We start from the raw sequence: 72089 nt of genomic DNA on the forward strand, positions 1-72089 counted from the left end.
AACCCCCCCCCCCTCCAAAAAAAAAAAAACAACAACACACACCACCAGATAAAACACGAAATGATGGATGGCACATCACAGACTCCCCTCACCCCTTTAGGTTTTACAGTTCGGTTCTCGGCTGTGCTCACTTCCTCCCACCTGTCCTCTCGAGCGCGTCTCTCTCACACTCTCCTTGTTTGCAGCGAGGAGACAAACAGGGACAGAGCTGGAGTGTGTCTGCCTGTTTGTGGGGAACTTTTATTTACTCCGCTCTCATTTCGCTGCTCCTGCTTACTAAAGCTGCAGGAATGCTCAGCCTGCAGTCTGAGCCAAGTCTGGCAGCTCGGAAGGCAAAGTTTATTAAAATCCTTTCAGAAACACGACGATGAGAGGAGCCTGCACACAGAAGGGCTGAACAACAGCGACAGCATGAATGACGGCCTGAAATAAAGATAGAGGACACCAGCTGGGATCACACTGGACAGCCTGGCCTACATTCCTGTCAATTAGCAGAACCAGAGATCACTGAGGGGGAAACACCAGCAGGATCCTTTAGTTTGTTTGGTTTCCTGATTTTATTTGTTTTTTGTTTTTTCTCTACTTCAGGGCCGCCTGGGAATTTTAAGTTTCACATCATCTCTCTAAAAGTCCAAACTAAAAAAAAAAAAACCCCAAAAAAACTGTTGACTGTGAACCGACATACAGCGAGTGAAAGTGAAAGTTTGACTGACAAAACTTGGCCCTGACTGCCCCGTGGTGGTTGTGTGGTGTGTTTTGGACCCAGTGATTGTTGTGTGATGGTGTTTCAGACCCTGTGATGATTGTGTAGTGGTTGTGTGATGGTGTTTTACACCCTGTGGTGGTTGTGTAGTGGTGTTTTACACCCCGTGGTGGTTGTGTAGTGGTGTTTTACACCCCGTGGTGGTTGTGTGATGGTTGTGTAGTGGTTGTGTAGTGGTGTTTTACACCCTGTGATGGTTGTGTGATGGTTGTGTAGTGGTTGTGTCGTGGTTGTGTCGTGGTTGTGTGATGGTTGTGTAGTGGTTGTGTAGTGTGTGTAGTGGTTGTGTGATGGTTGTGTGATGGTTGTGTAGTGGTGTTTTACACCCTGTGATGGTTGTGTAGTGGTGTTTTACACCCTGTGATGGTTGCGTGATGGTTGTGTAGTGTGTGTAGTGGTGTTTTACACCCCGTGATGGTTGTGTGATGGTTGTGTAGTGGTTGTGTGATGGTTGTGTAGTGTGTGTAGTGGTGTTTTACACCCCGTGATGGTTGTGTGATGGTTGTGTAGTGGTTGTGTAGTGGTTGTGTGACTGTTGTGTAGTGGTGTTTTACACCCTGTGATGGTTGCGTGATGGTTGTGTCGTGGTTGTGTAGTGGTTGTGTAGTGGTGTTTTACACCCTGTAGTGGTTGTGTGATGGTTGTGTAGTGGTTGTGTAGTGGTTGTGTAGTGGTTGTGTAGTGTGTGTAGTGGTGTTTTACACCCTGTGATGGTTGTGTAGTGGTTGTGTGATGGTTGTGTAGTGGTTGTGTAGTGTGTGTAGTGGTGTTTTACACCCTGTGGTGGTTGTGTGGTGGTTGTGTGATGGTTGTGTGATGGTTGTGTAGTGGTTGTGTAGTGGTGTTTTACACCCTGTGATGGTTGTGTGGTGGTTGTGTAGTGGTTGTGTAGTGGTGTTTTACACCCTGTGATGGTTGTGTGGTGGTTGTGTAGTGTGTGTAGTGGTGTTTTACACCCTGTGATGGTTGTGTGATGGTTGTGTAGTGTGTGTAGTGGTGTTTTACACCCTGTGATGGTTGTATGATGGTTGTGTAGTGTGTGTAGTGGTGTTTTACACCCTGTGATGGTTGTGTGATGGTTGTGTGGTGGTTGTGTAGTGGTTGTATGATGGTTGTGTAGTGTGTGTAGTGGTGTTTTACACCCTGTGATGGTTGTATGATGGTTGTGTAGTGTGTGTAGTGGTGTTTTACACCCTGTGATGGTTGTGTGATGGTTGTGTAGTGGTTGTATGATGGTTGTGTAGTGTGTGTAGTGGTGTTTTACACCCTGTGATGGTTGTGTGGTGGTTGTGTAGTGGTTGTATGATGGTTGTGTAGTGTGTGTAGTGGTGTTTTACACCCTGTGATGGTTGTGTAGTGGTTGTGTGATGGTTGTGTGGTGGTTGTGTAGTGGTTGTATGATGGTTGTGTAGTGTGTGTAGTGGTGTTTTACACCCTGTGATGGTTGTGTGATGGTTGTGTGGTGGTTGTGTAGTGGTTGTATGATGGTTGTGTAGTGTGTGTCGTGGTTGTGTAGTGGTTGTGTGATGGTTGTGTGGTGGTTGTATGATGGTTGTGTAGTGTGTGTCGTGGTTGTGTAGTGGTTGTGTGATGGTTGTGTGGTGGTTGTATGATGGTTGTGTAGTGTGTGTCGTGGTTGTGTAGTGGTTGTGTGATGGCTGTGTAGTGGTTGTGTGATGGTTGTGTAGTGGTTGTGTGATGGTTGTGTGGTGGTTGTATGATGGTTGTGTAGTGTATGTCGTGGTTGTGTAGTGGTTGTGTGATGGTTGTGTAGTGGTTGTGTGATGGTTGTATGATGGTTGTGTAGTGTGTGTAGTGGTGTTTTACACCCTGTGATGGTTGTGTGATGGTTGTGTAGTGGTTGTGTAGTGTGTGTAGTGGTGTTTTACACCCTGTGATGGTTGTGTAGTGGTTGTGTGATGGTTGTGTAGTGGTTGTGTAGTGTGTGTAGTGGTGTTTTACACCCTGTGATGGTTGTGTAGTGGTTGTATGATGGTTGTGTAGTGTGTGTAGTGGTGTTTTACACCCTGTAGTGGTTGTGTAGTGGTTGTGTGATGGTTGTGTAGTGTGTGTAGTGGTGTTTTACACCCTGTGATGGTTGTGTGATGGTTGTGTAGTGGTTGTGTAGTGGTTGTGTAGTGTGTGTAGTGGTGTTTTACACCCTGTAGTGGTTGTGTAGTGGTTGTGTGATGGTTGTGTAGTGTGTGTAGTGGTGTTTTACACCCTGTGATGGTTGTGTGATGGTTGTGTGATGGTTGTGTAGTGGTTGTGTAGTGTGTGTAGTGGTGTTTTACACCCTGTGATGGTTGTGTGATGGTTGTGTAGTGGTTGTGTGATGGTTGTGTAGTGGTTGTGTAGTGTGTGTCGTGGTGTTTTACACCCTGTGGTGGTTGTGTGATGGTTGTGTAGTGGTTGTGTGATGGTTGTGTGATGGTTGTGTAGTGGTTGTGTGATGGTTGTGTAGTGGTTGTGTGATGGTTGTGTGGTGGTTGTGTAGTGGTTGTGTGATGGTTGTGTAGTGGTTGTGTAGTGTGTGTAGTGGTGTTTTACACCCCGTGCTCTCCTCACCTGCTATGTCCCACAGCTGTAACCGGACCAGCGTCTTGCTGTCCCAGTTGATCACTTTGAGGGCGAAGTCGACGCCGATCGTGGCCCTGTAGTGCTGGGAGAAGAGCTGGTGGACGTACCGCTTGATGATGCTGGTCTTCCCGACGCCCAGCTCCCCGATGACCAGCACTTTGAACAGATACTCCTTACACTCGGACACCGAGCCCCCGGCCATGCTCACACCGGCTCCGGACGCTTTGCTCTGAACTCGGATCGCTTCGGTGAGCGGCTCCTGGTCAGGTCTGGTCTGTTGTGGGCCGGTCCGGCAGCCGAAGGACCAGATGCGGCAGAAATTACATTTGTCTCCCCCCTTTCTTTCCCAGATCTCCTCCTCCTGCCGCTCTGCCACCACCTGATAAGTCACAGGACCCGGAAATGTCAGGGAGTGTGAACTTCCTGCTGCTCCTCCCATCAGAGAGTCAAACACACAAACTCACACTGACACATTTTCCCAGATTACTTCTGTCTGTGTTTTCAGGCAGTAATCAGTCTTCTTCATAGAAACAGTTTTTATTTTACACCATTGTTCTCTTTTCGACAGTGTTGAACAGGTGGCACCCTTTTATATATTTCACATCGGTTAAAATCTGTTAACAACTTACACTATAATAGACTAAAAACATTTGGAAATACAATACATTTGCACTATGCACTGTATAGTCTTTTACTCTGAAATAATCTGCATTCTTATAGATAAAGAACTAAGAGACTTAACCTCAAGTAAACTACTAAAGTTTATAATGAGAGATTGAAGCAAACTTGAAACATGTATTTCATTACAAGAAGCAACTAATCATTGGTTACTTTTACAACTTAATATTTCCAAGAGGATACGCTTGACTCAAGTTAGCTTAAAAGTTACCCAAAAACCAAACACACTGCTCCTCGACAAGTATCTGAGAACAATTTCAAAATGTAGAAACTTTTGTTTTTTGTTGACATTCTAAATATAGAAACATTTATCAGTATTACAAACATACCACCTGTGTGAAAAACGAGAGATGGCTTAACAGTATAACAAACTCTGAGAACTTGTACAAGTACTGTGTTTTCCATTACAGCGACACAGCAAACTCACTGGAATCACATCCCATGCTCTGAAAACTTTTGTCAGGGTTATGATCGAGTGTAAACTGAAAAAATAAAACCCAACGTCGCCAGCATCTACAATCACACTAACCTGTATCAGCTACATCGTAAGAACCGAAAGCAGGGATGTAGGTTGATAACACTTTTGATTGGCACGTTAATATCCATATCGCAAATCGTACAGCACAAGCCTTCAGCAGAATTTCAGCTATTTTTGTGATGCTGAGCACACTTTGCAACACATACAGTAAAAAGTAATATTCAGTCAAGTTACTGCACTTTTCTTGTTAATCTAGCTCTTTGTAATATTTAAACTGCAGCGATGTCTGATGAGAGAAAGCTGAGCTGAAAATTAATACATGAAAAAAAAGGCAGAAAGCTTTTTTTTTTTTTTTTTTTTTTAGATTAGCTGCGATTGCCACACACACACAAATAGATCTGCACATGTGCAGCAGAAAGGAGCAGAGCTAAGGACTAACATTTCAGCTCTGGTTGTGTCTTACAATGATTTATGTGTGTGTGTGTGTGTGTGTGTGCATGTGTGCGTGCATCACTGGGCTTGTTTCTTCTAAATCATTTAAAATGGATGCTACAGCCTTCATGGGATTCTCAGTGTTGCTTCATTTAATAAAATTTGGCACAAGAGCGAAGTAGTTTTGGCATTCCTCTCAGTTTCTTTTATTTCACAGAAAGGCTTTATGAATCGACAGCCCTTCACTCATGAATGATTCCTGGTGAGTTTGAGCTTATAGTTTGGATCAACCTCTTACTGATAAAAAGCAGAGTAATAAATACAAGCAAGCAAATGACAGAGCTGAACACAAATGTTTTTGAAAAATAAATAATGATGTGTGTCTCTGAATATGCTTGCGTGTGTGCGTGTGTGTCGGTATGTATGAATATGTGATGTGTCAGCCCCTGTTTTGCTCTCACAGTGTTGAGGAGCTGTGTGCGAAGTCTCGAAGCATGTTTGAGGTGTAGACGGAGCTCAGAGGGCTACCGAGCATCGACTCGATGGCGGGGGAGCCGCTGACAGACTCCTCTGAACACACTGAGTCTCTGAAGGGGGAGGGAGGAGATAGCGCCAGGGAATCCTCCAGAGTTGGCTTGTTCTGAGTTAAATCCTCGCCTTCTCCATCCTCCCCCTCCTCCTTGGCATTGTAAATGTAGCTGTGCAAGAGGTCCAGTTCCTCATCCTCGGGCCTCTCCTCCTCAAACGCCCCCCCTCGTAGGGCCAGAGGAAGCTGTGAAGGTGTCAAGCTCAAGGGCTCGTTGGCAGGGATTGGCTCCCTGGTGGTGTGGTCATTCAGTGCGGGGACGTGGGAGCTGTGTGTGTCCACAACAGCCCCCTGCAAGCGCTCTGTGGTGCGGCCCGTCAAGTGAGAGGGCAAGTAAGAAGCCGGCCTGTCTAAACGGGCCTCCAGCTCCTGCGTCAGTCCAGAGCAAGAGGGAGTCCAGAGGGGGCGCTGCACGTCGCCCTCGTCGTCCTCTTCCATCACGTTGTACAGAGGCTTAGCGCCAGCCGGTTCTTGGGGGAGATGGGGGTCTGTGCCAAGGTCGCAGGTGGGGGGCTCACAACTGTGGGGGTCGGGGGTGTTAGTTAGGGGCCTGATGACCGCCGTCTGATTCAAGCCGGCTTCCTGTTTCCTCACATGCACAGACAGTCTGTGCCACACATTCCCCCCCCTCGGAGGGTGTCTTGCACCTGATTCAGACCATGACACAGACTTGCCATTAGAACTATGAACGAGATAAAGACCCAAGTTACTATCACAGGAAACCAGGAGGTGGAGACAGTAAAACAACATCAACATAGCAGCAACATGACACAAAGAGCAGCAGCATTTCAACATTTCTGGTGCATGTTAAAACACTTTTTTGTAACAACAGGACTCAACGTTAACAGCTTTGCTAAGGTGCTCACTCATGAGCTCTGAAGAGCGTTACACATATCAAGTGTGGCATTTTACAAATAGGCCGATTCATAATGTGCTGCAGACAGCATTATGATCTTCAAACTGCTTCAGACATTTTCTTACAGGATTAGCAGCCATCTATTGGCTACTTATTTGAAATGGCGCACATGCATTGGCATTAAAGTACTTCTGCAGGTGCCTGAACTGGTCTGAAGCCAACAGTTTAGTGCAGAATGAGCTGGGACTGGCTCTGATGTGATTAGTGAGGGAGGTGGGGAGGGAAGGGTCTTTCATGCTGAGAAAAGTTACATGTGAGGTTAATTCAGGATAAACTAAAAGCAGCAGGGTGGCAGATCTCCCTCTAAGAGGGCTGCAGCGTCACAAACATTTTCCAGCCAAAGAGTGATAGGAAGCAATTCATACCTTTGAATCACCAGATATTTTAGATATTTTAACAAGGCCTGATGTTGTTATTTAATAGAAAGCAAAATCAAGCATAATGTAAGTTACTAACCAAATAAACTAAAATGGTTTCCATCTATTAGTTGTGGAGTCCTCCTGCTACAGAAGGTCAAAGTGTGCAGAGAGTGAGAAATTTCAGCTTTAAAACATTTAGGCAAGCTGAGAATTGTTCTTTTGATCAGTTTGATATCTGGTGTGTGTCCAAAGTTCTTCCCTCATTATACGTCATAATAAAACATGTCAGCGTGTCAGGCGACCGTGCAGCTCTCCAGGAAAGGAGTTGAAAGACCTCCCATGCCGAAACATTAGCCAGCCTCAACACTCTGCAGACAATACGCTGCACAATTTAAAAGTTTCAAGGGTTAGAAGATTAGAAAGGCCGCATGGCAAGGGTGAGGGACAACACACAAACATGTTGGGATCACTCTCATACTCTGTCCCAGTCCTTACTTTAGACACCTGTTCACGTGTCACTGCTGTGGATCTCAAAAAAAGTTATATGCAAGTCTTAAATCTGGTTTAAATGAGTGTAGAGTATACTTTAAGAAGCACTGACACGTTGGCCCACTAGCATAAATGAATGACAGCAGAATTTTCCATTAAATTTAGCTCAGTATTTCATTTTCAGGGGGAGGGGGATGTGCTGTATAAACCGGTGCTAACACCTTACTGTATCTAAATCAATACATCGCTTTAGCTTGGTAACTGAGACGTTAAAATTTGAGCATTTAAATTATGCATAAACACTCAAATATTCTTGTGATGGTATTAAAAGATAAACAGCTAAAAAGTGACAGATCATCCTCAGACAGCTCACTTCTCTATTTGAGTGTTTAGGCCTCTCATCATTTCACCACAGCAAGACAAACAAGATGAAAGGTCACTCACTTAGTGTTGCCAGATCCTTGCTTCTTGCGTCGGAACATATTTAAGAAACTGCTGCTTCCGGACTGAGCAGACTTGCCATCTCCAACGTGCATTCGCACCACATCAGATGTGGTGAAGGCGCTTCGGACGTTCCTCTCTGGTTTGGCAATGATAATGTACATCTTTGGGGTGAACATGCAGCCCAGTGCTACTGTCACACTCAGGCTGACAGAGAAGGATGTGGTGATGATCTTGTAGTTTGAACCAAAATAGATTGGCACAAAGGCCAACCAGATGATGCAGGTAGTGTACATCGTAAAGGCGATGTATTTCGCCTCATTGAAATTGGCCGGGACGTTCCGCGTCTTGAAGGCATAGTAGGTGCAGCTCATGATCAGTAGGCCGTTGTAGCCCAGTGGCGCCACCATGCCTACGTTGCTGGTATTGCAGATGAGGTAGACCTCCCGTATGCTCGGGTACGACTTGATGGGCTCGGGAGGCTCCAGAATGATGAGTGTGATCTCCAGAATTAGCTGCACGCTGATCAGCATGAAGGCGATGATCACCTGGGCCCAGGCACTCATGAAACGGGGCTTCTTGGTGCAGATCTTCTTCTTGCTGCCGGCCAGAATGCGGGCAATGCGGTTAGTTTTGGTCACCAGGGCAGAGTAGCACATGGCAGCTGAAAGGCCCACCAGAAGCCGCTGCAAGTAGCAGGAGGCCACTGAGGGACGGGCGATCAACGTGAACGGACAGATGTAGCCCAGGAAGATTCCTGCCAAGATGATGTAACAGAGTTCCTTACTGGAGGACTTGACCACAGGCGTGTCGCGGTACTGGATGAACACAAAGGTGACGAAGGAGGTGATGAGGATGCCCACGCAGGAGAAAACCACGGCAACAATGGACTCCACATCTGCCCAGTCCAGATACTTCAGAGGCAGGGGCTGACAGCCTGGAAGGAGCAGATGAGATGACATGTAAATTATGTGTTGGTGTTGTATCACATTTTTGTGAATGAAAGGTAAATTAGAACCGAGAGAAGAACCAATGAGCAGACAGCAGGGAGCTGGAAGAAGGAGATGAGCACAGTATCACAGACACAGAGGGAGTCAGGTGTGTAGTGGGGACTAAAGTCTTTCCACGGTGGCCTAAAATTGCTCAGGACCTAATTTGCATGTGTCATCACACACATCCCAAAGCTCCAGTTCTGTCAGATTTCTCTCTCATATTCATATTATCCCAGATATGTATGCAGAGCCACGTGATTATGTGTGTCACCTCTGTCATGATGCACGAGTTGCACACTTTTCATCCAAACATGCAGAGGAAGTTTGTCGAGCTTATTGGGGAGGAACTGGCATCGTTAGTCTTCCCCAGTTTAACACTCGATAAATTACATGCTGCGGCTAATAGTATTACAGTCATCACCGTCACAGGCTCTGCTGGCTGAAGCCCACTTCTGTTCTGCATACTAACGCCATACTAATGAAATACCTGTTGTCTCAGGAAGCTCGACTATTTTCAACATAAAGATATGAATGTGGACATCCAGATATAAACCAGCCTTTACGCTGAAGACGTATTTAGAAACCCACCCTGGTTCGCTTTCATCGTGTACTCACAGCCAGAGGTGGCAAAATGCACCTATCTGCAACCTCACAATCCTAAAATCCTGTATTCCTGGGAAAAATTCTATTCTGCCACATATAAAATGGGAGGGAAACCTACGAATAACTCAGAGACAAAGCTCACTGTTTAGTTGTACAATTTCTCTTGGCCATTTCTATTTGCCTTTAATCAGCATAATGAAATGATGGTAAACAAGATTAACCTATTATGTGGTTGGGCCCCATTACAGGCTATTTACATTCTGCCCGGAGTTTTCTGGCCTGTTTGCTTGCCTCCTATTCTCTGTGCTCACATATTTTAAGAAAGTTGGATTCTCAATGAAGTTGTTCTCATTGACAAGTTTTTTATTGTCAGAATGACGAGCAAGCACGAAACAGTAACTAAGACTTCAGATTCACCAGCAGTTGCTGTTCTCGTCTGCTAAAATCCCAAACACGTAAATGAAGGATAATGGTTGTGATTTAATTTTGGGTATACTCGTCTGGAGGCTCATTTATTTCAGCCACTGTTCCGTCTACAGAAAGGATCGTCATTACATGTTTGTTGATGGGTGCTGTTTGCACCAAATCATTTTGAAAGAACAATCACAAATGGTGGAAAGGCCAATCAGTTAAGTCATATCATTCCTTTCTCCGTTTGAAGATTCATTCACTCACTCAGTCAGCAACTGCCCTGTTTGTAGGACCGGCTCCACTGGTGCAGTCCAGGTTAAAATAAGTGTCTGCCCTAAATGGGCATGTGAGTGAACATGTTGACAGCCCAGCTTCATTCTATAAATAGGATACAAACTCTCTCTATTAGTATTCTCCAGACAGCTACATGTAATGAGAAGGAAGGGAGAATTTTATTCCTCGACAGACTGCTGAAATGTATCCCCAAGCCTCTCATGGCAGTAATAGGATTTCACACCTGGGAACTGAGAGCTCCTCTCAATTCTATAAATCGCTGTCAAAACAACCACTGGGTCACAACAAGGCAAAGAGCAGGGAGGAGGGAAGTGAGCAGTGTCACTTTTTGGAGAGCAGTGTGGAGGCTGAGATAGCTAACAGAACAGGGTCAAAGGATATGGATGATGAAAAGCATCAGCAGAAGGAGGTGTCACTGTGTGAAGTATGCAGAGGATGATTTTTGAAAGCATAAAATAGTCCAAGTGTGAAAATGTTTGCACTTTTCCAGTGAAATTGATGTCATTAGGCATTAATATGATAAAAGAGTGAGCAAAGGGTAGCATGGCTAACACCCAAATACATGAAGATAATAACTGTGGGCTAATTAAAGGGCAGTCAATCAGATGGATAGCTGAATACGGTTCATGAAACAGTAAGCACATTGGTTTTCTCCGTCCTACCTTCCAGTTCATCATCAGGCCACCATCCCAGCTCACACGCTTTGCAGGTAAACTCATCCTGGACGTACTCATTGTCTTTGCATGTGGTGCAGATCCAACAGCAGCTCACCTCTCCCTTCCTAATCACCTGCATACAGAGAGGCCAGACGTCAATATCAAAGGGTCATGGACATTTTGGTAACCAGTCAGCTGATCAAACCATGACAAGAAGGACATCACACCCACAGCAATCTAAATAAGTAACCAGCATCAAGGGGATATCAAAGACAAGGAGATGTTGGTGCAGCCCCAGACACACTGTTTATAAAACAAGGCCAGTTGCATTTACATTCTGCTCCCAGAGAAGCTGTTAGAGCACTGTGATATGTAAAGCAGGGTGATAAGTGGGGCAGGAAACAAAAGCAGAAAGCAGGGGAAGCATGAGCAGGCAGGAAAGAGGATGCACCCTCCCTCAGGGCAGCTTAGTGTAGGTAGCTAGACTACCTACACTAAGCTGAACTTTCAATCATGTTGAATGAGACTGAGACTTCTCCGCTCTATTATGACACTTTTTTTTTTTTTTTTTTGAAAAAGAGCTAATCCAAAATGTAGGACATCCGACAGTAACATCTTTAAAGTTTACTGCCAGCTGAATGTGTTGGATAAATACCAAAGAGAACTAATGCAAAGTGTCAAGAGTAATTGCCAGAACTGCAAACAAAATCCGAGTGTGACAGTCACCAGTGCGTACAATTGTTTAGGAGTGCAGGGTGAAAATCATCTGTCCAGAGTGATTGGAATCTCTGTGCTTATTTTTTTAAGCACTTGTATCCGTAGATGTCAGTGTTGGCCGGTCATTTAGTCTATCACTTTGATAAATATCTCAACAGCTATGGGACGAATCGCCTTGAAGTCTAGACATTCGTGTTCCCGCGACACTGAGCTCTCATTAGTTTGGTGCCTTTTAATCTGGAGCCACCATGAAAATGACACCATTAGTTTTTAGAAAAATGTCTTAACAACTTTTGGGTTCTTATGAAATCAGGTTCAAATATTCATGAATTCTTCTGACTTGATTGATACTCTTAAAATTATAATCAGGCATGTTGGTGTCCAGACAACTGCAGCTCCATAATTTTTGGTGCATTGCTACTGAATTCGCTAAATCTATTCACATCCCTGCAGACGAAATGTCATTTCTTTGTTAATTCCATAGATGCAATTATATAAAAATTCTCCAGATAAAGATTAGCATTTCAGCATATGAGACTGCCTAAAGTTTAAATGAATATTAGGATTAATATTAAATTTGCATTTAGTGAAGTATACAGTGTATTTTAGCTGAGACTCTATAAGACTAATTGGAAAGGACAGGAATTGACAAAAAGACTAAATCCTGTGAAATGTGTTGTATGTGTGTGTCTGTCCACACTCATTTAGCTGTTAATAATAAGCATTTGCCTCCAAGCAGTTCTCCTGGTATTTACTTGGGTCTATCCAAATACTGGCACATGGAGTTAGATTATCACTTTCAAATGCTTTAGGACGATCGCTTCAGAGTCACACAGTAAATTCTCTGCTCTTACTCGTGACTTTCAGATTTTCAGGTTTTTCAGACTAAATTAACACTGGCAAATTTAATTTAATAATAACAAATTTGTTCTTAGATGGATTTAGATCCTTACCTTTATCTGTCCTTTGGAGCAGGGCTCACTGCACACTGAGCGGACCATGTCGCTGCTGTTCATCCACAGCTTGTCGTCATCGATGTTCAAGATGCCTTCATGCCAGGAGCCCACGTTTATATAGTCGTAGCGACCATCACCCACACTCTGTAGATTCATGATGTCATACCTGGATGGACAGAGAAACGGAGGAGGAAATTAGATTCAGAAGTCAGGAAAGTAAAGCAGAGTAGTGTTGAAGATGACAGAGGGAGGGGAGGGAGTGAGAGTGACAGGTAATTCAATGATAATTTCATATCTTAGCAAACCCCTTTTTCTTATCTAAAGCCACTTACACATCTTAAACCCTGTTAATGTGTCAGAGAGTTCATGCCAGTGCACACTGCCACCTCATTTCGATACTGAAGCAGAATGACTTCTACCTGGCATGGCTGAATTCTGCCTGTTGGAGTGTAGAGAGATGAAAGTGGCTGCTGAATCTGTTCCAGTCCAAACTAATTACATCTTTTCTTGCTCAGGATTGGTGCACACATGCGTACATGTGAGTAGGACATGAGTGGGACAGTGTGCGTAAAGAGAAATTCACCGATTATAGCCGAGTTGATGACATGAACTCTCTATTTCAACTATCCTGCATTTTTCGACATTCACCCTTCTCATCCTCCTACCTTCCTGGCGTGTCTCCATTTTCATCAAAATAAATCTCCTCCCCTGAGACTCCTCTGAAGGACGTCTTTAAAATGTAGTCCAGCAGCTTGCTGCCATCGATGGGGTCCATGGCTTCACACAGCCCCGTCTGCCCAGGACACAACTCCTTGTGCATGTCATGGAGACCATGAGCCATGGCATAGATGGCATTGATGACAAAGCCCATCTTACTATCCTGAACATAGTGTTCGTGCAGACTTTCATTTCCTGTTAGAGAGCAAAAGAAGAGGGCATCAAGCAGTTAGTCTGCTGTTTTGTCTTGGTGGGGCAATGAAACTGTGGGAAAAGCAGAAGAAATATTGTGATGCAACACAACTGGTGAAATTTGCCTCAAATGTCAAGAATATATTGTAAAGCAGAATCCTGTTTTGCAGCAAAATATATTACATCATACAAGGAAATCACAACAAGATGTCTAAAGCTCAATTAGAAACAGATGGAGAACAACAGTTTCTTGGGAAAATCCCAAGACAACAAATGCCAAGTTGTACTTCGTCATAATGAGCCATCTAAAGGCACCGTCCCACAGTCTAACCCCAGAGTTTTGGAAAAAGGTCATTTGAATATATTGTACCATTTAATCTTTTTTTAACATTTAATTAAGCGTTGAAGAAGAAACGTGTGTTTGATTTGGCTTAGACTGCGTGTTTAAAAGATTTTTTGCAACATGCATACACAGTAGAAAAGAAAAGGTGTGATCTGTCTAAATAAATCTCTCTTTCAGGTGCTCCAGCTGAGTTCAGGTGAATGTGTGTGCGCTCGGTGAGCCTTTGTGCAGTTTGTTCAAAATGAAGGGCCATTTTCTCTTTATTCCTTACACAGTAAAGACAATCCCAGTGCTCCAAATCAGAGTTTGACTGATGCAATCCTCACTCCATCTGAGAGCCATAGGTTGCCTGGATGAAGACATCTTTCCATTTCAGCAAATCCATTTTAAGACATCACAGAAATGTGCTGTTTCTGGTAAAGCATCAGCCAAATGCTTTCTGTTTTGGAGGAGTCAAATGCTTTCAGAGTGCAAGGTGCAGATAAAAATCATCACCATGGTAATGGCTAGAAAAATGCACTTACCACCTTGAAGGCCTTTGGGAAAGAAAGAGGTATTTACGAATGTGATACACAGACAGTAGAAAAGCAACTGTGACTCCACTGCTAACTCAACTGGCTAAACAATCATCACAATCCTCTAATTGATCTAAATTATAATTTGATTAAAAGCATGCTGAGCAATTCATTGTAAGAATATTTTCATGGCTGTGTTCATGTGATTGCATTTTTTGTTCTGATTGAATTTGTTGTGGGTGATTTTTAATTATATTTTAAATGCTGTGAGCCAAGTCAAGAACTCAATTTACCGTGATCACCTTTTATGAGAGCAAAGAAAAGATACAAGGAGGAAAACAGAGAAAAAGAAATTATTCACTTTTGCTCTCAGGTCAGATTTAACCCCTTACTGACTGCTCAATAAGGGAGAACAGGGCCTAAGAGCATTACATGAGACAAAACATTTTGCCTATTCATTAATTTACAAACAAAAAAATACAAATTACTCTGTTGTCAACCCACCAGAACAGACTTTCTTGTAGTTCTTGTTCTCTTGTGGATGACCTGGCAGGCGGCACTGGAAACGGTACTGCCAAAATTCAGCAAACCAGGGGTTCCTGGAGTTTGTGTCCAGCTGCAGCTTCAGGTAGTAGTCATCGAAGGACTTGACTACCTCTGACTGCAGCTTCATGGTGATTCCTCCCTCTGCTTCTTGCTCATAACCCTCCACAACCTCGTAACGATCCGCCCAGCCATCACTGCAGAAGTGAGACAGAAGAGGAGGGAGTTCCAGTGTGATGATTACAGAAGGAGCAGTAAAAGATTATCCAAAGATTTAAATATGAACTAAAAGCTTCCTCATTTTATATGTGATACTCATTCATTTTGTATATTACAATTTGCCTTTGACTAAAAATAACAAGGCAAAAAAAAAAACTACTGGCATGATGAACACCATTGACATTCATTTCACTTCACATGATGTAACATTAAATTATGCAGCTTTATTTCAGAGGGTATATTATTGATTTCAGTGCTGTCCTTTCTTAGAGGGAAAAACAAACATTCAGCACAATCAGACTCAACTGACTATGCAAAATCATCATCATTAGAGAAAGTAAACGACAAAACTGAATTAGAGCAGCTCAGGGATGAACAGTTGTTTGTATGTTCAGTTTGAGGCTGACAGATATGTTTCCCTCAAATAGCAGCAACAGAACAGCATGAACATTGACTACAGCCGCTTCTCCTGTTCCATGTTAAATAAGGATGGCAGCACTGGTTGGAGGCTTATCTCAAGTCCACTGCAGAGATCCTCAGTTTAAGAGGACGTAAATCTCAGCAGTTGCGCCTCAACTTTAATTGTAGGCTTCACACAATCCCTTCAGCTTCCTTGTTAGTTTGCCTGTCTAACCTTCTGTGCCCAAATATCTGCCCTCCCAAGCCAATTTGGACATGCAGCTGCCCAGTGGGATCCGAGGGAAATGGAAAACAGCAGTGAATGGGACGCAGAAAAACAAATTATCAGATAAAAAAACTCTGCTCTTTCCCAGTCAGGGTTTCTGAAATGATTTTACTCTGTCTCTTTGACTTCAAAGTGGGCTGTGGGCCACCGCCTTGAAGTACCTGTGCTATTGACAGCTTCAATCCAATTAGGCATGACTCAGCATGGAACCAATTACCTTACTCACATGGGATATTCTGGGTGATGGATATGGACACATGGTTCTGTGTGAGTGTGCAGGTCAACGTCTCTGACCTTTATGTCCACAATTACTGTCAGTCAAGAAAAAGGAGACATTCAAACCCCCCCCACAAAAAAAAAAAAAAAAAAAAAAAAAAAAAAAAATCCAACAAAAAAAATCTGAAGGTCACTGAACTACCAACTCCATCTGAAAAAATACACAGTTCCTACACCACTTTAAAAATGTAAATCTTAATGGATATGTGACATAATGTTGTTTTACATTTTGGCAAATCCCATGAAACTACTAAAGCTCAATGTATTAACCCACATCCAAAAATTATACAATGTCTGCGTGACTCCACATTAAATCAGAGCCTTTGAAAGCAGTCACAATAGGATACTTCATGTTTGTAAAAGAGGCTATAATTTACTGCAGTTCCAAGAATGTTACTCAAACTCAAAACATCCTGGATGATTTCAACTTTGGAGCACTGAGTATTTTACAGTACCAAAGAAATGTAAGACAGAGTGAGTCCAAATAACCTGCCGTCTCCTTTGTCGTCATAACGGAGCAGCATGTCAGTGTGTCTTTGAATGTGATGGACACATAACTGTAAACTACTGGAGACTAAGGTGAGAGGAAGCAATTTCAGTCATAGTTCTCAAATATCACAACATAGTATATATCTTAAGGGATGTCTATCTGTCTATCTGGCTGTGTGTTTATGAAGCACAACTCAGCTGAGTCATCTTTTTTGCTCTCCTAATTGAGTTTGGAGTCAGAAACACGTGAATCTAATTTGCCCTAGTCACATTTTGTTCATTTACTCCAAGTGAATACTGTCTCTGTCCATTTCACTTTTTTCCAGTTTATTCAGTGCAGAGAGACCCAAAGACACAAACGTCAACTTAAACATTTGGGTTAGATCCAAGTATTTACTGTAAAATGTCCTTGCCTGGCTGAGAAACTCCATTTAATTATTTATTGTAATGGAATAGCTATTTGTTTGCAGATACATACAGCGGGAGTAAGGGGAAGGATGATGTTCAACACTCTATATGAATAATGCACAAGGCATTGAAGACCTGTCGGACTGTTTCTCACAGTGGAGTTGGTGATGAAGTAAATTACACTCTCTCTCCTCGCTCTCCTCTCTCAGGATCGGGCTGTCTGGCAGAACACCAAACAGCTTATCAAAACTCTTGGGCCACCAGAGGGACACCTAACAGAGCAAAATCTGATTTTAATGCCACCTCAGAGTTGAAGGCCCATTATTACATAACCCGAGTCGAATGTACCGGATGAACACCTGTTTAAGCACATTAAGGAGTCAAAGCTGTTCAACTGTGTTATTAGTCTTTCAGCTGTAGTCCTGAAAATGAACAAGGCAGTGGGTCTGAATGTAAAGCAGCATATGGTTGGTGTTTTCAGATTAAAAACAATGTTATGATTATAGGCCACACCCTGACATTCTGTGACCATTGATAACAATATTAAATAAAGAAAGCCAAACTCTCTTCAGCCTAAACAACATTGTTTTCTAACGCATGTAACGTATGTTACATGTTGCATACTAGTAACATCAACTCTGAATTTGCAAAGCCATGATTAGATTAAATATACTTCATTAAATCTAAGAATGACTACGTGACTAACAGATGAGTTTTAAAATGCTCAACCGTTTCTGTGTACTTGCAACATCAGACCATTTCATCAGATCAAAGTCACCACTGAAATAAAACGGGAACGCTGCATCTCAAGCTCATCCACAGATGACATTGTTATTTGATTTAGGATGTATCCAAACCAAACAAGAACTAAATCTTATTCCTCTTTAACTCTCACTGTTCCAAATAGGTGTCATGAACCATTTAAGTCAGTTTTTATCTCTGCAAGTAAAGTCAGCAGCCTGCCATCCCTTTGAAACCATATGCTTAATAACGGGGTGTGTGTATCTCAGTGATTTACGGAGACCTGATGATGTGTGGCATTGTTTAAAGGAGCGCAGCATGCCATCAGCTGGATAATTTATAGCGTAGTATACAACAGTGAGGAGGCTGAGAGTTCCCCTGATTCTCCCAAGTGATCTAGTTCCAGTTTGATAGCACGTTTGTATATTTATGAAGCCATGAATTAATTGGCAGGGCAGAAATTTAATCACATGCACTACTTCCCCTTGAGGATGAATGGGAAGAGTTACTTTAAAAAGAGGAATGGGAGGATAGAGGAATCAAGTTTCCTAATTGCTCTATTGGATTGTTAAAATAAAAGTTCATGTGGTTAATGGAAAAACTTTTAATCTGTCTGTCATTCACAAACTGCTGGACGATCAACTGGTCTTAGTACGAGAGTCATCGTATGTCTATATGTAAATCATACATCATTATTTATTCAGGAATGTGACTTTTACAGAAAAGATTATTTCTTTTTTAAACATATCTCCAGAGGAGCAGCAGTTCCTTATCATCTCTTTGGCTTTGTTTATCTTTTCATAGTTTACTATTATTCTCCATATCTCTTATTTCTATGTGGAGTTAAAAGAGGAGTGGTGGCGCCTTGTCAGTTACATGGCAGCAGCAGCAGCAGGACTCATCGAGGTGATAGGGAAGGTCCTGGGTGAGTTGGGGAGCCTTTAAAAGCCCATCCAGGCTGTGTTTACTTATTCATCATGCCCCAGTTTGAGTTGGGAGATCAGTCTCCTCTACACTGACAGCAAACACTGCTTGGAGAAAATCCTTTTTGCTTCTTACTCCCAAGGGACATCAGTTCACCACTAACCCCCACGATAAAGTCTGTGCATTGAGCATCGGCAGTGGCAGTGACTGATGGATGACAAGATCTTATTATTAGTAGGTCAGTTTACTGTAAAGCCATTACTTTAGGCTGAGGACATGAGTAGGTTAGTGCTGCGAGGGAGTCCTACATTTTCTTTTAAATGGTAGCATGTTCCCTTCTGGCGTTTTGGTTGCTTGAGTTTGTCATAACTCTTTAATCTCTTTCAGTTAGACGAAGCCATAACTTCCAATGATGTGAAATTTCTACTGCAGATTTACAGACAAAGAAAATTGGCTGCATATGTGTGCATACGTTTGCACCGACCCAAAACTGCAGCTATGATGCAACGCTTTGTCCTACAAGGCCCTTGTTAGAAAAGCATCCATGTAAACAAAAAGCAAAAAAAGAAACAAATCCTTTGACAGGCTGAAATCAGAGAATGATTTGGATTTTTGCATTTAAAAAATAAAAAGGTCTGATGTGTGATGAGCCTCCATTCACTATTCCCTTTATGTTCTAGCCATGCACTTTGGGTTTGCTGTCTGTACAAAAAGCATGTCAGCTTCTGCGAATCATGATGTGACAACTATGTCCGCATGCAAAGCCAGTGTGCTATTTTTCATCACTCCAATGTCATTCAGCCTTCCCCTCACGCACGGGAACACAAGGCATCAATTGGAAACAGAGAGATGTCCTTGACAACGTGTGGCTGCTTTCAATTAACATCAGAGGCGTGTTATAAATATTCAAATGCAGTTCATTGTGCTCTCTTTCTTGGTGGAACACAAACAGATCCAATCACAAATTCTGAATCAACTTGAATATACTTCCCCAAGTGTTGGGAGCAGGTTTCCATTACTAAATGATCGCTGACAGAGTATTCTTATCTTATAATTACAATCTTTGTTACTGTTGTTACGAGGAGGAATTTCTCAGATGTCAGCCATATTTTCGGAGAAGGGACCATTGTGTTTGGAGCTCTGCTGACAGGCTGAGTGACAGATCTGCAGTGAGACGATCATATCAACTCTGCCATGAGCCAAAATAAAATCGCCATGGCGACGGTAGCCCAAGCAGCACACAAGCCTTTTTATTCAAGTAGTTCCTCCCCGCTAAACAAAATTTATCCCGAGGCCCACTGGCTCTTCATTTTACTTCTCCTCTGCTTTTTTGTCCACGATTTCACTCCCTTACATTCATCAGTAACATGTCAGTCATTATTGTGCTATAACTGGAATTGCAGCACAACGTTGGCCGTGACTATCATGCCACACACAAGTCAAGATAACACTGAGGAGGGAGGAGGATATAAAACCTGATGTGGAAAAACCTTCCTGCGATTAGAGTCTAAATATTAAAACAGAAAAGACTAAAAACTGATAATATGAGCCAAGTTACTGAACAGAAATCATTTTCGACAGTCTTAGATTCCCACAATCTTATTATTCAAATGTTTTACATACATCTCTAAAAATTTGAGTCAGGAAGGCTTCATCACATCCAAACCAGAGAAACAGAAATGCAGGCCTAACCTCTTGTACATCTACAATTCTGGAGGAATAAGACACACATTTATATTGGTGTCTTTTTGCTCATGCCCCACTATTTGCCAAATTACTCGCAAAGAAGGAGTCAATAGGCAGAATTCCACATCCTCCACGCTCTCTTTCCTGAGATGGGGAGGAGATGAAAGCGTTGCAGATGACAAAAAAAAAGCAGCAAAACGTGTCGCACCACAACTCCTCTCTCTCGGTCTCTCCCTCTCTCTCTAGCACCCTAAGCATTTCATTTATTCAAGCTCAGAGTAAAACTTCAGGCCTCGTGTTAGAGGAAATTGAAAAAGGCAGCCAAATACAGAAATGCATGTGACACCCAATTTGGGCTCACAGTTTTCTCTGTGCCTCAGTGATGTCTCAAAAAGAGTCACAACCTGCCAATGACTTGTGCCAAGGCATTACAGAGGTAGAACATATACAATTCTGATTCTGTGTCCATTTTGTCTGGAACACACGCACGCACACACGCGCACACAAACACACACACACACACGCACACGCACAAAGAATTCAGCATTCAAAATGGGACCCAGACAAGAACTGTGAGTGTAAGACAGGGACAGAAATGAGCGTAACATGTGGAAAAGGAGCTTATGCAAATGAAGTTTAGTAATAACAGCATTCAAGCTGCATTAGAAGGAGTGAGAAAACGAAGGCTGCTAATTGCAAGAGAGCAAGCAGGTGGGCAAATGGGTAGGAGGGCTCACTGCATGTTGCAAATCAGAAACCAGCTTTGGTGATGGGGAAGAGGCAGGAGAAGGGATGAGAACAAAAGACATTACAGTGCTTTCAAATCTGCAAACGCTTTAGCTGAGCAATCCAAAACACATCCGGCCAGATATTGTAATGGATACGATGCATCCCTGTCAGAGAGCAGCCATATTCTGTTTCAGCTGAAAATTTCAAAATCAAGTTCATGAATCATTCGTATTTTCTCATTAGCTCAATTTCACTCTGTGTTTTTCACCTTCAATTTTGAATTTAGCATAGCCTTGAAACCTAAAAGATGAAAGTGTATTCTTTAAAGTTTTCTTGAAATGTCACTGGTAGATTTCCAGTTGTGATTAATGAAGCTTCTCTGCTCGGTATGTTTTACTCTTATTAAATGCATCTATTATGTCATTTCATGGGTTTTGAAATGATAAGTCTTAAAAACACAAATTCATTGAAAGAGCGCATTTAAGAAATGACATTTTGTGCTTGGATTGCTGATTTAGATTTTTACAAATAATACTCTGATTGTTGGTGAGATAAAAGATCTTGATAAACAATATAAACAGAGCAAGTATTTCCGCAAAAAGTTCAAACCAGAACATGGTGATGGTGGCGCAATAGAAAGATGGGCTACCTGGGAGTTATTGTGCGTTTATCTCTCTGTGGTCAGACAACAGGGAAGGAATCTGTGGCCATTTTACAGCATCAAGTACAGTCTGTAACACGCGCTGTTTTCTCGTGATGGTCTTATGTTCCAAGATAAATAACTCCTCGCCACACACTGACAAATAAATTCAATTATAAATGCTCAAGTCAAACTCTCCTGGTCCCGCCAGTGAAGCTTCGTGGAATTTTATATATACTTTCCTCTGCGAGTCAAAAAAAAAGTAAACCAATGATCTTGTTTTCATATATATTTTCAGCTAATTGCTTGTTTTAGATGTATCTGTACCTTTTACACGCCTCTCTGATGGACTTTAAAGTGATTATATCCATGTTCAAAATGATTTCTGAGTCATGTTTTCAGCACTCTTCTCAACTTCAAAGAGGCTTTGAGAAGAAGTGTGCTAATTATTTTGGCTAGGTCTGTTTGTCATGGAATTGCCAGATGCTGGATTTAGGATTTAATAGTGTGTGAAGGTAAAAACAAAACTGAAAAAGAAATGTATCAGTCTTAAGGAAGAATACTCTGACAATAAAATTTCATATCAAAGCTGGCTGAGATTAAAAGACAGGAATGTTAAATTTCTGCAGTTCACAATTCAAGCAGAGACCCTTGAATGTCGACAAGGAGACGCTATCAGAGCAACAGCTTCTATTAAACAAAGCAAACGAAAGCTAAGTGATGTTATCCAGCACAGACAGAGCTCGATTTGGCCACGCTAACTTGGATTTGTATTTCTAGCCAGTGGATGATAAGTTTTTAGCTCCTTTCTAACATTTATCCTCACCAGTTGGACAAACACAATAATTCAAATCTACAGTTGATCTATCTGCCACCAGTCAACTTATCACAGACAGAACTGATTCTGCTGCTCAGTTAGTCTCAAGCTCTGAATAAAATCAAACTACAGTTAAATTAAAACATTTCCTGTGCCTCCTGTTTCGTTCTGCCCAAGTAGAGCGTGCTTCTCATCCGAAAGAAATCACTGTGAAATGTAATGGAATGTTCCAGGAAGATGGACATTAGTGTCTTCTCTATTGGAATGGCATAGATAATCTACGTACGCAACATGTCTCTGCATCTGTGTGAGCCAGTCTGTCAGTTTGTGTGTAGAACGAATGTTGTTTCTTTATGAGCACCAAAGCGTGTGCGCCTGTGCACGTGCAGTGGCAGAGTAATGGAGGCAGCTGATTGGCAAACTCATGACTGACATCAGAGAGAGATAAAGACGAGCTCGTCTGACTGCTAACGGCGGAGCGGTGTGGAGGTAAAGGGTTGAGAGGATGCTGTCACATCTGATCCCTGTCTGAAGAGGTTAGCTGAACAGCAAAAACAACAGCTCTGTGCCACTGCTATCTCTATGATTAGATGCGGTGGAAAAAACAGATACGCTTGAGAAAAAAATTTGCTTTCTTGATGTAAAGATCAATGTTTTCAAAAGCAGCATGACATTCCTGCTTGACTGTGATGTGGTAGTGAAGGTTTCATTTGAAGCTGTTCAGAGAAGGTGAGGCACTTGGCCCAATGGTCCAATGGAGCCCTGGGCAAGAAACTGCTCTGGGCCCCGTCCAAGCAGCATTCCTCACCATCATGTAACGAAAAAGCAACAATGAGATATTTAGCCTGTCCTACTCGCTCTCCTTGCTCTGTCACTGGGTTTCATTCACTCCTTGTTTTTATTTGTGTATGTTGGGTACCTCCAGCTCTCTGTAGCTCCGCGCGCACAAACAGGCAATTCATGAAAGAGGTTCCTTTAGAGGTGAAAGTATAAATTAGGAAAGCAAGCTCCCCTTTGATGAGCTAATACCTGTCTGGCATCATCACTGTGCTGTTCTGTACATGCCAGGAAACACACACATGGCTTGGCATCTGCGTTGGCCCAGACATCCTCTGTCATTTTTACTCACTCTGTGCCTCTCTCGGCCTCTCTTTCTCTAATCTCTCTTTCTCTTATCTCTCTCTCTCTCTCTCTCTCTCTCTCTCTGTGACCCAGAAGCATTTCTTCTGCCCATGGAGACTTCCACAAAGGCTAAAAAAAGACCCACTTTCCCATCCCATCCTATGGAGGAAAGAGAAAAGGAGAGACATGGGAAGCAATGTAACCCTAGAGTGTCATTATGATGGATAATTTAAAAGGCATGTTCTGCAAATGCAAAGAAAAGTGCCCCTGAATGTAACACATGCAACATAAACAGTGGCTGGTGAGAGCAGCACTTGTCTCCTCTTCTTTCCCACCTCTGGGAGATATTATTGGAAATAAAAAAAATAGAATTCTTCAAGGAAAATGGCAAAGACAAGAAATAAATCCCTTAGTGTCAGTCATCGTAAGAGGGATTCGTCTGACCCACTTATGTATATACCAAAAACACTTTGCCAGGATTTATCTAATACAGCAATGTACGTCAAGTAAACTGTTTTTCAGTAAGACAAATTCCAGTTTTAGAACTTTCTTTCTGTAGTTCTCTCATCGACTAATCCAGTGAATATGTTAAAGCTAATCCCGTTTTAGTCTCACTCCTCATACTTAACACAACCCAACTTCCCACAATCACAAAACACTAGTTTTACAGATTTACAGAATGAGGCATTCTGAGGTAACGTGTTTACGTGTTTATAGTAACAAGCTTTATACGGCACTGACTGCACACATAATACAAAAAGAGACAAACTAGATGAGGAGGCATAAGGACTTGCATGATATTTTTAATTTAGCTGGAGGAGACCTTTTCACCAAAGGGCTTCATACGGACATCAAATAGAAATCAAATATCAGTACTACATATAGAACATTAAATAACTGTCTTGACTTTTGTTGTTAAAGCATGCTTAACATATAGTCATCCTCTATGTGTTGATTATGTATTGCATCTATATGTTTGACGTTAAAATATATGCAAGTATTTTGAATGTAGGAAAGGACAGCTCAACCTTTTAATGTTTAGAGGATTATGGGCTGAAATTCAAGTTGACATGAAAGGTCATAAAGTAGCAACATAAATTCTTCTGGATTTTGTCTCTTAGGTTCTTCCTGTTGGAGGATGATGGGTTAGAATTTAAGCTTTGCTCATGCAGTGTTGAGCAGATCTCTATTGAATACTGCTTAGCCAGGGTACAAGCCTCGGCCATCCTCGACTGTCTTATTAATGTCCTTCCTGAATAGTATGACAACTGACAAATGTCCTACAACAGCCTGGTGACGACTTCCTCCTTCTCTGAAATGATGGCGCTAAGATATCCCCTGAATGAATGGAAAAGAAGCATCAGTGTTGCTGCAGCTTTTACTGACAACTGTGAATATTCCTTGAGGGATATTTCATGGTGTAATGTGTTGCTGTATAAGTGTGTGAGACGACACTACTTGCCCTTTTTGAATGACTAAGATTACTGCTATAGTCAGTCACTGTCACTCAACATTGACAAACAGACAGAGAGGAAGAGGAGAAACGGAAAGAGGAAGAGATGGAGTGAATGGCCAAGGAGGAAAAGTAATCACAAAAGCAGAACACGTTGATTCACTAGTCTTCATGGGTGCAAATATGTGTGAGGGAGTGTGCTTGTGTGTTTGTGTGTCCTTTTTGATTGCTTGATAAGGAATGGCTGCCATTCATTGAAAAACGAAATAAGAGAGCACGAACAGGGAGGGAATGTACTGGGGGCATTGTTTTCCTTTCTAGTTTTGTGTCTGTGACAGAAATACCAATTATTCATTGCTGGAGACTATTTCTATTCAGCGCTATTGGTCAGTGGTGTAATTCCTCTTGGTTGCCTTGGTGACATGCACATCAGGAAGACAACATGGCATCTCACAGCCTCTCAGCCTGTTAAAGGATTTCATGCAATCCAGAAAGATGCTCTCTCCCGTGAATTGAAGGGTTAATAATAATAAAACCAGACATGAACATCCATACCTGCCAATAAGGAGAAATTCTCCAAACACTCCAAGTCGCCTCATGGCCATCAGGAGCCCTCGGACAGTCATGCCTTCGCAGAAACACACCACTACCCGAGCTTTGGGTAAACGTTCCCGTAGTTTCTTCAAAAGGCGGTCATAGTGCTTTTCCCCTGCGTTACTGTAGATCTTGTCCGAATGGGCGATGCACAAGCCTTCCTGAGAGGCCAGCTCTTTGAAGGCCTCCATTCCACTCTCCCCATAGTTTCCTGTTGGCAATGAAGAAAATTAACTATCACTAGATGTGAGAATTTCTCCCAAAAACATTCTTTACTTTCTGAAATGTATTTATTTTCACCATTATCTCACCTCTGTGGATATAGATAACTGCATGTCATATTTATGATCATTCTCTGATTGTAAGTGACACAATCAATGTTCAGAAATTACAAAATTGAAATGCAAAATACACTGACATTGGCAAATAGCATGAGTAATTACTTTCAACTATACATTTCACTAATGGATAATATGAACAATCAGTTATGCTTAAAAACCCCCCCGGTGTCAAGCCTTGACTGTGATGAGGTTCCGATCCTCTGATAATGAGTGTCAGAGAGTTTGCTGACTACTGATTGCAATCAAATCCAAAAGCGGCAGTCAGATAGATAGAGGAGGCCTATCCCTGTTTAACCATCCAAATCAAGAACCCTGTACAGCTGTCAGAGTCTAAATCTTTAATTTCCATGAGGACTGCAGCGCTTTGACTAATGTGCCGTAGTCTGGATTGTTGTTAAAGCTTGCAGCTCTTTAGCATGAGAGCTGGATTACACAGACAATCCAATCACTGGTGCATCCTTGAACATGTGTCTTTGCCTGTGTGGGTTTGAATGTGCATGTGTTCAGAAGGAAATACAGCACCAATCCATAAAACTATAAAAACGCTTGTTGTGTAATTGCCACGTTCCTAAAGGTCCTAAATGTTGCATTCACTTCTGTGGATGATGAAGAACGTTTTCTGTACCTGTGATTGGCATGTTCTTATGGAGCAAGGAGGACAGCAGCAATGGGCTTCACGGTAATGCATTTACTCTGGCAAACAATGGGCCTGTGTGTTGGTTTTCCAATAGTCCTTTGATGATACTTTCATTTGCGTAATTTCATTCTCCCACTGGTGAATGGAAATAATAATGTCCAATTATTTAACTCTTTCCTTACAGGCTATGAGACAGCTGGGTGGTGGTGCATTAGCTGATAACCCATTTGACAGTGATCATCGAAGACCTGCTATAAGTATTCCTACCAGACTGATGATAATCAGAACAGGTAATTTATGCAATTTCACAGCCCTAGCTGTTGCTATGGGCAACAAGCTGCATTTATAACTTGTCTAAGGTGGAGGAGAGGGAGAACTCATGAGATTAAGCCAGTCGTGACCACTATTTCAGAGAAAACTGAAGATAGATGAATAAAACACACTGAACCATATACCACCTCTTAAAGATCAGGCCAAGGTGTGCATCAGGTAAATTATAACGATACAAAGTACGGTGACTCAAAACTTCTCAACTGTTTTATCTTTCAAAACTTAGACTTAAGCATAGCGATCAATTTGTACAAAAGCTCTGCGTAAAAAGGAAATTACAGCACCCCAGTCTACGCTTTACACGTCACACTTTTAGGAAAGTATCACCAATAAAGTCCAAGTAAGTGACGATGCTTTCTATCAAATTCATCCCTCTCCAGGCTGGTCTTTCATTACTCTTAAATTATGACTTCAGTCCCAGAGGATCCTCCCATAGGTATGCTGAAGGTCAGACAGCTGATGCCACCTAGTTATGGATCCAGGTACTACAGCTCCCTAACTCCCTCTCTTCATCTATCTGGTAGTAACCTGTGTCAAAGCCCCTTTCCGGCACCTGACTATAATAGGACTTTCCAAAGATGTTTTACACTCCCTGTGAGTCTGCACTTCCTCAAGGGGAATCCTCGGTAATGTAGCCTGTCAGTCATCATTTTGGTGCGCATCACTGACTGCGTTTCACGAAGACTTTATTGAAAAGCCCACGGACATAATTCACTTCACAGTAATTACTCTGTCGACCCAACTCATCTCTCCTTTTCACCTTCTGCTTCTGCCATAACCATTGCACTGTTCGTATGAATAAATGAGCAAGCTTCTCCCTCGCAAAAAAAGTAAGCCCATCATGATAGGAAATACTGAACGCTATTATTCCTGGAGCTTCAGAGGAGATAAGACTTTCATTTTAATTTATATGGAACTGGTGAGATATGACACTGTAATGCCATTTTTCGCCCAAGCCTCATCTTCCTCACTTATCCGTGGGCTCAATGTAACATTTCTAAATTAACACCTAAATTGTTGATGTCAAAATAGTCCCATGTGTGCTTGGTAACATAGTGATATCAAGAACCTCCAGCTTTGGTCCCACTCAGACATTTAAGGCCAAATAAGAGGAAGAGAAGCATGACATAAAACTCACAATTAAACAAAAAGGCGCCAGCCCGCATTTACTGAAGGTTGTATCTATGTAACAAATTAAATCCCCTCAACTATACAATTAGACGAACAAGACAGTCGGTCTAAAAAGTCTGCAACAGAGATGAACGGAGATGAAAATAGACTGCTCCAGTCCTCCCCAACAGCCAACATGGTTGTGTGCCTGCAGACTTTTGATCATTGGCAAAACGCCTTATCTTAACAAGAATTGTTTGGGAATGTACGCCCAAAAATGACCTGTGAAGGGAGTTTTTACACAAAAGCTGCCAACATCACGTCAACCATTAATGAAATAAGTTGGCAACAATTGTTTTAACATAAATATCCTCAGTCAACTATTCAAACAGCACACTTTTCTGCAAAGCTTAATGGTGAATCTGTATTTTTTTAAGTGTTGGGTTTGTGCATAAATATTGCATTACATGTACAATGTGTATGTCACTGTTAAACTGAAAAGTGTGTGATCAATCAGAGCATTAGAGTGGTTTACTGAAAACCCCACTGTAAGCTCACTATCATCCACAACACAACAACAGCTAAATGTAACAGCCATGGGAGGCTCACCCTCGGTGTGCACCGCAGACACATAGGTCCAGTTGTATCGCTTGACAATGTCCAGCATGGCCCGGGCCTGGAGCGTGTCTGAGGGCACGACCCTGAGGAAGTACTTGAACAGGGCCTTGTCACTCAGGTCGATGCTGGTGGCAGAGTAGGCGATCTGTGGGATGTTGAAGAGCTGCAGCAGATTCTGGACCTGAATGGCCACAGAGCTGGATCCAGGTCCGATCACCCCGGCAATGGGTTTCTTGCTGGGTGGAGGCTGGTTGGACGGTGTGCCGTCAATACACCACTTGGCCCCGTCCTTATCATCCCGGATGGAGATGAGGGAGTCCCGGATGAACTCGATGCTTTGCTCCAGGGCCACAGAGGAGTGCCAGCAGGAGTCCCGGATCTCACAGCCCAGGCTGATGTTGGGAAGCAGGTTCGGGTCGGTGTTGATGCGGTCCAACGTGTGGAACATGGCCTCCACCCTCTGAATGCCGTACTGCTCGCGGACGTCCCCGCACTTCCGCTCGGCCACTTTCTCCGCAGACGGCTGGTGGTGGACCGAGAAGAGCGCACCGATGATCACGTCTCCGTCCATCCGGGCCACGGAGCGAGGTGCTGCGCGAGGGACCACCGACCGCTCATAGATGCTGCTGCTGTGGGAGAGCACGAGGACGCGAAAGAAAACGGCGGGGAGACACAGGAGAGCAAAGAGACCCATCTTTACGCGTGCCATACCGTGCCACATCGCATGAGCCGCGCCAACCGTGCAGGCATACTATCTGCTGTTTGTCAGGGCATCCACGTTTATCCCAGAGACCTCGACCTGCAAGCACGACACCTGCGGCATATCCACGCACACCTGCAGAGGAGAGTGAGACAAACAGCTGTAAGAAACACCGCCAGATGTGCTGAAGAGTAAACTGCACGCATGCTCCATCCATCAACGCCCTGCTTTACATACTGCTGTGGAATCTCTCTTCTCAACTGCCATCCAGGTGCCCTTGAGCAAGGCACTTAACTCTCACCCTAAGCGGGACTGCTGCCCACTGGGAGCAGCCCAGCAGGTGTGATTGGACTGTGTGGACATGCGGGGACAAGCTGGCTGCTCCGTTCTGGACGTCCATTGACAAAATGAGGCGCACGCCAGATTTCAGCACCGCGGACAGCGCGCTGTCCAAACACGTTGAGGACAATCTGACTCAGCTGGTTTCTAACGAACGGACAAATAAAACCTTCCACGGTCCACCCTGTTTGTTTCATTTGTACAAGAGGACCCACACAAGATCCCCTGCTTTCTGCAGCTTTCTGCCCTGGACCCGGACAATCTTCTGTATCTGTCGTGTATGCTCAGGTAGCGTAATGATAATAATAATAATAATAAATAATGGAAACAACAAATACTAAGAATACACAATCTAAGCTAATACATTGAGCTAGAGAGAAACAGAGCCTGTACCCACCTATCTCTTTCATTGTCCCGTTAGGATTTTATTGAAAAGGTGCTTTTTGTGTCTGTTGCATCAAACTTACCTGAATCCTGGAGACATGTCGCGTGCCTTTATCCGCCTTCTGTAGCGCGTGGACCTCGGCTGTTTCACTTGAGTTTCTCTCTCTCTCTCTCTCTCTATCTCTCCTCTCCTCTCTCTCCCTTTCTCATCTGAAAATGCCCCCACCCCTTCCTACCCTGCAACCATAGCCTTTCCTACAGTATTTACCTCTTCTGCCTGTACAATAAATATATAGTCACAGTGCGAGCTGGAAGGTTTTACATGAATAAAAAAAAAGGAAATAAATACACTAATAAATATAATAATACTAATAAAAATCCGGTGTGCCAGACAGTAAAAATCACCTTAATGGAACATTTGAGATTGTTGTCAACAATACCTCATGAACAGTATTGAATCCATTTCATCCGGACATAGAAATTGATTTAATGATGTGGGTCAGTCTATTAGATACAACCCACGTTAAAGGACAGTCCCTGAAATTTAGGAATTAGTTTGTTCCTTGAAAAATACAAAATTGCCATCATAAACATTTCTAGCTAATTTAGAGCGTGTTGATGAATCTGGTGTTTGCAGAGGGAGAGAGTAAATCATATGTGTTGTTTTCAGGCATCCACCACCATTTGAAGTTTGACAGCTCAGTGGAAGTGGAGCAATTGGCTGCTGGACTGACACAACTGTCTTTTATCTGCTATAAGCACAATTTCTTAGCCCACACAACCTCTGAGCTCCAAGCCCCGCAGGCTCTAAGATAGAAACTAGGTTTAAAAACTGCAATCTTAAGCAGGACATGTGCTATGAGGTAATGAAATGTGTTGAATCTGATTTTTTTTTTTTTTAATGAACATTTGGTTTGATTGGTTTTGTAAAGGCAATGAGCTATAAAGGCCATAAACCTGAAAATTATTCAACAGCTTCCTCTCTTCCCTTAATGGCTAAATTTAAGTAAAGGTAGTGATAGTGGCCATGTGGTGAGAAATCACCAAATACTGCAAAATGTCTTGGCTAATAACCATGAAATGTAGAAGAAAGATCTAGAGGCTGATGCAGCTTCAGCAGCAGCCTGCAACAATCTCTCGCTCTGTATGTTTTTTTTTTGTTTTCTGTATATGCTATTCCACACAAGTACTGTTAGAATCATGACTTGAATGTAACATATAAAGCACATTTTGAAATTCGGGTGCAGATGTCCAATAGCGGATTTTATTTTAATGTTATTATTTTTTTAAGGGCTGCCAAATGGAAAAAACAAAACATGAAGAAATGGGATAATAGATCATAAAAACTAGAATCCTGACACTTCCCCACGTCACTGTTTCACCTTTTCAAAAATTGTATTAATTGTGCCCCGTCGAAACATTACAGCATTCTTTGGCTCATGTCTGGCAAACTGTATCAAACCTGCTTTACGCATTACTGCAGCCTCATGTTAACATATAGCCTACACAAGGATGGTTTGTATGGTTGGATATAATCCATGGTAGATCTGAGGCACCAATGTTGCACATGAAAATAAATTGCCCAAAAACATTTGATTTGTATCTCCTGGTTGTTTTGATTGTGCCGATGCACATCCACAGGCCATTGTTGTTATAACTGAAGACAACTTCTGAAACAACTAAATCGCCTAAGTGGTGAAGACTCTGACTGAGTCCTTAACTCCTTCCCACGTGTTTATCCCAGGCAAACATCAGGCTGAGTCCCCAGGGAGGGGTTCACGCCGTGCAGTTTATGTGATAGGGTCCTGTCGTGACTCATGCCAGGCGGTATAAATCACAAATAAACTTGTAAAGGAGTCGCCATGACACTGCCACTGCTGGTGCCCGGGGCTTCAAGGGCGAGCATCTGATATTGAACCTGAATAAAAGTGACATGTTTGAAAAGGGGAGACTTCTTGGATGCTGAAGACATACTTCAGGGCAAAGGGTGACAGTGCTCGGTTTATTCCAGGACTGTAGTCTGTGTGGGTTGGCTGCAAGGCTTTCAAACAATGACTAAAGAAGCAGGCTTTTATTGAGCACTGGTGTAGGGGGACCAATTTGTGAGATAATTATTGATTAACAATACATTATGGAAAGGGAAGGTGATGTTGTAATTTCTCATCATGTACGTTTCAGATTTTGCAGCATTTCCACCTTTCAGACATTAATATTTATGTCTCTGTCGCTGCTTCTGGATGTGATGGATTGGATGGGCTAAAAAATGTATATATATTTCTGATTTATTTCCTTATAATATAAACCCTATCAATCAATCTTTTGGCAGGCCTATTTTTCATGTTTCACGTTAGGCCTTGCTTTGCAAGAGCTGGGTTAATCAGGGAAGTTGGCACTTATTCAGCAACATCTGTCCCTTTCAGCAACTACGGATTGACACCCTATTAAAACTGTAGCAGTTTACAGACAACAGCACAAAGAAACTTGCTTTAATACCCGGTTTGTTGTTGTTGTTAAATTGCTGCATTTAACCACTTCAGTTGAGAGCTTTCAAATGAAAGTATGGTTTCCTGTGGTTGACAGCTCCTAGGAAAAAGCAATACACATTAAAAACATCGCAAGTGAAACATTCATATTTAAATATTCATGAGAAGAACATTTCTTAAATATCATTATCATTTATAGTTGATTCAAAGAAAGAAATGCTTAAACTGCTGTGGACAAATATCTGCATTTTAACTTCTTTTGGCTTCGAAATCCCACTAAGTCTCCAAATCAAATCTGTTCTCTATTGTCACTTATATAATTGAACAATCCATTCTTTTTGCTCATTTATTCTGAGTCTCCTTGGTTGGAAATTGACAATACATATATTCTGTTTGATGGAGTCATGGTAGACTTTTGCTGGCCTCTTATTCTTTTACTTTCAGTGCTGTTCTAAATAGCAGTTTTCTGATGGTTGCCTGGAACAATAGAGATGAGTAAACCTCAGTTGAAGCACATGAACCTTTGACTCACAGGACCTTATTGGACCTATCTACTGCATGCTGCATATTCATATATGTTATGTATCAATGGGCCTACTATAGACTCATATATTAAGAAATTACTTGTATACAGTAGATCAGAAATACTTTACATAATGGAATGACTTTTCATTCATTTACTTAGCTCAAAATAAAAAAAAAAAAAAGAAAAGAAAAGAAAATCCAGACTCTCTTTCTCAGAAAAAAAATATTTTAGATTTTACATCATGTAGTTATGGTTCCACTGACTGAATGTGTTTACTTCAACACCTCATGACACGTGTATTTGGCACCAAGCCCTGTCCTGCTGATGTGTGTATGAGTCAGGTCCTCCAGCTCCAGGGGTGATGTTTTGTAGGTGACCCCGACCTCGAAATGCAGCATCTCCCACAGTTAACGACTATGAATTGAGACACAGCCACCAGTCCACCAGCTGAGAGGCAGCAGCAAACAAAGGCTGTGCAGCATTGACCTCTGCTGTTTATCCATAGTTACTGCCTGCTGCACTTTACACAATCAGATCCAAGAGTGAATTCATTTTTCTAATATTTTTCTTTTACATTCATTATTCTTCTCTTAGATTTTGTATTGTGCTTTTAAACTTACTCATCCATATAAAAAATTCTTATTTTGGATCAGGTTGTTAGAAGATGCAATGATATCTTTTGCAAACTGTTACGAGCAATTAAAACAAGCTTTTAAAAGTATGCCAATTCTAAAATTGTAATTGTTCATTTTCAGATGGTGATTTTGGGATGTACAAAGGCAGCTGTACACAATCAAAGTGAATGTGTTGCCTTTGCTTTCCTTTTTCCCGTCGCCGTCCTGTGCAGGCGGATTTTAGTCAATAAAGTTTTGACAGGAACAGAAAAAAGGCGTGTGAGAGAGAGGAGCTGCAGCTACAGCCTTAGCAGCAACAGTTCACTGCCAGTTGTGTTTACACAGAACAACACCACAACACATCTTATCACACGCTTCCCTGCCAGCACATTCACAAGGTGAGACACTCGCATGTTAATCCAACGTTACTGAGCTCAGGTAGCAAGTTGTGAAGCGTCAACTTCCCGAGCCGGCTAACTGTTGTTAGCAACATTAGCCGGTCAGTGGAAGCTAGCTTGTCATCGCTTAAAAAAAGAAAAACAAACCCAAGTTGACTTATTAGAGAAAGAACAGGTGACAAAAACTGAGCAGCAATGGGGACAATGGGGGTCCAAACAGGTTTTTACTGTGGACCCTCCTGTTCCTGCCGGCTCCTCTGCGGTCATGTTGTTTTTGATCAACTCCGTGTGTCAGAAACATGAATTAGCCACAGTGGATGGTCGGACAGCTGCCTCAGTCACTGAGACATTTGGTAAAAAAAATAAAATCTATATTCAGTTTTGATAAGAAAAAAGGGGGACGATGGTTTATCTAATCGAGCAACGACAGGCTTTGTCTTTATTAGTATCCATTTATCGGATCAGCATCTGTGAGGCAGAGCACTGAGATGTTCAGTTTTTTGATCATTACAAATGTTCATTATAAAAAAAAACACAATGGTATTTCCCTTTCGGTACCTTAAAGATCTTGAGGTATTCTTCAGAAGCATTATTCACGGTTTAGAGATAACTGGAAGTCCTCACACTACTCAAATTCACCAGGTTGTCATTTTGACGTTACTGTGATCACTTTGAAAAGTCTTCATTTTGATTTGATTCGGGTTAATCTCTTATTTGTCCTTGCGTTCTTGTTATGGCTTCCCCTTCCTCCTCCCCTGGCTGTGTCCTGGTAAAAGATAAAATGAACTAAAAAATATTGATATAGAATAGAAAATAGAAATGTACTCATTTTCATTGTGCATTTGTAGTTTGATGATATAAAACATGCATTCGTTAGTCTAACTGAAAGTTTTGATTTGCACTGCCAATGCTTTCGGATTTAGGGAGGGCTCAGTCCGGAGCTGCATCATCACTGTTGGCAGCTTTTTGTGCTGTTTACAGCTGCTAACAGCTGTATGCATGAAGGACAACGGTTTCAGTGCACTCAAGTATTCTTTGTATGCATGGCCACTATTTTTATTGTACTGTGAATACACAGCTGACTCAAAACGTGATTAGGATTAGTGTGTGGCATAGTCGTGTCTTCTTTTCTAGATGTGAGGAGAAAAGTTTAGGTGTCCCTGATGTGTGCCGACAAGCTTCCTAATAAGGTATTTGTAGAGACGGCCTTTTGGGTGCATCACGTGACGGAACTTCACTTCCAGATTTGGTGGCGTGAGGGCACTGTTTCACTGCAAGCTCCACAGACAAAGGTTTGCTTAGTCATTCATCTGGACCTTCTGCGTTTGTATCCACGAGGATGCTGTTACATTACCATTTGTCTAATTTTGTAAATCTCTTTTATCTCACATTGCTTTGGAATTGCTGCTCTTGAATGAAAAGTTGCCAGTAGATATTAGATTTGTTTCCAACATCTGCAATTTTAAATCTGGGCTAAAGAGAATTGTCATTTGCTGTGAGTAAATAATTGAATAAATAATAATTTATTATTGAAATTTTTAAATTTACTGTATTGGCATCTTTATTTAGCTTTCCACTAGTATTACTTATTTTTTTCCCTTTGCTATATATTTTTTTTATTTGTAAGCTGTATGCTTGTTATATATTTCCTTTCGTCGACCCTCCAGAAGCTTTGGGGGTTTGTTCCTGTTTGTGCCAATATGACTTTAAGCTTGGGATCCAGAAAGCACAGTGACATCTGCTGGTTTGCAGTAGTTATAGCAGTCATTTAATATTGGACCAAAGCTCAGGTCCAAACTCATGTTTGTGAAATAAAACATTTGAATTTATGAGTCTACAAAGACAGCAGATGATTGTACAATATGCTACAGTAAAATAATTCATCAATATCTTGTCCTACATATCAGATGTTTTGTTAACATTGGGATTGGAATTAATTTCATTTGAATTGTAATGTAAAATGATATGACTGCAGAATAATGCTAATTAAAAAAGTGATTTAAGAAAATGATTACCTCTACTTCTAGTGTACATTGCCATAGTTCTCCTATTAGTATTCCCTTTTCTTTTTTTTTTTTTAAACCAGTGTTATCAGTTTAATGTTTCAGTTTATTTTCTACACAAGCTCAGACGTTACATATTGGCACATCACAGGAGAGAAAGAGAATTTTGCACTTCAGTATAATCCACCTAAAACTATTTTCTCCCATGGAGATCAATAAGAGCCTGTTTTGCCTTATCTTCCATACACTAAAATGATTTGCTCTTTCATTTTATTTGGCAGGGCAGTGGCTTTTCTCACCCTCAGGAGCTTTCCACCCTGTTGCCTCTGAAGATGGAGGAGAGCCATATTCACTGTTGGTCCTGTGTTAACCAGAGATGCATGGTCAGACCTGAGCCAGGGATTTCTTGTGATCTTATCAACTGTCCGCTGGTATGTGGGGCTACATTTCACTCCTGCAAAGCTGACGAACACCAACTTCTGTGCCCACTGATGAGGGTACCTTGTCTAAATAGTGGCTATGGCTGCCCTGCCAGTTTGGTGCGCAATCAAATGCATGGGCACCTCGAGGTGTGCCCAGCTGGAGTGGTGTGCTGCACTATGGAGTGGAACAGATGGCCTGTTAGCTGCCTGGACTATACTTCCTATGAGAGCCTGAGTCGTGGAGTGGAGGAGGCGGAGCAGCTAGACATGGCACTCGCCCTTCAGGACCAGCGTACACTACTAGAGTCCCTGAAGGTCATTTCAATGGCACCTACTGCAGAAGGAGAGTCATTTGTCCCTCTTCCTGAAGAGCACAGTGCAACAGACTCAGCTGTGCTAACATCTGCTCCTGAGGCCTCCACCTTTACACAGCCAGCTGAACAGTCAATATCTGTACATCAGCCACAGCCACCTCCACCAGGTTCAGCAAAAGAGAGGATTGTCATTGGCATTAACGGCTTGAACGAGGAGCACTTCAGTAAACTCTATGAAGCCACTGCTGAGACTGCAAGAAGTTTAGTCGCTGCTTTAGACTTTGTTAGGGGTACTAGTTCTTTTGACACAGAATCTGTGAACAGAGGCACTGTTGGGCAGGAGAATAAACAAAGTAGCAATGGAGACCTTCAAAATGGACTGGAAGACAAAAGACCTCCAGCTGCTGAGGGGCTGAATACAAAAGAGACAGAGGACAAAAGAGTTTGTTCTAGCTGTTTGAGTGGAAATTGGGAAGCTTCACCTGTCGAGCTGAAAGATGCCCTTAATGCTGGTGTTTCTCGAGAACCAGTGACCCCTCGAATTATATCTCCTGTGCATGTGAGCCAGGGTGTGGCACAGAGGGCAGGTCATGTGGTCCTGGAAGACAGGGGGCTGGTTCTTTTAGAAAACCACGGGTCTGAGCGCAAGTTCCAAAATTACCAGTTTTTCAGGGGCCAGGGTCAAGGGTTATTACCGAATGGACTAATAGGTTTCATTCCAGACAGGTCACTATTTGGATTACGGCCCAAAATGGAGGACAAAGCAGTGGATACTTCAGATCTGGAGCAGGATGATGACCCCATGGGTCTAGGAGAGATTGATCTGATCACAGCAGCCTTGCTATTCTGTTTAGAGGAATCCAGAGAGTGTAGAAGGATTTCTGACACAGTCTATGTTGATGGCTACCGCGTTGACTTTGGTACACAGACTTTCACTTTCCCTGCAGCAATCCTAGTAACAAACACAAGAGTGGGTGACATGGCCTCTGCCTCTGCCTGTGATCATGCCACCCCCCAGCTCACCTATCCTAGCCCTTTCCGCACACTCCGCCTCGGCCTTGTCCTGGAAGCTCTTGAGGTTGAGGCAGTCCCACACAACCGCTACCTGCCTCCTAACCCCCGCTACCAGCAAATGTTCCCCTTTGTCTGTGGTCAGTCATTCCGTCGGGACCAGTTTTCTTCCCATTTTACGAATGTCCATGGGGACATTCATGCTGGTCTCAATGGATGGATGGAGCACCGCTGCCCCCTGGCATATTATGGTTGCACATTTTCCCAGCGGAGGTTTTATCCATCCACTCAGGGGGCCAAGGTGGTTCATGACAGGAACCTCAGATCCTTTGGGGTTCAGCCTTGTCCCCAAGCTAAACTTCCAAGTGACATCCAGTCAGACCAATTTAGTGGGCTGCCCATTGAGATACTGTGGCATATAGCTGGTTTCCTTGACAGTTTTAGCCTGTGCCAGCTGTCACTGGTTTCAAGGACTATGAGGGAGGTGTGTGCTAGTCTCCTCCAGACCAGGGGCATAGTGGAGCTCCAGTGGGAGCGAAGACGAGGCCTTAGTGCTCATGGCACTGTGTCATGGCAGGTGAAAAACAGAGTGAGTAGAAAACTAGAAATCTAAAAATACTGCATATCAGTTTTTGGATGAATTATGAAGGAAAAAAATGCATGTGCTTAGCGAAATCATGAACAACTAATACTACAGCATCCAATTTAAATTGCCCAATTATGACCATATTTTCATGGGGTCTGAAGTGTTATGAATTAATAATGTTATGAATGAAAAAGGAAAATTTATGGGAATATTTGTATTTGCTTTCTTTCCAAAGGTTCTGTTTGCTAAAGACACAGTTACGGATCATTAACTGTCAACTGATTCCTTGTCGAGAAAGAAAGCAAATAAGAGTTTTCCCAAACATGGACATTTTCTTTGGAATTTTATCAGGAATTGAAATGACTTTTGAATGCTGTAACAAAACCAGAGGACGTAATTATACATAAAGATTATGTGAAAATTGTAGGTAAAAGAAATGAAGTGAAACTTTTGAATGCATTGCCCTCATTCATTCTGATGTCCTCTTTATATTTACTGTCCCAGGTATGGAGGTTCAGCACTGCCTTCAGCCCTGTTATATCGTGGTGTTTCACTGACCTCCCCAGCATGTCGGACCATCTAAAGAAGTGCCACTTCAACGTAGTGGAGCACAAGACAGAACCAATACCCCTCCCTGCCATGTGTACTGCCCGAGATGGACACTCACTACGCCGTGTCCTGCGTCACGTTAACGCCTGACCAAACAAGCCTTTTGTCCGATAGCTGCATGAGAGCCACAGTGGTATTTTGTGGATGTTGCAATGTCTGTTTTGAAAACTAACTCTTCTAGCATTACACTTTAGATTATGAAGAAGCCTTAATAAAATAAAACTATACCTGTCACAAAGAAAGTCAATTTTAAGTGAGTGATCCCTGTGTATAAAAGAAAAGGAAAAAAAAAACACTAAGCATTTAGCTTTGCATGAGGTTTTGCAGAAAATAGAACCTTATTCTGGCAAAATACAGTATATTTTCTTCAAGACAGATTTGCACAATGGATTTATACTATTCCATATGATATCCTTTGAAAGTGAAAAGAGAGTTGAATGTATGTATTCACTGCCTTGCCTTTAAGTAGTAGCCATGTGAAAAAGTAGATTAATGGTTAAATTGAATATTTTCTGTGTGACAGATGTTATGCCAGCACTTTACACAAGATTCACTGATCCTAAACTAAAGTTTAATGTATAGTATTAATACGAGGACAGCCCAATAATGCCTGTGATTTGCTTCCATTTAATAAAATCTTTACATCCTTTCAAATGATTTGTCAAGCTTTCCCCTTTTATTCAATGAAGACTTGAATGTTGTTTCTCTCTAAGATTATATTACTTTTTGTAGCTATTTACTTGACTTAAAAATATAGATATTATATATGGATAAACATGCCTGGTAATTTCAATAGCGCTCCACATGCATATATTTAAAACTCAATCTACTATTGCAAAATATAATCTACAAAAAATGTCAGATCATCCAAACACCAAGACTAAATTGGGAAAAACTGTTACAGTGTGTAAACCTTGTGAAAGCCCAAAACGTTCATTACTTAAAACAAGAAATATTGAAATAAATTGCTAAATTCTAAAGTGAATGATTGTGCTGAGAAATGGAGAAAACTAATTTAAGTGGGACTGATGTGGCTATAAGTTAATGGAGTGAGGTTCTGTAGGAGAGGGTATAATTTACATGTCTGAATCTACCCTACAAAGATTTGACATAACTTAATCTGGCATATTGTGAACTGAGATCACAGTTCAGTGTCTGAATTATAATGCTGTGTTTTAATGGAAAACTGTTATAAAGATTTTCTTTGATAACCAAGATGATAACTATCTGTAATGTGCTTTAAAGTTTAGTATTTTTAATGTAGTTTAACACTCTGGTGTACTAATAATTAATACTGAAATAATGCAGCTACCAAAAGTTATAAAATACATTTTTGACAGCAATAACGCTATAACAATTCCAAAGATACATGTTACATTTTCAACCTCCTTATCTAGTTTGACTACAACTCCCGGTTCACTCCTGCTGCACAAACCTCCTCCAACCACTAAGGGGTAGTCAAGCATTAAGACAATTTTGGAGACCCTGCCAAATGTTTGGAGTGTGTCAACGGCCCAAAGGTTTTATGAGATACATTTTCAACAACACAGTCCCAATCCCAAACACACTTCACTTTGGGAGGGAAAAGGGGAATGGATGAAATATGCATGTATGCATGTAATGACCTGCATTCAAAAGAACAAGAAGAAGGCACCAAAAGCCCCTCTAGAAATAACAGGAAGAATCATCTTTGCAGAATCTGTTCACAGTTTTACAAGACGTGTCTCATCCATTCCGAACAAAACAAGGCGTGACCTAATGTAACCTTGGCGGAGTGGGACCTCTCCGTTTTCATCCTGTCTGTGCTGCAGTTTATTTTTATTCAGCAGGACCTCGGGCTGCAGCCATGTTGTTCAGGTTCGGCGTCGTTCTCACTCCGGACTCTTCGGACGTGGAAGTGTTTGTTTTGGGGTCTCGGCCGGAGATGGGCCAGTGGGACCCGAGCGGGGCGGTCCGGATGACACCCAGCCAGAAGCTTCCGTCACCGCAGGAGCCCTGCCTGTGGATCGGAGACGTGCAGCTGGCGGAGCCGTGGAAAGACACGCTGTGGTTCAAGTTCATCAAGAGAGTCGGCGGCTCTTTTATCTGGGAAGGTAGAATTCAACACCCAAACCCCCGCCATGTTTGTAGTCGTTACTGTGCACTGTCCCCTTCTGGCCACCGTACGGCGGTGAAGTAACACGGGTCTGCTGAAGCTCGGTGGTTTGATATCAACGAGCCCCCGGTGGAGAAATGGAAAATAATTCACGACCTTCATACATGAACTGTGAAATAACTCCCAATGAAAACACTATATTTATATGTTATCATGATATAAGATTGTATATTTACATTTCTGGATTTTCAAAATTAGGGCGGTCACAGGGGAATAGTGGCTATCCTCACAGCAAGAAGGTCCTGGGTTCAATTCCCAGGCCCGGGGCCTTCCTGTTTGCATGTTCTCCCTGCCTGCCTGGTTTCCCTCCACAATCCAAAGACAAGCAGGTTAAGTTAATTTGGGACTCTAAATGGCCTACAGGATTAGAATGAATGAATGTGACCTGTGGTTGTATGGTTGTATTCAAATAACATCTTGTATGCACTTTTATCTTTCTAACTATTGACAATCTGTAAAGTAACTACCTAAGCAATAAGCGCCTGCCTCACAGATGAATCTTACAGAGTAAAAGAATATATTATGTAACATGAAAGTTGGAGGCATTAATGAGTAGAAGAGACATTTTCTCCCTTCCTGACTGACACTTATGCGGTTCTTTCTCCCCATTTAGTTTATTTTGTCCCTCAAAGATAATCTGTATGTCTGCCTTTGTGAAAACTGTGAGCTAAAACATCAAAAAATCAGTATCTGGTTACTAACTTGCACAAAGGTCTTCTTCCTTGTCCCCAGGTAGTGGTCCAAGCCATGACAGGTGGTGCACATATGATGAGAAGAACATGGTGGATGGAGTGTACTGCCACCCGATTGGTCACTGGATAGAGGAAACAGGACACACAGATGAGATGAAACATACCACCAACTTTTACTTTGGTGTGGCTGGTCGGAAGGCAATGCATTATTCCAGGTAATTCAATAATACCATTCCTTGTATAATGTTGTATGGGTAGGTGTCCAAATTGATTGTCATACGTAGGCACCACAGGTAGGATTATACAGCATTTCATCCTACAACATGTAGACAAACTGATGAGATGAACCATAACAAGATGCCACCATTACATCTTATGGTCCGCCTCTGAGATGTGAAATCTGGTGTTTGTACCAAAAGTAACAATAATAAAAAATTAATAATGACGTCCCCTGGGGTCAGGATAAAATTATCTCCTTTTCTTGATAGTCCCTTTGTTTTTCCAAACATAAATGATCTTCTTTCATAAGGCTTTTACACTGATCTATTAAGTTCCCAGTGCAAGCTTATATTCTCATTTGTCTTGATATTAAAGCCGTCAGAAAAATGCCCCTGCTTTACTTCAGTGACAGACATCTGCAGATTTTCTTTTTTTCTTTTAATTAAAAGTTCCAGAAGACAAAGCAATGTCATTCTCTTTGCCTGTTCACTCCTTTGTTTTTTAACCTTGCTCTCAATGATTTACTTATAATCACTGTCTGTCATTTTGACAATGACTGTTCAAATAGACCACTAGCAGTTGTATTATTACCTCCTCAACCTTGTTGGTGATTTCAGAGCAAAGTGTGGCAATTCATTTTTTATTTTCAAGGCAACTGATAAAGCACTTGGCTCATTTAACTAATAGATTGATTGTTATTCTGACTTTGGATAAGTTCAGTCATATAAATAGTCAAGGCTGAGTATTTGAGGCTTTTGTTTTTTTTTTTCATAGATAATGCATTCTGTGCTCCGGCCCAAAATAAAGTTCAACTTTTAGCAGATAACTTGCGATCCTTGTCAGATAATTCACCATTCTTTGGCTCATTTATGAATTGTTTGACACAATCTTTAGTTTGTCAACAGTGTGGTGCTGAAAAAGACCAATTTCTGTTGAGCAGTTGCACAGATCATCATTTTGTTTCAGACTGAAACATTTCAACAACTAGAACATTGAATATTGTAAAATTTTGTACAGACATTCACGATGCCCAGAGGATGGTTCCAACTGATGTTGTTAACTCCGACTTTTCCCTGAGAATGAGCACGTAAAATACATTTTTGGGTTTTAGTGAAATGCATCAGCAACTATCAAGTGGATTGTTGAAAATATTGGTGAAGAGAACCTCAGAAGTTCAGTTTGTTAGTCAGTCATCCACTAACTTCAGGAAAAAGAAGAAATAAAAAACTGTCACCATATTTTACACACTTTTGGACTACCCTCTAAATGCACCTGCCTTTGAGACTGTAATCATAGCTCTGTGATTCTGCAGTCCAAACAGTGGTGAAGTGAGAGCAATATTGAAAAACAGGCATGGTGGGCTTAATGTAATGTGTTAAATCTTGCATGTTCATTTTTGAATGGAAACTGTATATTTATGTATATATTCAACTGATGTTAGCAGTAGCTTGAACTTAAAAGAAAAAGTGCTAACTTGGATAAGACTGAGCTGGCTTGGCTGGAGACATCAGGTTTTAATTTGTGTCTGAAGACCTTACAAGACTTATGTCAAGGACCTATGTTCAGTAGGAGGCACTATGACCTTGTGTCTTACCTATTAATAGCTTTTTAAATTACTTGCATCTGTGTAGCCCCAAGTATGAGTCACAGTCACCTCTGCAGTAAATCATTACATGTCTCAATGAGACTTTATCACACTATTAGCCAGTGCATTGTCTGTAATGCCACTGAGTTGAAAAGAGGCCTAAATGTCAGAGAGATATATCTGCACCTCACCCTTGTACAATGTGAGCTGGGATTGGCTCTACCCTCCCAACAACTCTGCAGAGGTAAACAGTATGGAAAAGGTATGGGTGAAGGAGTGTAATGGACTGGAATAGTCAAATTCCTATTAATACAAGTCTTCATAGCCTCCACTAAAAAGTTGGCTCCTCCACACAGACAGGAAAGTAAGAAACTATAAAAACTACACATCTGTAGTGTCTGCAGCAGTCCTCATACACATATATGGGGGAGTACAATTGAGGTTTACAAGCGTATGATTCTTCATGACAGTTAATCCACCTACAACATAGCCCTGTTGCAGGTATTTTCATGTAAAAAAAAACAAAACAAAACAAAAGAAATTAAGACCAGTGACTTTCACTGCAGTGCCACTTGGGGACATTGCAGATTAACAGTGTCCATTCTTCCTTGTATGTGTCACCTCCTGTGGTTGTTGACTTTATGCATATTAATGTCTGTTGAGAGAAAAGTGTTGAAGAAGAACATTAAAGGGATAAAACCATTGCTAAGTGTGAAAAGGAGGAAGAGAGGATAAAAGAAGTAGAGATAAAAGCCTTTGCCTCTTCACGACATAGTAAGCTTTCCTTTGAGCTGCCTGGAAGTAAAAACAAAAAAACAAAAACAAATCTTTTTCCTATCTTTTCTACATTACTTTTGAATGGTAGAACCACACCAATCCTATATAATCTGGTAATATTCACTTTTATATCATCTTGAAAATTCCTTAGTGTCTAGTCAGATTGCCTAGAACGCACAAAGAAATTAACATACTGTAAAATGAGAATTCAATAAATGGTTAATACATGCTCATTTATTGCCCCCAGGGTGCTATCACGTGTTTGGCTGGGCAGCTGCCCTCGACAGGTAGAACATGTGACGACCAAGATGAAGCATGAATTGGGCATCACTGCAGTGATGAACTTCCAAACAGAGTGGGATGTAGTGAATAACTCCTACGGGTGCAGACGCAATCCCGAGGAAGCAATGACCCCAGAGACCATGATGCATTTGTACAAAGACTGTGGCCTGGTGTATGTTTGGATACCCACACCTGACATGAGCACAGAGGGTAAGAAGAATTTTGTGGAATAATTTCAGCAATAATAATAGAGAGTGAGGGCGCAGACACGGTTAAAAGCTATGATTAAATCAATATCTTCCTTAAAGACACTTTGGCAGTGTAGATGCTTTAAGCTCTAAATTTACTTATTATGCCTTTAACCTTCACTGTGCAGTTTTTTCACTTTAAAACCCTTATGCATTAAATTATTTAAAATGTCACAATGCAAAGATGGATGCTTTTACTCTTAGAAGAAATGCACCTCAAAATGACCTGTTATTGATTAAATTATGGCCAATGATGCCTGTAAATCACTTTCAAAGGTTTCCCTCTGCCCAAATTTCAATAATCATGTTTCAAGAATTATATACCAATGAAGTGGTAGTCACAGGATAAATGCTTTTATGCGACAGTGAGCTGAAGCAAAAATCCTGAAAGAATTTTTGTATTTACTGTATTTAGTGTTCCTGCTACAACATTTGATACTCACAGGTCATTCTGATGTGTATCTTTGCTCTGGAGTCAGGAAACCTCCACAACTGTGATAAATGCACTTTTTAAGTATGCATGGGTGTGCCTCAAGGCAAATAACTGTCAACAATAATTTAAGGTGCTATAAATTTAAGTTTCTTCTTCAAGGATGAGACAACTTGGTAAATATCCAAGTTAATCCAAAGAGTTCATAGTATGTTCAAGGCTAAATATTGTGATATTCTATTTGTCTTAATGGCAGCAAATCCAACAGACCATAACCATAACCAAGAATGAATTTATGCAACTCACAATATTGTGTATGCATCCAAATTTGATATATAATTCTTCTGAACAATTGGCCTCCACTGTTGACAGAAACGATTAAAATCCCATTAATGGGCCACAATATTGCATTAGATTAGAGGTTTCTTAACCTTGAGTTAATCCCACATACACGTTCTTGGTTTTGTACATATTCACTGGAGCAGCAAATGTTTATTAAATCTTGGAGTTAGTGGGCTTATGCCTCAGTGCCACAGGCAGACAAGGGAAATCAGAAAGTATAAAATATAGATCGTCAGCCTTCTCCTTTAAGTTAATTGAGTGTCACTCCATCCCTGTACAGGTCGTATCAGGATGCTTCCTCAGGCTGTTTTCTTGCTTCATGGTCTCTTGGAGAACGGTCACACTGTCTATGTTCACTGCAACGCTGGAGTAGGCAGGTCAACGGCTGCTCTGTGCGGCCTGCTCATGTACATCCTTGGCTGGACGATGAGGAAGGTGCAATATTTTGTCACAGCCAGGAGACCAGTAGTGTATATAGATGAGGAGGCTTTAGTCCAGGCTCAGACTGACTTTGTTCGGAAGTTTGGACAACTGCGATCATCCATCTCTTTTTCAGAGATATGAGAGTTGACTGGTCTGAATTTTTGAAAGCAAAACGGATGCCTGATTCCTAATAACATGTATCATCAGTTCCAAAACTAACAGAGGCTGAAAATTATTTTTAGCATGAAAATGAACATCGACTTAAATCTTGTGTACACGTCTTACTTGGTTGGAGAGAGTTCTACCGCCTGCCAGCATAAATGTTGCAAGCAATTAATTCTGCTGTGATGTGTTTTTGCTTTTTTAAATTTAGGATTTACTCTCTCCAACAAATGTCTGCCAGGTTGTTTGGGAAGACATTTTCTTTTAGCTTTTTTGGTAATTATTAATCAAGAGTTGACATTTAGATAAGGCAACTTTCAGCTGATGGCTTTGAAGGATCGAAAGTAGGAGTGAGAGTAAAACAGGGATTTGGGGAAATACAAACTATTTTTCTTCACAATCTTAGTTTTGCATGATTATTTTATATTATTTAGGAGATTCCAGTTTTCTATTTCCAAAGGAAATAGTTTTTGAGGAGTCTTGATGCTGCATGAAAATGACAGTCTTTGTGAAAGCAGCAAATTCTCAAAATGCTAATGCCCGTGCATCTCTGTCAGACAGGTTTTCTCCTCCCAGACATTGAAGAATACAGCGCCGCTCAATCTCCAAGAGCTCAATAGCATTTCATCTTTATTTATTTATCTGACAAATGTTATTCCAACCAATCTCCTATGGTGACAAAACATCCATGCCACACCATTTTAATGCATAAATAATAGGACATTATTGAACCTGTCATTACTGTTAAGTGTTAGTTTTGAACTTCTGCCTTGACTCTTGAGAGTACATCACATTTTTAGCATACAGCGATTTTATTACCTGTTGCTAATTTAAGAGAGTTGGTGCATTAGGAAGGAGGGAAGAGTCTTCTGCTCAGGTACAAGTTTGATAACTTATCGCCCTTTTACTGAGTCCCTGCTGGGTGGATTGAGCCATGCATATGTGCTAGCAGAAGCAAATTTATCATGGATTTCTAAACATGCTAAAATTAAAAACTCGATTTCAAACTGTTGAAATGCTTATCTTTTTTACAAATTGGAGTGTGTACTGTGCCTGTCTATACCTTTACACATGCTGGGATTTGTGACATAATAAACGCAGATGTGATTGGAAAACATTTTGCATCTATTGCACTGGGTCGTTATCCGTGATTGATGTTGCAAATTATCTGTAGTCTACATGGTTTCAGGATCTGTTAATCATCGATGCCAGTTCCCCCACATCCTTGCATTCAAATCAGGGCAGGTAACATAAAGCATTTGTCATCTCTACACCATACAACTCCTATGAAGTGAAGATGTTACACAAACGTATGTTAAATCCTATTTAATCCAAAACATGCATCCAGAATATACTCTATACTTATGTTGTTCCTAAACTTTTGGCTAGTAATGTCCCCACAAGCAATCAACCTGTATTCATTCATTCCACTCCACCCTTAACAGACATAATCATTCCACTGATTTAAGGCATTACAGACCCATTTTTTAAATTCGCTTCTAAGTTTCTGTGTCATCCTTTAATGTCTCCATCAACGGAGAATGACCAATTCCTCTTTTTAAATTTTCTTCTGAAAGAAAATATTTGAAATAAAATTACCATTTAAGGGACAACCCTCATAAATGTAAATCGGGGGGGTTGGTGATGAAATAATATTTGTAGGACAGGTTAATAGCAAGAATTACTGTTACAATATCTGAAAATATCTAGTCTTGTGTCATCCATGTCCAAAGTTGACGACTTTTCTTTAACAAGAACAAATTAAGTGCAGTCCTCAGTATTCATGTCTTGCATATGAAGTAGCAGAATGACATACAGTAAGTCTAGAATACAGTCATTTACGGATAGCAATGGTAAAGATCAGTATAAACTTGTATTGGTACAAAGAATATACTTCTGAATTTAATAACACACATTGGCATATTGGAATGTTTTTCACATTGTATGAAGCAAGCAAAATATTCACAAGTCATGAAATTGACTTGCATATTGAACTGAGATTATATCGCTGAATGCTTTCAGCCTATAGAGGACTGAAGTAATAATATTAGGGATGTTAATTAGCCAGCACCAAGCAGGCAGGTGTCTTAGCTGAGATATTTCATTTACTTTAACAGGCACATATGCAACGGCATCTCTTATGCAATTTCTGTTTGTTGGATTTGAGTTGGTAATTCAAGATTATTCAAATTTGTGACAGTTCAAATCATCGATTTTGGGACGACACAGTACAGTGCTGCCAAAGACCATCTAAAGTGTCTGAAATGCCGAATCTTGCCAGCTGTGAAGACTGTATCCTGTTAGTATTATAAATAATGGCCATTAGTGTATCAGTGATGGCAAGTACCCCAGTCTGCCCTGGCATCCAAGCAGGAAGATGCTTTGCACTGCCAGCTCAGCCACTTATTTATTACATTGACCTGAGACATGCCACTGCTGCACAATCCCAAGGAAGCAAATGAGTTCATATCACTAGGGCTGGACGTCAAATATATTACAGCTGTTCATTTTTTCTTGATTGCTAAAAAAGGTTTACGATACACACTGTACATGTCATAAAATCAATACGGAAGATAACATGTGGAACATGTTTATTAGAGGTCAAACACTGCTAAATTTGAAAAGATAAATAACATTGAATTCAAATACAACTTTTTTTAATGGCTTATTTTGGTTTCAAACTGTAATTTATTTGTGAACTAATAACCTGGTATAACATTTAGGCCTGATCATGGCAACACCAACAATGCTTTTACTGAAATGTCAAACAAAAGTTCAAATATTAATGCTACATTACTGTACATGTAAGATACTTCCTGAATGTGTCCTGACACTATGAAATTTATTCTATGTTCCACTGTATGCCATGCACTGACATAATGGCGTACAGTAATACACATATGCTCAAAACAGACATCCTCAACATTATAAAGCTGCCCCTGAAGGCCTTCATAAACTTCTTATTACATGTACTGTGTAGCTGCAGACACAAAAGGTGAAAGTATACAGCTAGTAAAAAGCCACTCAGTCCACATCACGCAAAGGCTCATTAAATGACCCTCAGTTTTATTTTACATATCTGTGAGATGGATGACTAGAACAATTTCAAGTCAGTAAGGCCCAATACCCACAAGAAGGAATAATTAGTTTATCTTCTGTAAGAGGTTATCTAAACACAGTCAGTCGATTTGCATTTTGGAGAGTGAATGTGTTTTATCCAGCACAATTTAAGTCTTCTGAGAGACATGATACTATGAGCATAAATTCTGCCCTTTGAAACACTCACTATTCATCTTCAATACAGTTCTCATAGCTTGGGCAGTCTGCACTAGGCATTCATTCAAGATAAAGTACTAGAGCTCTCTCACCTCCACAGCCAACCCCATATGTCACACATAAAAAAAATGACTGGTATGCATCACATCTGTCCTGGCACGTTTGGCATATATTTAACAGATTCCAAGTTCAGTCATATAATTCGCTCGGTCTTGCTAGGTGCTTAAGAAAAATCCAGCAAGACATTGCTTTTGACACTTCCGGGCAGAACTGCGGTCACCCTGTCAGATATTGACTATAAAGTACTGACTACAGCTCCAGATTTACCAACTTGTTCTACCATGTATGTTTCAGTAGCTTGCACCAGCATCCCAACTTTTCAGAGGAAGGTTTATCAATCCAGTTCAAAAGCATTTGACTATGTGGCACTATGTTCCACTATGATGGAACAACAGTACCAAAAAAAAAAAATCAATAAATCTAAGAAGCTGTATTGTAACATTGCTGAATAATAAATAAAGCTGAGATTGGAAGCTGAAGACTCTTTGACAGGACATCATTTTGTCATGTGTGCTCTATGCCAAAATATGTGCATATACATTTATCCAGACAAACAACCACACAAGACTTGATCGATATGAAATTTGTACCAACAGGGTCCAAATATACTAATAAAGGAGAAGCTTTATACATAAAAAATGCAAACACAGAGGGATTTAAATGGACTGAAGGGGTCTGGGGTCTCTAAAACAAGTGAGAGACCCTAGAGCACAAATATGCATGAAAAAAGCTCTCCTGGCATACCATCACACAAAGCCGCAGATAAATCTCCCATTATCCAAAAACACAGACAAACGAGATATTGTGAAAAAAAGTAGCTGTGCATGCAATTCAAAAAGAGCAGAGAAGCGGTAAACTTAAAATAAGATACACAGGCTAGGCATTCCTCACTTCTCAACACAGAGCGGACAGCTAGTAGGCTGGTTTTTCTTTGGAAAGAGCAACATGTCGAAATGCGGTGGGGCTTCACCTGCAGTGTAGAATACCTGATTACATGGTACTGCTTTGCCTAGACATTTTTGCAGCTTAACTCTAAGTATTAATTGGTAAACATTTAGATTGTTAGTTGTTTGTTAATGGTTATTTAACAAAAATTTATAAAAATGTAGACAAAACATTCACCATCTGCAGAGCTGGTATATTGGCCAATTGAAAAGCATTATTTCATGAGGAACTACAGGCTATTGGCTATTGTACTGATAGTCAATAATATCTGGCCTTTGTCTCTGGGGACCACAACTGGGCTGATATATGCAGACTCAACATTTCTCATGCAGACTGTGTAAATACAATTGTTTAGTGTTGCAACACAAGAATGCACCCAATTAATTTTCTAATCAGCAGGTGGGCTTTCACCTTTATTCTGGGAGCTCTTTCCTTTTATCAAGAACCTTCCAAAGGGTTCAGTGCAGAGTGCAATGATACCCTTTCCATTATGCATTTTACATTAGCAATTCAGAGTACAACACATAAGCATATGTGTGAGTGTTAAAAAGTCACCAGCACTCAACTATGCGGTCATATTTTATGTTTTTTTGTTCCGGATTTGAAACAACGGCTCTTAGATTTTGAAAGCATATCCTGTGTTTGTCAGACTGGGAATAATGACCTCCTCATAAAGGTGAGCTGTCTTCTTGTTAAGTAGCTTCTTTAATTATAAAGTGTTCAATCATCTCCGATGGGCAGTCTCCTCATGATTTCTCTTCACCATAATAGATGTCAAAAACAGTTCCCTATGGACAGGTTGAGCTATAGTAAATAATATTTCAGATTCAGTGATCGGAAGGTAATTTCTCTACATTTAAATCATTTGGCTGATTAATGTGTGTGAGTTTTGAGAAGACTCATCTTCGTTTTTGCTCTCATTACACGCATGTCTAAAGTTATTTAAATTAATGACACCATACTGTCATTTCATGTTGCTTGGATTCCAAAGAGACTTTTAATTTGAAGACAAAACTCCATGTATTATTGATGGATTGCGGGTGACTGTAATGATTGCCTTAATTTATGACAATCAGGCACTGCACTCTATTTAAGCAAATTACAATTCATCAGAGAGAAAATAAGTGTGGGTAAGAGAAAAATGAGAAATGGTTGAACTAAGTCATTTGCTTTGATACATCCCAACCACAGTCAGTCAATGTGCAACAGCACTGACTATCTTCCTGTAGTCCATTTCTTGCTGTCAATAATTTTGTTGTTCACTCCATCTTCCACATTCCCACTGCCATTGATCAGTGTCAGCAAGACCAATTCTGATTTAACATGGGAGGGAACAGCATAGTGATATTTAACCCATAGTGAATACCAAGAGTACTTTTGTGTTGCTGGGAAAAGCGTAAGTCTGAAAAGCAAATGGCTTTATGTGTACTGTCATGAAGTCCTACTAAAATGTATCAAACTCTGCAGGTCTATATTGATACGAAGCCATTTATCATGCTCAGCACAAACTGATGACAATTAAATAAGCCCTGGGTTCAGCGGCCTTGGACTTGTCTAATGGAAATATATCCCAATCAATAAATTCCATCTGTTACCTAAAGTTCTGCTCTGGGGTTATGCACATACTTCTGACCAAATTAAATTTCACTTTCCTTCTTTATATCATTAAATTTGAGCAATAACATCCTAGAGTCAAAGATGGGAGGAAACATTCAATGAGCCCATGAAAGTGATTTGCTTTACTGATCGCTAGCTGGAAACTAAAGTCACTACCTATCTGAATATAATGTGACTCATTCAACCTCTTTTTGTGAAAGCCATAAATTGTTAGCATTTTTACATGAACAAATGGGCCGTTATTGAAGTTCTATGATCCAAAATTATACTAAATTATATTATTAAGGCATATGATTCATATGATTCTACAGGGAAACAGCTGCCACATAATAGGTATCAGTGATGTCTTCTGAATTTCGGAACATAAACATCATGTCTGATAATGGAACTCCCTCCATAAACATATCATGCCGAACGAAAATAGATGGCTAAGATCAATTCATGCACAGGACACCCATATGCCACATATTCTCATTGTTTTGATATGATGTGAATAAGTTGGCGGGTGCAAAATAACAGCGCATACTGATAATTAGTACAATAATAACACACTTTCAATCACAACTTTATAAATTTCATCTTTGCAATATATCACGGTGCACATTTTATGTGACATTATATTGGAGCTTTCAAAGATTGCTGTTATAACAAAACAATGTTCCAGTGAGTCATTTCCCAGTTACCAATCCTACAGGGGGCTGTGATTCCACTACATTTTACATGAACAAATGGGCCGTTATTGAAGTTCTATGATCCAAAATTATACTAAATTATATTATTAAGGCAACCATTACCAATTATAAAACAGTGATTTTAATGTAACTGCAAACTTTTTCTGCGTTCTAACTAAAAGGCTTTTGATCAGAATATTAATCAAATTTAAGATGCAAAAACTATTTTTGCCACAAAGATTTATGATGCATCATCTTTGTGTGTAGAACAGATTGTGTCTTTCCATGCTACACTGCAGAGTTACAGCACAGTAAATTTGAGCCTCAGATTGCCAAAATAGTATAATTAAAACGATGATTGTGGGAAGATTCAAAACAGCTCCTCTTTGATTCTGAAGGTGAACAGGCACATTTGACAATGAGACAATACCATCTCCCAAATGTCTGTGCACCCCAAATCATGTCTAATGCTTTTCTTTTTCCTTTCAGTTCATTTTAGAAAATGTTTCCTCATCCACTAATCCATCATATGGTCTTGCGGTAAACAACAGCAGTGACATATCACAAAGAAATTAGATCTCTCGTGTCTGCATCTGAAATATACGTCGCTTGTGTGTGTCTGCATTATCTGTTTGTATTTACATTGGTCATCCAATTCAAACTAAACAAGACTGGACAGGTATACATTACTTTGTTAAAGGCATTTTTATATGTAACGATGTAATTATCCCAGCTAGCCTTGAAAGAAAGACACCAGTGATTGTGTGGCCATGCATGATAAGGGGACCAGCGCCTGTAGTTTCTTTTCCCTGCATCAGTGCCGCCAGATGCCAAGGCTGACAGTTTAGTTAACAGAGTTATGAAATCCACAAGCAGTAAATGATCCAATGGAAGAAATGTCCATCATTTTCATATGATTCTACAGGGAAACAGCTGCCACATAATAGGTATCAGTGATGTCTTCTGAATTTTGGAACATAAACATCATGTCTGATAATGGAACTCCCTCCATAAACATATCATGCCGAACGAAAATAGATGGCTAAGATCAATTCATGCACAGGACACCCATATGCCACATATTCTCATTGTTTTGATATGATGTGAATAAGTTGGCGGGTGCAAAATAACAGCGCATACTGATAATTAGTACAATAATAACACACTTTCAATCACAACTTTATAAATTTCATCTTTGCAATATATCACGGTGCACATTTTATGTGACATTATATTGGAGACTTTAAAACAAAGAGCTTTCAAAGATTGCGGTTATTACAAAACAATGTTCCAGTGAGTCATTTCCCAGTTACCAGTCCTACAGGGGGCTGTGATTCCACTACATGATCCCTGATCCCATCTGATGAACAAGTGTGCTTGAATCGTCCACGGTTACCAGGACCAAGCGGGCCAATGGGGAGAATGGTGATGTGAGGTGTGTTGACAGGAGACAGAGCATGACTCTAACCTGCTTCGTCACATTCTTCAACCTGACACTATTTGACATGGACTCCCTGCCAGAACAGATAACAGTCACTGCAGAGCGGCGAACAATCCAGCACAGATGGACCAGAGTCTGACGCACACAGTTACTGGCTTCCTTACACCAATATCGATATTGGTTTTGGTTTTTATTCAAATAAGTGTCTCTGCTTCTGCTCCTGCTCTCAATATTAAAAGAGGGTCTCTGAACTGCATCTGAAAATATGCATTTCAAATGTAGTATTACTTAGTAACATCTTGTGCAAATGTATTGCACATAGTTGGATTATTCAGCATGCTAAAAACTGATGATGCTCATCTTATCATTTGCATGGTATTTGGGCACTATCCAAATAATGAGTCACTCTACATAAATAGGAAGCAAATTTAGATTACCCACAAGCTAATAGACATCTTTGCACCTAATTTGATTTTCTCTGTTTTCACCTGAAACCACATTGGCTGATCACCAATTGGGGAACAATTGGTATAAGGTGATTTCCCTGTAACATCTGTCATAGGAGCCCAAATTTACACTTTAGAGCTTTTGCTGTCCCAAATCAATCTTTCTCTTAGTTATCATTAGCAAAGAATGGGGGGAACAGAGGGAAAGCTTTGGTGCTGTCAATACAATTAAAAGTTCATTTGGTATATTTACTGTTTTTTTTTTTGGATGAACATCATTAATAGGACAGTCCTCTGTGAGGATATAGGGATGAGTAGACATATGGCTGCCAGTTCTCTGGAGCACCACACTCATAAATCACCAGTGACGACTGATAGCACATGCAAGGCAATCAGAGAAGACTGGTTCGCCTCTGTCAACTTCAGCTCTGTGAAGTGATGGTAGAATTTTAATTTACAAGAAACTGAAACAACATCAGCTACATGCTGCCATGTTTAAATATGAATGAAACAGGTGGAATTACACATTCCAACAACACAATAAAATCAGATTTTTTGCTCATTTAAATTTACAATATTGGCTGCAATTTAGCTTTAGCTTCCACGTCACTCAGTGCATTTTGCACACTAGTTTTGACTCTCCACCTTGCCTTCATTACTTCATCAGTACATCTGGGCTCCAAAGCCAGACAGATGGAGAGTAGATGAGGCTTGTCTTTAGTCTGGGGATTTAGCCAGCTGTTCAGAATTGACTTCAGAAATATATTGGTAACATTGAGTCCCAAAAGATCTTCGTAAGGGTGGCTTTGGTGTCTGGTTGTTGGGTTTGAATATGACTGCAGAGCCTGGAGGCAAATTAGTCTTGCAAAGCAGACTAATATCATACCTCAAGCTGTCATATACTGTTAAGACAGAGGAGGAGTGTTGGTGAAGTTCAACATATAGTTAATGAGGTACTTGAAGAGTTTACCTTCACCGTCAAATCACTTACACTATGAGTGCTCAATAATGACTTTAGAAATTAAGCAGCAATGCTAAATAATCTGTGCTATTAGGCTTCCCCTATCTGTTTCTATCTTAGGACAAAAAGTTCAATTCCATTCAATGTCAACCTTTCAAACTGAGTATACAAGTGATCTTGTTTCTCATTCGTTCTCTCTCATGCTCTATCTCAATCAAACACACACACACACACACAGAATTCCTGGAAACTGTGGGGGGGCTGTGAAACTGTCAAGTCGATGGGAGGGCAGAACAGGATTATGGGTAATTTCATGTCACATTTCCAGGAGACTGATGTCTTTTTTGACAGATAATAGCCTACAGCATGCAGAGACAGAAAAGGCGAAGTCGCTCTTCAAAAACTCTATCCCACATTTCAAGAAATGTTTCAAGGCATTTATTTTACTGAGTAGTATTTGCATTTTTTCCACATTCATTAATTTGCATAAGTAAAAGAATATTGCTTGTGTTTCTGAGTACTGACATTATTGGCTCCCTGGTCTCATTGCCTCCACTAATAAAACACTTTGATTACCAAGTGAGCAGCATCAATAACAGACAACGCACTCATTCTTGGACTTGTTTCTACCTCATTAAAGGGCAGAATAAAGTCTACCTCTATTAGCTTCTGTGATTAAGTGAAACCTTTGCCGTCAACGTGATTCAACTTTATATATAAAAGATATAAGAAAAGTTATGCATTTTGATAAAAAACATCCAGCTGCCATGCTTTTAACTGTCACATGAGCTGCTAGAAATGGACAGAAGCTAAATATTAGGCATTGCTTTTGAATCCACTTTTTCATTCTCAGCAACTGTCAGCTTCTGTCTCCGTGGTATACTTTCCCCATCCGAAACAGGCACTAAAGTAAATTCTCCTCATATTCAATTTGCACCCCTGACTGACTTCTTGGACTTCTAATGCAACAGTTTCCAACACAAATCCAAATCCCGCATTGGTGATTGACCAAATAAAACCTGTCATTACAAGACAGGAGCTAGTTTGGGAGACAATATCTGATAGGAATAACATAAGAAACAGCCGGCATTCATAAACCTGCTTTTCGCAGATTGGATAGACAGCAAATGTGGTGCCAGAAGCAGCAGTGGTGATATTGTGCAAAGCCAGCAGTACATAGACAGAAAGTTTGGGGCTAATTAAAAATAATGAGCTCTGTTTTCTGTCTCTCTAAAAGACATCTCAACAAATAAACCTGATCACAATTTAACACATCGTTACTCATTTTTGCTTATCACTGATATCCTGTCTCCAAAAAAACCACATATACCTGCAGCTCCTGTCCTGAAACCTGGAGGTGAACACTTGTTACATTCTGTTGAAAATAAGGAATTTGGTCTATATTTGTCCATATTAGTTTATTTGACCAAATCTAACACCATGTGCATAAAAGTAACAACAAGCCGTAAATTCAAATGCCTTATTGATGCCAAATATGTTGTTATATTTCTGAGCACTAAACAAATAACGAAACATTTAAAAAATTTTGTAACTAGTTACGACTAGTATGAAGCAAGGGCTTGAGATCTTTACCCATGTTCCTGTCTCAAACAAAATGAAAGAATGTACTTCAGCCAATACAAGAACAGCTTTTTCTTAAACCTCTCCCTTTTTTTTTTTTTGTTTCCACCATCTCCCCATGCACCCCATTCCCTCATGCTATTCTTGATTTCTCTGTATATCGGGTCTTTTTGCAAATTGCTCCGCCAAAACGTTTGCTATTTCAGAAGTGTTGTGATCCAATCTGGGCCCTCTGCTGCCTTACAATGAACCTCATTCCTTACTCTACCACCCTCACTTGGGCTTTCATCCTCTGCTATTACCCATGCCAAATTCTTCTCCTGCTCTTCCAGATTTTAAGTCTCATCATTCCTGTCCCACTCTAAATACTTGCACCCTCTTTTCCCCTCACACGTCTCACTTTCCAATCAACCTTTTCGGTTTTCCTCTTATCTTTAGTGGTACTTACTTCCACATTGCACAGCAGATGACATCCTTTAAAGGCTGTACTTTCTAAATAAACTGAAAATTTATAATGTCTATTAGTAAGAAGGCAGTAAAACTCAGGGAAGGAAAACCAAGAGCATTGGATGCTCTATGGCTGCCAGGGCTGCCAACACTGTCTCATTGTTTTGTCTGTTGTAAATTTTGCTTGGCATCTTCATGGGTAGAAAATTGGAGGATGTTTGTGTCTTTGCTTCAGTGGTCACAGTAAATGGTTTACCCTCATGGACGCAGTCAAACATGGACTACCCCACAACCCATTCTTTGCCCTCCAGCACCAACAACACCATCCAACACACACAATTATTCACACATAATACTCAAGCATTGTTTTCCCCTTTTTGGCTTGAAGGACGTCACAGCATTCACAATATCTACTTTGCCAAGAAAATCAGAAACATGTTTTTTTTTTTTTTTCTATTGCTTTCAGGTGTGGGGAACATGATTTTATTCAATTGGCCTGAAAACATTGAACAGATAATGGCTTGGGTAATGGGTTTAAAACAATGGCTTCTACCTAAATGCAAATCCCCATATGATAGATTGACAAAAGGTAAGTTGCAGGGGTAAAATAAATTTACATTCTTAGGTCTAAAAAGAAAAAATCCCACTGTGGGTTGAAATGCAATGAACCCAGAAAAAAAAAAAAATCATTAAATAGCACTAAGTCAAAACCAAATTTAGATTTTTTTTTTTTCACTTCTTAGAGCAAATGCCAGGCTTATGTTATTGGAACCACTGGCATCATTCTGAAAGTCCTTGACAGCTAGAAACAAATAGACAGGATTTATTTCACACCTGTTTTCCCGGGGGACATGTCACACACCAAAGTTTGGTATACTGTATTTCCAACTTTCGAGGCATAAAACAAATCTTACTCCCAAAGCTCTTGTCTTTCAACTGATTTTCCCACCACACACATTTTCATTTGCACACAACAGGATAAAACATGCTCAGCCTTATTTTGTTGATGCATTCTGGTTTGAAATTCATCAGTGCTGATGATATCCAACTGGGTATTAAGCATCTATCACAGCGAGAACACCAGGGTGTCATAACGGGTAGGTCAAATGTAAAATCCCAGTACAGACTCATGCAAACATGTTGGGCTATCGGAAATCTTGGTCCCATCAGTAACTCTCAAGATCAGCCATCTCCTCAGCCCGCTGTGAAAAGTGGCTTTACTACTCCAGTACTCATATAGCCTAGATTTGTCCACTTCTTGAGGTGCTAGGTGCCTCAGTTGCAGAAAGTATTACCCCCAGCCCCACCAGCATCGGGAAGGATTGTTTGAGGGCCAGTCCTACTATGAAGGGTTCTGTTTTATCAGGAAGGTGCACTTACAAATTTAATGTTGGGTAGCTGAATCTTTCATCCTCAAGTCTTTCCTTTCCTCACCCTGCTTCTCTTTCCTAAACCAGGCATTGTGTTTTGTACAGACTTTCTCTGGTGTTCAAAACGAAAAGCCTTCTGCAGAGTCATGGAATTGTAGCTTCATGACATTAATTAATTTTAAGCGTTGGCTCTGGCTGCAGAAGGCATACAACTGAGAAATACTGAATTGGGACTGTCAGCTCTTCTGCGGGAATTTGCCCCAGAACAGAGCAGTCCCACCCAATTCTCTGGTGTCACTTGTAAAGTGTTGGAGTATTTTCGGACAATGTCAGGCTTCTACCACTGAGAGACACTGAAGTTATCACCTCGGGCATGTAAACAACAGCGCCACAGTTTTACACTCATACATTACAATTCTCAACAGCTTTGTACTTCATTTAATAAATGGACTTTTGTGGCATCACTGAAATTATCCTAAGGCAACATAGCAAGTTTAATGAATTTCCCTAAGTAGTTGTAATCCCCGTATTCTCAAAGAACAACAGAGCACTTCTGAGCAGAGAGGATGGTCATTAATCAAAACTGAGCATCCTTTAGCTAGTATAGTTAAATAAAAAGAAGATTTTATATCATATAATTTGAATTAGATAGAAAAATGCCATACAACAGCGGTCCCCAACCCCCGGGCCGCGGACCAGTACCGGTCCGTGGGTCTTTTGAACCGGGCCGCGCAGAAAGAATAAATAACATACATTATTTATGTTTTATTTATTATCTGAATCTGAGCTATGTTTTATTTTGAAAAATGACCGGATTCTCTCCGTTACATCCGTCTATGACTCACTCTTGAGCTTGTCTCGGTCACGTGATACGTTACCGCTAAAATTAAACCCACAAGCTAGCGAAATGATTAAAAAAGGATAGTTTCTTTGTGAAGGGGAAAAGGCCCAGTGAGGAGACAGAAGAAGAGCCTGTGACTTCCATGAAAAAGAAAGCTGCATTTAGGTTCGGGGGTTAGGTGGCAGAGAGGATGTTACGATGACGCTGCTAATAAAGTTGCATACGAGTGCACAGTGGATTCACGTTTATTATGACATTTAGAAAATAGCACAGTTTTTATGCCGACCGTATCATTTTATTTTGTTGCATTTATACGCCACACCTTAAAGGCTGGTCCGTGGAAATATTGTCTGACATTAAACCGGTCCGTGGCACAAAAAAGGTTGGGGACCGCTGCCATACAAGACACCAGCAGTAATCTCTCTGCACAGGGGGAAGAAAAAAAAAAAAAAAAGAGTCAAACTTGGTTTTTCCACTGACAATATATATATATTAAACAAGGACCAAAGACGAGTATGGCACATCATTACAACACACTTCTCAATGATAGCAAGTATGTAAATGAAACTGAGAATCAACAGAAATGTACCACGATGGTACTCAAGTACGAGATTGGTTATATCCAATTGTGTGGTGTTTGAAAAGAGAGATCCACCCAGGAGTCCACCAGAAAAGTGTTCCTGATTGAGTTCTCTAATTTGATTGGCTCCGATTACTGCGAGGCCGAGAGACAAAACAGCATCAAGAGGAAATGAAGAGACGGCGGAACAAGAGGAGAGGTATGATTTTGTGCAAGTGATTGGCCTTGGTCCAGGGGCTGTCGGCCAATTTCTTGCAAGTAAAGGTACTGATGGGTAGTGATGAGCAGTTTTAAAATGGGACACTTCCAAATGTAAAGTAGGAGAAAGGCTGAAATAAATTTGGGTCACAAAGGCTAAGCATGCGGTAGAAAACAGTGGATGCAATTGTAGAGATACTTCATCGATTTACAAAGATATAGTGAGGGAGTTATTGAACATGTGGCACGAATAAAACTGATGAGCTTCTTCTGCTTGCTTGGCTGCACAACAAAGATGAATTTTGGGCATGTTTGATACAGTGTTACTGCATTAGTGGATTGATGCTGCTAAATATAAAGGTCCATTTATATTCAATATAATATTGATAAATTGCAGTTATTCTTGTTGGGCTTTACAACAATTAATGGCACGTATACCATGTGCTTAAGTTTTTGATTTGTAATTATAATTCAAACTCAAAGCATACAAAGCATACCACAAAGCACAATTTTATCCACTTAGTAGAAGAGAAAATCCTATTTTGCAACTTGGAACTTGCAAATGATTTACTACTCTCGAACTACAGTCGGATTTTTCCACATAAGAATCAAAAACATTTGAAAATGTAAAATTTTAACTCAATATGTGAAAATGTCGCATTTTTGCAGTATTTATTGACCCATTTTACAAAAATGATGGTCTAGCTTGAAAACAACATTTTAAAAAAACAATCTAAAACAAGATAATAAACTCAGTAACAAAAGCACACCTTTCAGGTTTCTCTCTTTCTGCCAGTCTTTTACTGTACCTACGATCTTTGTCAATCTCTTTTCAGCATTCTGAGGGTGTAATGGCAGAGGCTCTGGGTGACTGCATCAGGTTTTAACATCTCTCTGTTGGTTATTTTCCTGGACAAAGCACAATGGGTGAGAGAGGGAAGATACTGAATGTGCCAAAAAGGGAAGCATTTGTCCCACTTGACATCCACATATTAGCACCTAGGTCCTGTAACTAACACAGCACATTGGAAACACACATTAAAGAATATTGCCCAAACTCCTCTCTTGAATTTAAGTGAGACTGTCTTTGCAGAGAAAGGATTATTTTGAAGGGGATGGGATAGAGACGGTCCAACAGCTACCAGAGATGATACTAACACAATTGCACAGTAATACTGATGACGCTATATCAGAGTCTGTGTCTGTGTCCCAGACCCATGAGGTGTTATAATGCCAACAACTTTGCACAGAATTATCCTCAGTGTGGCATTCCTTCACAATGCCACTTGCAATAAATTCAGCAGTGCAGTTTTTGTTACATGTGCATATTTAACCAGTAATTATGGCCATAAATGAAAGCTGCAAGCTATACACAGTGAAAACTACATGCAACTACATAAATTCCACAGACAGCCAATTTGCGTACTACGCAATTACTAAAATTATTGTACAATTTGTCTTCAACCGAATATCACTTATGTACATCTGTCTTTCACTTTCACTTATTTCCCTAAATGTCTTCAAAGCAGGAGAATGCCCAGCTTCTGTAATCCTTTGCCTTAACAGTTACTTGAGGGAAGGTCACTGTACACTACACAGCCAAGTTAAACAGAGATCAGGACACAGCAATAGTTGTGTTTTTGGGTTTAAGAAAGAAACATGATGAACTTTAGTTTAGTTGCATGCTGGTTTTTTTTTTCATGTACAGAAGACAGACACACACCAGCTAATCACACTTGACTTTGGATGAAATGCCATTCTACTTAGCCCCCGTGAGCTGGGCTGCTTTTTAATTGCAGTGACTAAAAGAACTGTGGAGAGTAGCTAAAAAACCTCTTACAGGCAAAAATTTTTTACAAGCGAGACCAGATGCAAGCCACACAAACAAGCAGCCAACAAGCAGCACAAACAACACAGTGCCGTTTCTACAAAGAAACACATAAAAGAATATTTTTGATGTGAAACATAAAATCTGACATAAATAAATAAATGAATAAATGAATAGCTGTGCAGCAAGGCTGTCATCTTTTGACGAGAGATAAAGAAGAAGAATTAAGTTTATAGAACAGCTAAACCTTGTTGACGGAAGGGGAAAGAATCTGCAGAATTCTTTGATTTTTCCTCAAACAAATTTCAGATTTTAGGAAGGTGTCAGAATATGACTTTATGAAGTCTTGTGTTTGCCTTCAAAAAGATGTTTCACTCATAGGAAATAAAGAAGACTCAAACAGATCTGTGCAGCAAGGCCAATATCAAAATGCCATGAACCTGAATTCAATCGATTTACCAGCAGAGTGCTGTTTCTCAGATTGTGTAGACGTATGCGGCAAAGCGTCCAGATTGTCACTTGATTCATCTTTTCCTAATGAATTTAGGGTCTTAGCCCCTATTATGACTTAATTACAAAATCTTTTTCCCCCAATAAAGATCATTTAGGAGGAAACAGACAGCAGAGCAGGGTATACATTGAGGCATGACTCCTGTGTAACTGACAAACAATAGCACACATGGTAACCAGTAATAAGAAAGTCAGACCCTCTCCTCTATGTGTGATTTCTTCCCAGTCTCACAACAAGGAGATGGCGACAGTTGATGAACTCATGAGTGATGGCATGTCGTGCATCGTAGCAGGTTGTGACTTGGTAAGAATATCAAAACATTTAAAGTATGCCGCACAGTTCAATATTTCAGTATTTCTACATCTCCATTTTGTGAAAAGGTATGACATGCTGGTCTGTTCTGGCACACGGTCCGAATCCTGGCATCCACAACAAATCACCCCCTGGTGCATGCCATCAGTCAGAGCTCTGCAGGAATGCATATTACTGGTGCTTGTGTGAGGTCTGTTGTTTACCTCCAGGCTTCTTAAATACTCAATCATGTTCAGTAGCAACCAGGGTGGAAGAGAAAAAATAGATATGGAAAGTCATATTTTATGGCTTCTATGGACAGAATTCTGAATGTGTTCCAGGAATTTATGTTGATGCTGCTGAGTAACAGACAGCCCTATTGCCAGCAGGCACACCGCACTTCTCCTGGCTTAGGTACTACAATGAATGCAAATAGTGACACCAGCAATTTAATGCAAGGCATCATTGACCCGGCATTGTGAAGGTTAAGTAACGGTCCATCATCATTGGTGTGCATTGGGGACAATCTCTATTATAATACAGTTCAGTCATTTGTCTTCTCAGTGACTCAATGTACATATAATTTGATCTCATATGTGAGCTCTACCGCTCTCAATGGTAAACTTTAATCAAACTCTACATCAGGGTACCATGTGAAAACATGAGACACTGATTCACACTTGGGTCAGTGATCATTTTTGTTTCAAACCATAAAACTATAGCTACTTTCATGTATGTGCAAACAAAAACTGTAAAACAGCCATTGAGTCACCTAGGTAAATAAATCTAAATACTCCTCTTATCAGTGAACATAATGTTGGTTTACTGCATAGAGCATTGTACAGCATTCCGATACACAGGGATGTTTCATTTGACATCACAAATGGAAATTAGTTATTGTCGTTAACTTATAGGCTCCTAACAGGGATTATGTGAAATTCTTCATTACTTTCAAACTCTCTTTAGCCAGCAGTTTAATAGAATTGAATTCCTGCTCATTCCACTAAATTTGTAGAAATTGGCTAATGCTGTTTTTATACCACAAAAACAAACTCTTCATAACATAATCAGCGATCACATCAATATTGATAACCAACTTAAGCCATCAAATGGAGACTTCTACTCCACAGAGTCCAAAATATAACAAATAATACCCCCGACTCTGATATGTCTTTTTTTGCTTTGTTTTTATTTAGTTATCTTTTGCATTGTTTTGTTTTGTTTTTGTGTGTACATACATTTGTTTCCTCATTGGGCTTAGTGTAAATTTCCAAACTCTGATTGTGAATATTGCAATATACACTACCAGTCAAAAATTTGGACACACCTTCCGATTCAAATAAATAGGAAGGTGTGTCCAAACATTTGTGTGTATGTCATGTTGTAATGAGTAAGTGCATATAAATAAAGCCAATGAATGAGCTAATCAATGAAAAAGATGACAAAATAGTATATCTAAACCAGGATTTTTTTGCATGAAATCAGAGTCTAAATAATTTGATATATTATCTTGCAGTCATTAAACAGAATTGACTGAAGCGCAGTCTTGTGCCTTATTGGCTACATATTCTGGCCGTGCATTCAACCTTTCATTTCAACACACAGATGCTGATTTGAGTTTGCCTTCTATATATTTGGAAATATGCCTTAAAGCCAACCCTTTAAATAGATACGTAAAGTCTGTTAATCTTGACAACAGCAAGTACAAAGCATGACTACCAAAGGCTACCTGTAGAGAAGTTTCTTTGCCTCCATGAACTTTCGACACTTCATTGAAACAACTTTTGCCACTTCACTACAGTAAAAAGAGCTGAAGCAAACATTCAAACAGTTAAGCTTTTATAAAACCTAAAAGTTCTAGGACCTCTGTGTAGGACAATGCTCATTATTCATCATTTAAATGGCTGACTCTTCCTATAAAACATATATTTTACAATGAGAGTAAAACACTCAATAGCCAACTAACTTGTTTTAGGGACTTGAAAACTTGCTGGCTCACGGAAAACACAAAGCTATTGGAAGCTCAGAGTAGTAATTTTCTCCAAGATGCTGGGGGGGAAAAAAAAAAACAAAAACTAGACTTTGTGACAAAATTAACAACTGAAAAATATGCAGAGATCTGATACTTCATGTTGTGTCAAAGAAATAAGAGCTCAGTGAGGTTTGAATATATTATGATTGGCCAATGAGTCCAGTGCAGTCTACAAAACCTGAATCACAAGCACATAGAGTAGCCTGGAAAAGCGACAGAGAGGGACAGTAAAACTATGGATTTTCTAACCACAAACCCACTAATTTGGAAAGTATTCTCCTAATCTGATGACCAGTCTGACTATGGGCAACAGTCAGACCAACAGTCTGTTGGTGTACCTGATACAGAGCAAGTTTATGAGGGGTTCAATTTAACAAGGAATTTCAGCGCCAAACTTTGAAAGACTGACTTATATAACTGAAGACAGTGCTGTTAGGAATCAGTTCTAAGTGTGTAAGATACTGTTAGTATGTTGGGTTTGGGCCAGGGACACCCCGGGTAGAGTGAATATAGGCCAGTAAACACACAGGCTTATTAAGTAAAGGATGCTTTCAGTCATCCCATAGGTATCTACAGGTCGATGTGCACCGGCCTCTCTCTACCCATGAATTAATCAAGGCAGAAGTCAGTATGCCAGTGTCCTGATAGCACCTTTCCGTTCAATGGTAGTGACTATGCTCTCACCCTCAGGTCCTAAGCAGGATCTTTTTATTCTGCTTGGATCTCCGTCTCTTTTGCAGCCAGCTGCTGCCCTACTTGGATTCCTCATTCTGCTCCTTTGACTTGCCCCTCTGCTGTGCCACTTTCATCAGAGGGCAATTTGATTCCATTCCACCTTGAATAATTGTGCAGGTCAACGCTCTGTGTGGAGGCGCACCGTTTGAAAATGGTTCGGCATGCAGTTTTGACTTCAGTTTCAAGCATTGGGGTAAATTGATTCATTTGGAAATGCTGCATATGCCACGTAGGCTCTTAGTCTGGATATAAATGACATACATTGATTTTCCCGTCTTCTAACGTATTTCCAAATCAGCCCATGTATAACCTTTCTGTTTAGTATTCAGTTAGAGAATCTTGTGCAGTAATTGAACCCATATTACCTGTTACATCAGCATGGGCCTTTTAACATAACTCATGAATGCTCGCAACTCATTTTAGAGAGACAGGGGACAGCGTGTTGAAAGCAGGGTTTCATCAATAAGTGTATTGTATTTAGCATAGTCACATTCAGGAGGAGCAGGGAAAGTGTAATGTGACCCTTGTTATGAATTCTGTAGAGAGCAGTAGATTCAATAGAACACTCAGGATGAGCTTCGTTAAATCTTTTTTGCTATTATCATTAGTGAGGTGATTTTGTCTGTATTGTAATAGATGTGGTTCTATGCTCGTTAGGTGACCTAGTGTATATTTCTTGGAAATTAAAAGGAACTGTGTTCATTAAAAGCAGATAGGCTCTGAGAAGAGGGTTGACTGATTTAAACATCCATTTGAGGTGTTTGGTGGGTGGTATGTCTGATACAAGAATCCGAGTGTGCTGTTTCTTTTTCCGTTCACTGTTAACAGGGGTAACAAGAACACAAAGGGACAAACAGGAAATTCAGTCCTTAAGAAATACAGTCACTGTTTGCAGTCCTTTGGTCCTTCACTGTCCAGCTATGATACAGTGCTAGATATAAATCTCCTCTCTTCTGCATTCTGAGCCCCTCCAGTCACTTCCTGCCAGAATTGAATTTTTCCATTTTCTGTTTCTCAGTTTAAACCTTCAGTTCTTTCCATCTTATGCAGTCTGCTTCTGTCATACGTTCATGCGTTCTAAGACTGACAGCGTCCTCACAGATTTCAGTATGAACATGTGACTTCAGCAGACAGGATAAATACATTCTTTTCATTTCTCAGGCACATGAGTGTCTGACTCTGTATTATACTGTGTTATGGGATCATGAAAAGACAAGGTTCAGTAAAATTCAATTCTTCCGGGAGTAAATGACCTTTACAATAAATGTATTCATTTTGTTCAGGCCAGAGAGGGAAAGGCAATTCATGGAATCAGGGAAAATGAAGCAAATTTAAACTAACTTCAAATTTAATTTTAAGTTTACTTTTCCAATGCAAAAGCTATACAAATTAGAACTTATTCGCACCATAACATTTCTTTCCACCTAGTCCTGAATACAATACAAACTTACTTAGACACACACACACACATAATCCAAGACTCTGGAACACAATAATGAAAAATCTTCCCTCTCACAGGATAGCAAACTATAGGCCTGGGCTGCAGTCAGCATAAAAAAAATAAATCCTTGTCAGTCTTCCCTGAACCTCGATGGAAAACATTGTGAGGTCAAGGAAAGGAATTCATTAGGACTGCAGTGCTGAGAGAATCCTATTGTGCTTCCGCTGGGATGTTTTAATAACTTTATTTATAAACACATAGAAAACAAATATTCCTTTCCTAACAATGAACCGGACCAGGGTGTGGTCTCTGGGGAGGTCCTGTCTCCGGTGTCTTGTCTAGGCTGGTCTGATCTAGTTTCTACTCTCTACAGGGGTCCGGTCTCTGCTCTAGTCTAGTCTGGTTGCCATTCCTTGTTGTAGCCCAGTCCATCTCCTGTTACCAATTAACTTAGACATGTTCAGGTACCCCCACCGGGAATAGAACCGCACCCACTACGTTCTTGTCATCATATTCATTCATTGATTTATTTATTAGATATGTTGACCACCATTCTGTGTTTATAATGGATTCCGTTTTTGATGTCTAATTCCGTGATTGCGGATTTTATAGGGCCCTATTTACTGAATGCCCGGGAAGACCAAGCTCCACAGTGTGCAAGGTTTGCAAAATGAGGATTAAGAACTTCAGGAACCCATGTTTAACTGCACTAGAGACACTTTTATTTTTGTTACTTAAGCAATAATTGATATGGCTTTTATGCAATAGTTGCAACAATTCCATCTAAGCATGGATAAATGTTTAAAACTTAATAAATGTATTTGTCATTCTGTCACTCATAGTCTGGTCATAGTCTGGCACTGGTCTGCCATAGTCTGGCACTTCCCTGGGGAATGGGAAGTGCCATGCTGTGACCTGAGCATTAAGGTGAAAATGAAATGGTGGCAAAGATTTCCATTTAGGAGGTCAGAACCAATAAGAATTGCAGGTATCCCATATGATTGCATGTTCATTTCAAGATTCAGAGGAGTAAAGCACATTTTAAAAGCTCTACAACAACCTGGAAACTAAACTATTAACATCCTGTCCTAGGACTGTGGTTCAATGGGCTGATGTCCAAACACTTTGATGCAACACTTGGACAAAAGAAACTGGGGATTGCCAAATAAATGACACTAACATGATTTATATCAGTTGCTGAGTTTGTTAAGTTTATGTTAGCAACTGTTGCCAAATCAGATCTAAATTGAACTCAACAACAAAGAAGTGTAGTGTTTTCAAAAGCATTTCACTTTGAAAGTAACAACTTAGTTCATTATTTAAATCAGCCTCTTTGGTGAGCTGCACCGACAGATTGCAGACATTTTGGTTTTCTCTCACGCTATTTGTCAGAAAACTGTTCCAACACGATATGGATCAGTGAGTGTGAAAGCATCTTTAAAATGATTCACACAGTGGGTGGATTTGACTATATTTAGGGATGGAGGGAGTAAAGGACATCTGTGAGGAAGAGAGTACTTTTTTAGAAGTGAGTTTGACATTGTAATTTTGTCCAGCTATCACCAAAGCCTCCAGTTCGATGTGAAACTGTTTCATTCTATTTGTGAAACCTTACTCAGCCATTATTCACTCATCTTGCTTTATCTCAGCAGAAACACCAAGTGGAGTGAGTGGAATGGTCGTGGTAGGCCAGGTTTGGCACAGTATTAATATCTCATTAAATGGTCCAAAAGGGGCTGGAAAAAGGAAATGCATTGCTGGTTAGCTTTTGCCCCCAGAACAGCTGTTTGACATTTGATGAAGGCCATTAGTGTCCGCAATAAAATCTGAAGTGAAAAAACTAAAATCATCGTGATTTTACTTCCCTCCTGTCGTCACAGGGCTGGAAGTGGTTGACAGGGACAAGAGATCCATCACATCAAATAATTCACTGGCCTGCCATGACTGGGGAAGAGTTAGATGATTCAAAGACATAATACTTGAAATTAAAATATGTGTTTTTATGTGTGCGTATGCTCATATAAATTGTATTTCCTCATAATTTCCCCATTCTGCCAGCAGAGATCCATATTACTTATTCATAACATCTTATGGAATTAATCTGTCCCACTGTTAGGTGGGTAAAAACAATCCTCACAGGGATGATTAAAACAGCCCTAACCGTGCTTTTTAGTCACTGCTGTATAGGTCCCATTTTGTTATGCTTACTTAGATGTCCATTGTTTTTTTTTTTTTTGTTTCCGTTTGTCTTTGTACAGTTTTTTTAACACCGCAAACTCAAACATAGACAACAACCCTTCAAGCTGTACATGATTTCTGGTGGCTTTTTGTTCACAATTACCCACAAACTGTTTAAAGATGGCTTTATACAATGGGCTATGGCATTTTTACCAGAAATGGCAGGAAAACAATTACTGCAGTTATTTTGCTTTCAGAAAAGCTGAATGGTTGCATAAAATAAATGGAATTAAAAAAAGTTTTGCTTGATTTAGAGGATGAAAATGTCAAAAAAAAAAAAAAAAAAGAGCTTAATGCACACAGAAAGATTTGCATATCGTGCCTACTGACCTGTAAAAAACAGACAGCGCTTTCTTATTTGTAACAGTACAAAGTTTGTACAGCTTGTCCTGTACACACTGCAAAACACATTATGTTTTAGTTATTGAGTTCTTACTGATTGGTCTAAAGATTTGAAAAAGATGAGGGACTTGCAACAACGTTATCTTCATGTGGGCTTATATGTTATTCATTACTTACTTGTTATTTACTGCCAGAGAAGAAAAATAAATTTCTTGTTCATAAGTCCCTCTTTTTGCTAGTATGTATGATGACTTCTTGATATTGCCAGTAAACAAAACACTGGCCACTGTTCAAAGCCACTTTTCAAGATACTTTCATTTATGAGGTGGCTCACAGAGAGATTTTTTTGTTGTTGTCTACACTGACATTTACCGATTTGTTGACATACATGCCTACTAGTGTTTACTAGTTTGTTACTAGTTTTTTTTTTTATTATTATCTGTGATCAGTTATAAATAGATGTTTAATACCTATGAAATGTTTTTGGGTCCAATCCTTGGTATTTAACACACATAGCTCCGGGTATGATTGTCTTTGGAAAAGCAAAACAGTTTTCATGTAAAAATATTTTGCAATTGTGCTGCATGCCAGCTAGCAGTAAAATAAAGTAAATAATGGAACATTGCAATGATACATCCAAAGACAAACATGCTTTGATCTTTCTTCATATATGAAACAGTAGCCTGAAACTGCTACCTCACAGATAAATTGTTTATTAAAGGAAAGAGCCGAGAGACTAAAAGGATACAGACAGAACAAGCAGTAAGTGGCAATGATGCATTTTGGCCTTCTTCCATGAAAGAAAATTGGATTGTTAAGAAAAATCTCAGCCCTGGGCTCGCTTTCTGAGCAACAAAGCTGCCACAAATCAAAAGAACAGTTGCAAAATTGTATGAGGCAATCGTCTTGATTTCTTGTTTTCCTGTGAATCTAGAAGTATCTTCTGTCTGGTGTCCTCAGACAGAAGATATTTTCTCTTCAGATAAATGTGTTATTATGGGGCACTGGTGCCGTAGTGGGTAGACTACATGCCCCACTAACAGGAGGCTGCATGGTGCTCATTGGTGAACACTCGTTTGGTTCCATCGGTGGCTTGACGACATGTCACCCACACTCTCTCTCCCCCATTTTCTGCATCTCTTCAAGCTATCCTGTCTAATAAAGCCAGAAAGGCAAAAAAAACGAAACAAAACAAACAAACAAAAACGCTATTGTGCTTCCTTTTTCTGCTGTCCTATGGAAATGCAAAATGTAGGGAGGCAATATCAATGTCATGCTCCCTACTGACTATAATGGGTTGAAATAACTTGCATTCACTCTCAGCTAAGGTTCGTCTGTGTACTTAGCTACCTGAAATAACACAAATGAAAAGAGTAGCTGCAGGAGTATGTAAGTAAGGAGTATGTAAGTATAGTATGTAAGCCTAGCATTCTAAAAATGTTCTTTAATTTTGTCATATCGCCATCATTATCACAACATTTTATCCGTCCACTTACTACAGAATATTTTATGAAATTTCTTTATAATTTTTATTATAGGGAATTTTATTTCTGACTCCTGTGAAATCTCTTATATTTTACAGAAATTTTACTTGAGTACAATTTTCCAGTGCTATTGTTGGCTCATGTGCTTTGGCTTGAGATAAGTGCCTCAGGAAAATTTAACTGATGCTTTAGTGAAGCCATCACCTCTTTTCTTTATGCAGAGTGTTTAACCATTCTCAGTCTAAGAGGCTTTCTTTGTTATTTGTGTGTTTGAGCATAACCTAGAGTATGGTTTCATGAATAAAAAGGCACAGTAATACCGTCATTTATACAGTCTGCAGTTCTCAAGAGAATCTGCTGTTGTACAGTTTTACCAGGCTCAGACTAACAGTGGAAAAATCTATTTATGGTCTGTAACCAAGGGACTCCAAAAAACTTGTCTGAAGATGTAGTTAAAGAATGTCACCTTGCCATGATTGCTAGAGCAACTTCAAACACACATACACACACACACTCCACATTGAATGAAAGAATTGAAACAACGTCCACATCAGCCAACCATGACAAGT

General features: G+C 40.4%; 4 protein-coding genes across 4 annotated transcripts in view; 2 read left to right on the plus strand and 2 right to left on the minus strand.

Annotated features, from left to right (window-relative positions):
- Positions 1–3728, minus strand: part of rab32a (RAB32a, member RAS oncogene family) — a 13964-nt gene extending 10236 nt beyond the window's left edge. Inside the window, exon 1 of the mRNA XM_029496599.1 lies at positions 3332–3728. Within this exon, the coding sequence (XP_029352459.1) occupies positions 3332–3545 (214 nt within the window). The 5' untranslated portion in view covers positions 3546–3728. The remainder of the gene's footprint in view (positions 1–3331) is intronic.
- Positions 3729–5388: 1660 nt separating this feature from the next.
- On the minus strand, positions 5389–29201 carry grm1a (glutamate receptor, metabotropic 1a). Its single transcript, XM_029496606.1, has 8 exons — positions 28472–29201; positions 25406–25655; positions 14623–14858; positions 13017–13263; positions 12349–12517; positions 10685–10811; positions 7726–8659; positions 5389–6199 (listed from the first exon to the last, which is right to left on the minus strand). The coding sequence occupies exons 1-8, from the start codon at positions 29199–29201 to the stop codon at positions 5389–5391; spliced, it is 3504 nt and encodes a 1167-aa protein (XP_029352466.1).
- A 4593-nt stretch (positions 29202–33794) lies between these two features.
- Positions 33795–39186, plus strand: LOC115037760 (F-box only protein 30-like). Its single transcript, XM_029496480.1, has 3 exons — positions 33795–33924; positions 36209–38263; positions 38765–39186. Exons 2-3 carry the CDS (start codon positions 36260–36262, stop codon positions 38957–38959), a joined length of 2199 nt encoding a protein of 732 aa, XP_029352340.1. The 5' UTR covers positions 33795–33924; positions 36209–36259; the 3' UTR covers positions 38960–39186.
- A 1465-nt stretch (positions 39187–40651) lies between these two features.
- epm2a (EPM2A glucan phosphatase, laforin) lies at positions 40652–47287 on the plus strand. Its single transcript, XM_029496598.1, has 4 exons — positions 40652–40962; positions 41757–41931; positions 44545–44789; positions 45880–47287. Exons 1-4 carry the CDS (start codon positions 40716–40718, stop codon positions 46161–46163), a joined length of 951 nt encoding a protein of 316 aa, XP_029352458.1. The 5' UTR covers positions 40652–40715; the 3' UTR covers positions 46164–47287.
- The last annotated feature ends 24802 nt before the right edge of the window (positions 47288–72089 follow it).

Source organism: Echeneis naucrates, chromosome 24, assembly GCF_900963305.1.
Source record: "Echeneis naucrates chromosome 24, fEcheNa1.1, whole genome shotgun sequence".
NCBI lineage: Eukaryota > Metazoa > Chordata > Actinopteri > Carangiformes > Echeneidae > Echeneis > Echeneis naucrates.

Coding starts and splice junctions, on each gene's coding strand:
- grm1a (XM_029496606.1), bottom strand. CDS start 29,201: ATGTGGCACGGTATGGCACGCGTAAAGATGGGTCTCTTTGCTCTCCTG. Junction 10,812..12,348: donor GCTCCAAAGGACAGATAAAG/GTAAGGATCTAA, acceptor CTCTGTATGCAG/GTGATTAGGAAGGGAGAGGT. Junction 8,660..10,684: donor GCCTGATGATGAACTGGAAG/GTAGGACGGAGA, acceptor TGCTCCTTCCAG/GCTGTCAGCCCCTGCCTCTG.
- LOC115037760 (XM_029496480.1), top strand. CDS start 36,260: ATGGAGGAGAGCCATATTCACTGTTGGTCCTGTGTTAACCAGAGATGC. Junction 38,264..38,764: donor CATGGCAGGTGAAAAACAGA/GTGAGTAGAAAA, acceptor TTACTGTCCCAG/GTATGGAGGTTCAGCACTGC.
- epm2a (XM_029496598.1), top strand. CDS start 40,716: ATGTTGTTCAGGTTCGGCGTCGTTCTCACTCCGGACTCTTCGGACGTG. Junction 41,932..44,544: donor AAGGCAATGCATTATTCCAG/GTAATTCAATAA, acceptor TATTGCCCCCAG/GGTGCTATCACGTGTTTGGC. Junction 44,790..45,879: donor ACCTGACATGAGCACAGAGG/GTAAGAAGAATT, acceptor ATCCCTGTACAG/GTCGTATCAGGATGCTTCCT.